Here is a 72,089-nt window from a genome sequence, read left to right on the forward strand (position 1 = left end):
TAATATTGGTATCAAATGAAAGCTGCATGACTGGTGATCATTGCAGAACAATTTTGGACTGATAAATTTGAATAATAAAATAATGGCATGAAATTTAAAAAGGAGGGTACATTTTGCCTTTTTGTCAGATCGGAAGTACCTGTTTTGGTACATCCGAAGTTCCGGGAACCAGTTCTTTCTTATATGCAATGTAAGGTATGTTGATTTTTTCAGTACAGGACACCAGAAGGTGTTGCTTTGACATGCAATGATTGTCACTTTATTTGAACTTAAGATAAAAGAGCTGTGACCACTCGAAATTGAGGAATTTAACATAGAAAGCAATGGGGCCATTAATTAGTGGTGTACTTCCTATTACAGAGAATCACCAGGAATCCCATTTTTAGAAGTTGTACCTATTCCAATGAAAATAAGTCCAATTTGATGTTAGTAATCATGTTTAATCATCTTTTTTTGGTCAACCGTCCTGCTTATGGGAAATTTAAGCTCTTAAATTGGCATACTCAAGTATGTTAGCCTTTTATGGTCATACAGCATGCATGCAGTTAAGACTTGACTCCAAGTTCTTATTTTTGCATTTTTTCTGATTGAAATCAATAAAACAAGTATTTTATGACTTGTATATGGAACAAAATAGCTCTTGGTCAAAATAATCTTATGATTTTTCAAGTTTTTTTGTTTTTCTAATGGTAGCCTTTTACAATCAAGGCAAATGGTACATACTCATATAAGAATTCTAAAATCTCACTGTACATGCACTTTTGAACCAGTTTAGCAAGTTATCTAGCTGGGGGATATATAAATTGCTCTTATTAATCTATGTTTTACCACAGAATTATGGTTTATACAAAAAAAGCCCTTTTCCAGTTTCAAGAATAAAGGGGGGATAATTTCTCATTTATGTCTTAAGTTTAAACTGATATATTTTTATTTAATGAAGAAACTCTGATAAAATATGACTATTAGTAAACACATAGCTTTCCTAATAGAAATTAATAAATAAAACAATAAATATTGAGAATAAAAAAGGTATATTGGCCAATGGTAATATCCATATGCAGTTTTCTTTGAATAACCCATATGTTACTACCAGTCCAATTTGAGCTTAAAATTAATAAAATAGTATTTGGACTAAAGCTTTATATGTTTTTTATTGCTTGAAATAGATCATAGAATGAAATAAAGTAATGCTCAAGTCAATATAGCAAGTTTGGTTCTGTTATAGGTGTAACACCACTAATTCAGGCCCGGCCAGAAAGCACATACCAGAAAGTAGTACATATTTAACACAAAATAGTTACTACGCATGGACATAATTTTCAATATATTTAGAATATTTTATTAATATTGGTATCAAATGAAAGCTGCATGACTGGTGATCATTGCAGAACAATTTTGGACTGATAAATTTGAATAATAAAAAAATGGCATGAAATTTAAAAAGGAGGGTACATTTTGCCTTTTTGTCAGATCGGAAGTACCTGTTTTGGTACATCCGAAGTTCCGGGAACCAGTTCTTTCTTATATGCAATGTAAGGTATGTTGATTTTTTTAGTACAGGACACCAGAAGGTGTTGCTTTGACATGCAATGATTGTCACTTTATTTGAACTTAAGATAAAAGAGCTGTGACCACTCGAAATTGAGGAATTTAACATAGAAAGCAAAGGGGCCATTAATTAGTGGTGTACTTCCTACAATCAGCGTATAGGCCACATCATTCAACTGAGACAGCCCTGCTTCGTGTTAACCATGATATCGTGGAAGCACTAGATGGACAATTATCAATGGTGTTGGTATTACTTGATCTTTCAGCAGCATTCGATGTGATCGATCATTCAATATTGTTTCAACGGCTCGAACATTCGTATGGGATAACTGGAAAAGCATTAAATTGGATTCGTTCTTATCTTACCAACAGGAACCAGCGAGTCGTTATAGGGTCGGATAGATCAAACGCCAGTCATCTGCTTTTCGGAGTTCCGCAAGGTTCAGTTCTCGGACCAAAACTGTATTGTCTTTTTTCGAGACCAATTGGAAATATATGCCGTCGTCATGGTTTCAAATTTCACTGCTATGCAGATGACACACAGGTCTACATGACAATCAAACCGCTCGATGACTGGAACAACTACGTTAAAAGACTTGAATTGTGTTTGGAAGAAATTGGCATTTGGATGTCAAACAATCTGTTGAAACTAAACCAGGATAAAACGGAACTGATCGTCTTTTCATCGAAACATCAGTCGAAGAACATGCCTGTTTTCCAACTTAAAGTAGGTGAAAATGTCATCAATAGTGTCACATCGGTACGTAATCTTGGTGTTTATTTTGACAGCCGTCTTACCATGGAAAAACAAGTTGCGTCTATCGTAAAATCGTGTAATTACCATCTGTGCAACATTGGACGAATCCGACATTTCATCTCTACGGATGCTTGTAAAACTCTGGTTAATTCCCTTGTAACTTCCAGACTTGACTACGCAAATAGTCTACTCTTCGGCGTTAACAAGTGTCAAATTGAAAGGTTACAGAGAGTTCAGAACACTGGAGCCCGTCTTGTTACGAAAACTAGGAAAAGAGAACACATTACACCTATTCTCGCTGGACTGCACTGGCTCCCTGTTGAATTCCGGCCAAAGTTCAAAATCCTTGTCTATACGTACACGGCACTGCAAGGAACTGCCCCGGACTATATACAGGAACTATTACATCTCCAAACAACAACTAGGGCACTACGATCAGAGGGCAGCCTTAGACTCAAACTGCCACATGTCCGAACAAAAACGTACGGCGAAAGACAATTTAATCGTGCTGCCGCTTCCCTATGGAACAATCTACCTGTACAAATTCGTCACTCTAAATCTGTTCAGTGTTTTAAAAAACAATTGAAGACATATTTTTACAGACTTACGTTTAATAAGCTGTTCTCTTAATTCTTATTCCTTTTTTTGAAAATGTGCTTTGATTTTTGTTTTTTTGTTTTCTTCGTACAATTCTTATTCTAGCAAAAGTTTTCATGACCATTTCAATCATTTATTATAATCTTTCTGCTAAATTTTTAATATATTTTCGCTTTCTATGTTTTAATTATTTTGTACTTATTATTGATTTTAATTCTATTATTTTTCTATCAATATAATTATTTATGTTCATATATCTTTCATATATACGTTTTTAGTTCATTTAAACATAACATTTTTTTTTATTTTCATTTTGTTTTGTGGTTAACTTAATATATTTTTATCATGTATATATGTAAAGCGCCTTAGAGTGATTTTATTGTTATATAGGGCGCTATAGAAATTTTTACTATTACTATTATTATTTATTAAAAGTAATAACAGGAAAAAACTTATTGGGTACCTGTACTCAAATAAATAATTAAATAAAGGCAACAGTAGTATAACGCTGTTCAAAACTCATAAATCCATGGACAAAAAACAAAAACGGGGTAATAAACTAAAACTGAGGAAAATGCATTAAATATAAGAGGAGAACAACGACACAACATTAAAATGTAACACATACACACAGAAACGGACTAAGCATTAGACAAAAACCTATAGCAAATATAACATCAAAAACAAATACATGAATTTGGGATAGATAAGTACCGTGACACGTCTTATAGTAATGTGAATTCACACTCATAAATATGAGAAAACAAACGACACAACGGAAACACAACGTTAAAATGTAACACACACAGAAACTAACTATAATTTAACAATGGCTTTATTCCTGACTTGGGATAGGACATGTTTAAACAAAAAATTATTGAATAAATACTGAATTTCTTTTGCTTTTCTAAAGGAATTATCTATCTAGAGGAATTTGTAGCAAATCTTGCCAAATGATATCACATTACACATTTATTGACTCATCTCAATATACAAAGTACTGATCTGAAAAATGCGGCAAACATCCAACCTTATTCCCAAACACCCTATGGTCATGGTCAACATTAATTTTAAGCATCAATAGCATCTTCATGGCATTCAAACAAACATTCTGTTGGACACACCAAACTAAGTTTTTGACCTTAACCTTGGAGGCAAACATCTTCTGCTAATCACTAATACCATGTATCAATAATAATTTCCATGGCATTCAAAAATAGTTCTATGCCAAATACAATTTACACAGATAGATAGAGGGACAAAGTAAATTGAATATAATAATAAACTGAATTTTATACCCACCCATGTTTTTCCATAATATTATTTATGAAGGAATCATATTTTTTTCAAGAATCGTGTTTCAATATTTTGTGGCATGATATACCTATTGATACAGTTCCCAGAAGCCGATTCAGGACTTAAATAGAAGAGGGCACCAATGACAATGTTAGGAATAGGAAGTATTAACCATTTATGGGCCCAATCCCTAAATTTTCCTCAAGAGACTAAAACAAGACTTGGCAATTTATGATAGTCCTCAATGAAGATAAGTTTTCAATGCCATAAGTAATTATTCACTGATTCTTATTGGTTATATAGTTGTCAATCAAACAATGTTAATAATGTCATATACATACACAAGCATTTAATAATCAGTTATCATATCATTATATTCTAGATCCTCCGTGCACACTGGTCATATTCTGTTTCTTTCACAAAATTATTTTTCCAGAATTTAAAGTAAGAATTAGTATGAAAACAGACTTACCGGTTGATCAGTAATTTTATATATTTGACAAGAAACGGTCTACTTCCACCAAAAGGATGAATATCAGGAGTAGTTGTAAAATTAGTAATTCTGTTATCTTTGTCTTTCATCACACCTTTAGCATCACAACTCTTTGGTATTTTTATAAACAGAGTTTCCGGACACTTATAATCGCTTATATTCTTTTTCTTAAAAGACTGTTCAATGTTTTTTAAAGCATCTGCAAAAGAAGAAAATACTCAAAATCATCAAAGCATATCTAATCTTAAAATATGCTTGTTCAACATTCTCTATTTTCTCTTATATGAATTTGAAATAAGAAACACAAAGGAATTGTGTTTTACATGTTAATGTCAAGCTAGGCAAAGTTTTGAGTCAACCAGGAACATTTATAAAAGCCTTTGCATTAGTCATAAATGTAGCTCCAAACGAAGGAGGGGATTGGGCTACATGTGCATCCCTTTCTATATACTTTTTTGAAAATAATGTTTTGTGTAAGATAAAAAAAATTATATTCAGTTCATGAAAGTAGCTTCGATATTCCTTTGTCATCACAACAGTCACTCATACTGACAAACTATGCTCTTTCTCTCATATTATATTTATAATCTTACCTGGTAGGATAACTCTTAGATAATTAACAACATAACCCCAGGCAAGTCCATTGGCTACATCACCAGCAGGTAGTAACATTTCTGTTTTCAATGGAAAATCTTCTCCTAAAACAAAACCAATTGTTTACAGACCTGTCAGAGTTATGTCCCATCACAAATGGATTACCATTCAAGAGTGATGCGCCTTTACAAATGGAAAAATTAATGAATTTTTCGTTTCTGTTGTCTTACTTTAGTTTGTGATACATATTTGTTTTTCGTTCATTTTTTTTTTTTTTTTTTTTTTACATAAATAAGGCCGTTAGTTTTCTCGTTTGAATTGTTCAACATTGTCTTATCGGGACCTTTTATAGCTGACTATGCGGTATGGGCTTTGCTCATTGCTGAAGGCCGTATGGTGACCTATAGTTGTCAATGTCTGTTTCATTTTGGTCTATTGTGGATAGTTGTCTAATTGGCAATCATACCACATCTTCTTTTTTATATCAACCTGATATTATGAAACTAATATACAATGCTTATTACCACAAAACAAAGATCAATTTGAAATTTGGTGTCATCACTTTTACCATTCTAGTGTTATGCTCTTTTACAAATGGAAACATTTACAAATTGTTTGTTTAAGTTTTCTGACTTAAGCATGCCTCAACCAAATGTTATGAAACACAATGCAGAGATCAAGTTTGAAATTTTGTGGCCCTCTTTTTATGTTCATGAGTTATGCCCTTTACAAATGGAAAAATTAGGTATACAAATTACGTTTTTTTCATTTATATCGTGTCCTGACCTTTTGATTTTTGAGCATGACCTGATGAAGGATTATTAACTCTTTTAATATGTGTTGGGTGCATTGAAATTTGTATTATACACTTATAACAAAAAAAGTAAACCAAACAAAAACTACAAAAGTTTATCTTTCTTTGATGAATAACAGGCACTTACCACTGACAATATTGTGAAGACTTTTAAGATGAGATTTTGTTTGTCCATTATAAGGTACATAAGTAACCCACTGTAGAGCATCAGGTATGTAGATGTCATTCCGTCTATCTACCACAGGGATTACCCTTACCCTCCTTTTGAGGATACCATCATGGAGCGCAGCTAGTACCCTCAGCTGTAGCATCTTGTCCTTAACTGAATTCTGGGTCATCAGAAAAATAAACCATCTACAGTTCTGTACAGCTTTGATTAGTGTATTAGACTTCACATCTGGATCATTTGGGCTGTCAGGATTTTTCAGAATACTGTGTATTCCCTTCTGTTCCAGGTATTCAATAATTTCTTTGGCACTCTGTTTGTCTTCTGTGTCTTCAGAATGAGCTATGTAAACCTGATATTGGTATTCAAGTGCTGGTGTAGGTTCTAAGTCTTCCAGCTTAGGTCTGATTGGGCTTTCCTGAAAATGATCAATATATCAATACTATTTATATGATGTGTGTTGCCGTAGATGAAAGTGTTTTTAAATTAAAGATAGATACTGTACATTTTAAATAAAACCTTATAGTCATAATTAAAGTAAAACATCATAGAACTAGAAACAACAAAAAGGCTGCAGCCATAAAGTATTGGTTCTCATTGCCTTATTTGATTCCACTTTGTATGACCTTTAATAATTATTGCATGTCTTTTACAATTCAAATTCAGGTGTTAAAGGGGACAACATCATATTTTCAATCTGTTAACTGTGTCCAACTCTATTATAGTGCCTGTACTTATCTGTGTCAAGGACAATGGTGTGTATTTTTAGCCAAAATTCATAAATACTTAATCAATGTTTCAGTATGTTTTCTTTGACATTACTTTTTCAGTTAATTGTAAATCTTTTTTTATTGCTTTTACTAAAACTTCAGACACTTTCTCAGTTTCATCTGTAAAAACAAATTAGGTGATTTCATAATCATTTTTTTATGCTACATTAGAGTTTATAAAACAAAAAAATGTCTGCATTTTTCAGAGTCTGTTTAGACTGGTAAATTTTAGACAGGAGGCGATTTATATTTGGAAGGAATGGCTTGTTTTTTATGTTGTATCAAACACTAGATCTATTGTAAATAGACACTTTATAGATAAAAAATATCTCTAGAAGTCTTTTCTATCTCAGGCATAGATTTCCTTAAAACTTTTAGGAATTTTGGTCCTAAATGCTCTTCAACTTCGTTCTTTACTTGGCCTTTTTAACTTTTTTTGGATTTGAGCGTCACTGATGAGTCTTTTGTAGACGAAACGCGCGTCTGGCGTATACTAAATTTAGTCCTGGTATCTATGATGAGTTTATTTGGTTATTTGTGTTACTTGGGTTTGCTAACTCATTTTCAAAACTTTCCTTTTTGAATTTTCCTTCCTCGGAGTTCAGCATTTTTGTGATTTTACTTTTTACATATAACAATGACTAGCACCACAGGATGACAAGTCCCTTTTTATTTATATAATGTGCAAAACTTTATCATTTTCATTTGATACTACTATCATCAATATCAAGACTATTTTGTATTATAATTTTAAAATTTGTGTAAATTACCATTGAAAAGAACAACTCTTGCTTTATTTCTAGATATTTCAAAGTAGTTTATCACAGAGTTCATGGTAAAGTAAAACCTTGCTAACTGTAACTTCTTGTCATCTATACTAAACTTTGCTAACTGGTGATCTTCCATTGCTTTCATTGCCGCTATAGCATTTGGGTATTCACAAATGCAGAAATATGTCTAAAAAGGTATTTGAAAAACATGACCAAACACAATATACAATATGAGTGCATGGTACATTTATTGTGAAACATTTTTTTTGTAAAATCTATAATAGATAAAAAAAAAATAAGCTTAATTTCCTAAAACAGTTTAAAAAATAATCGGACTACAAAATATAACCATACTTCAGGACATCTTGGAATTTTGTAACATGCTCCGGTGTAGTGTTGTCTCATTATCAATCATATTATCAAACCACATCTTTCATTTTTTAACTCATACTGGTTTTTATTTTAAGTCATCTCTGCAATTTTTCATGGACATTTTTTCAAATGGGTAAATAAATGAAAGCAAAAAGTTAAAACATAGGCGTGTTTTACTTAATTCACATACAATGTCTCATGCAAGCACAAAATGATATAGTGGGCCCTATCGAAACGATTTAAGGTCAAGGAATAGAAAATTGGTTATGCCACAATTTCTGCTAAAATTTTGCTTACAACCTTGGCGCGTTAAAAGATAACTGAAATTCGAAAAACAAATGCATTTATCTCTTTTATTATCTGGAATATAACTGGTTAAATTCTTTCAAAATAAGCGAACATTTGTAAAGAAAGTGCCTAATATCAGTAAAAAAACTGTTTTTGTTTTTTAGTTAAAGTTCAAATTATAGTCCAGTCAAACTAAGTTTGAACCTCAAACTAATTGCAACAGAAAATGTTTTAGTTCTAATCTATAGCATTAGTACCCCAAATATACACAGAAAAGGGCCCCATAAAATCTAACTTGACGAAAGCTAACATTTTGCATTTTTAATTTCTCATGCAAATTAACATTAGAAAGGAAGATAACTCCGCAAAAATGAGTCATTTTTTTGTCAGTTTTTGGTTGATTTTCTTTAAATTAATGTAAAATATGATACTTTGATGAGGTAATAATTCTTATTTGACTCAATTATATAATCTTCTGCTCATGAAATGTACAAAACCGAAGAGTTATGGGTATTTTTTTGCACATTTCTCATTAAAGAAATTGCAAATATATGGCTTTGTGACCATTTAAAATAAATAATGTTAATATTTGGTATAGTTTATATATGAAAATTATATTTGTTTGACATCTACCTTGTTTAAATAAACTTTAAACCACAAAAAGAATAATATAAGCTTAATTACTTTTACCGAACCAGATGCTCCGCAGGGCGCAGCTTTATACGACCACAGAGGTCGAACGAACCCTCAACAGCTGGAGCAAATATGGACACAACAGTTAAGCTTGATACAGCTCTGAATTTGGATTGTGATTAAATAGTTGACACAACATAGGTTTATGACACAGAATGAATGTGGTCTGAGAGCTTACACTTAAAAACTTAAAAATTTTAAATTGGACATTTACATATTATGGTCCAATATCCAAAATCAAAATACATGGTTAGAGTCAGCATATCATAGACCCCTAAGAATTGAATTTTTGAAAATCAAATAATGTTCAATTTTAGACCCTTTAGACCTCAATGTTGACCGGTTTGATAACTGGGCCTAAATATTACAAATTTAAATACATGGTTAGATTCAGCATATTGAAGAACCCCATATATTCAATTTTTGTTGAAATCAAACAAAGTTTATTTTTTTACCCTTTGGACCTTAATGTAGACCAATTTGAAAACGGGACTATACTGTGCAATTGAATATTTCTTGCTATTGCGTAAAACTGTGAAGTGGAAAATTTCTTGCTTTTCTGCAATATTGTGCAATTAGATATTTCTTGTTATTGCGCAATACTGTGCAATTGAAGATTTCTTGCTACTGCACAATACTGTGCAATAGAAGATTTCTTGCTATTGCGCAATACTGTGCAATTGAAAATTTATTGCTATTGCACAATACTGTGCAATTGAAGATTTCTTGCTCTTGCGGAATACTGTGCAATTGAAAATTTCTTACTTGCACAATACTTAATATGATAATTTTGGACCCCGACTTGGACCAACAATTTAAATTCAGCATATAAATGAACCCCAAGAATTCAGTTTTTGTTAAAATCAAGCTAAGATTAGTTTTGGACCTTAGACCAATTTGAAAACAGGACTAAAAATTAAGAATCTGAATACAGTCACGTTTAGATTTGACATATAAAAGAACCCCAATAATATACGACCAATAAATTTTCAATTTTTGCGGTCGTATAAAAAGCTTCTGTTGCAATTACATCAAGGTTATGGTCAAATTTATGCTAGATTGACTGGACTAAAGGAGACAGAGTTAGTTGTATGCAACATTTTAGCAAAATCTTTGACATAGTCCATTTACTGTAAGTAATGACCTTTTAAAAGTGTAAGTAATGACCCTTTAAAAGTGTAAGTAATGACCCTTTAAAAGTGTAAGTAATGACCCTTTAAAAGTGTAAGTAATGACCCTTTAAAAGTGTAAGTAATGACCCTTTAAAAGTGTAAGTAATGACCCTTTAAAAGTGTCCTGTACCAAGTCAGGAAGATGGCCATTGTTATAATATTGTTCGTTTCTGTGTGTGTTGCATTTTAACGTTGAGTCGTTTGTGTTTTCTCTTATTTTTTAGATAAGACGTGGCACGGTACTTATCTATCCCTAATTCTTGTATTTGGTTTTGATGTTATATTTGTTATTCTCGTGGTGTTTTGTCTGTTGCTTGGTCCGTTTCTGTGTGTGTTGCGTTTCGGTGTTGTGTCGTTGTTCTCCTCTTATATTTAATGCGTTTCCCTCGGTTTTAGTTTGTTACCCCGATTTTGTTTTTTGTCCATGGATTTATGAGTTTTGAACAGCGGTATACTACTGTTGCCTTTATTGATAAACATAAAAACATGAACCCTATTGTGAAGTTTTACCAGCTTGGACAGGAGCTCAAATTTTCATTAATTATGAAAGAGATAAAATTGTAGAAAAAATTAGATAATCATAGCTCCTCAATAAAGATACCATTCATAGTTATTCACCTGGTCACCATCAGTAACACTGTAAACTTGGACTGCAAGTTTTCTAACGTTTCCCCCTCTAATTGTATTGGAAAGTTCCAAAACTGTGACCAGTTTGATATTTTCATCTATTTTCGACAGATCAAAATGGCAAGTACATGATGTTGGTACCATTTCATAAAACTTTGTTGACACATGGTTCTGAAGGGGGGTTAATTGATTTTTATACCATTCAGATTCCTTCAAATTATTTTCTAAATCTGTTAAAAAAACCAAATGGCATAGAAGGTAAAATTAAATTCTAAATAGATTATTAAAGAATAGAAGGCAGAAATTCAAAGAAAACAGCAATAGGTTGTAATGCTAAACATTTTTTGTTAATATGCACAAGCATTGATTATGTCTAAGTTGAACTTTTTTTTGCTAATGACTTTTTATGTGTTGTTTTCTTCCTTCCACCTGACAGTCTAAAGAGTGGGGAATACTTAGATACACTTGTAGGCTCAAACATCTTATATAAAAACACACATCTTTGACCTATAATGTTTTTTTCTTAAATTACAGATTATGACTTGGTTGGAGAGTTGTCTCATGGCACATCTTCTTATATCTAAAACAATTCATTTAAAATAAAAGGTATACCTTGTAGGATGTACTGAAGTAACTCTGCATAATGTGACCATACCAAACCATGAGCTACATTTCCTGCAGGCATCAATTGTTTTATAGTCTCTTTTTCTGAAATAGGAAATCAAACAATTTTTTGATATACTTATTTATTAATTGCAGTGTGTTCTAAAATTGTAACAGTTTACAATACTTACAAAAAAGTAGTATCAATAAGTACTAGCTTAATCTTTACTTCTCATTTAAAAATATTTTGAAGTATAAAGGACACACAGTATTAGTACTCTTTTTTATTGTATATTTAAGCTAAAAAGCTCAAGACACTTTATACTCCATCGACTAATTTTCATTGGTAATGGAAGTTGGAGTACCCATTGACTTTTGACAGGAAAATAGCAATCCTAGTCAATTAAGAGTCAAATGCACCTTGCCAAGAGTGGGGTATCAACTCACAACCTCAGAATTGACAGCCCTAGTTGTCAATGCAGATGAACTACCTAAACCACTCTACTACAGTCTAAGCTAGTGGTACATATGTTGTCCCTCTTTTCATTGACATACTGTTTTAGCAGGACAGAAGTTTTGAGTAAAAAAAAAGGCAGGATGTGACACTTGCAAAAAAAAAGTCAGGACGACAATTTAGTTAAAAAAAGTCAGAATAAACTAAAAAAAAAAAGGCAGGACCGATTAGAGTGAAAAATAAAAAGGCAGGACACAGTTACGGCTAAAAAAATGTAACTGGTTAGCATTTTTGGAATTCAGTATTCGGACCTTCCGACGGTTAACCGCTTAACCTTTGACAACACTATTAAAAATGCATGTTTTTATACTCTTAGTTTAACATAATTTCAGACATGAGGCAGTTTTCTTCAAACCAAATTACCCACTGTTTAAAAAATACATTATAATGATTAGATTAAATGTTCATAAAATATAAAGTAGTTTTTAAATTATGGGTTAAAGACAGGAATGGATCCAGCTTGAATGTAACTTTGTAGGTAATTTTTTCTGAACTTGTTTGTCTATTCATTGTCTTTTGTTTTTTGTCATAACATATTCATTGTCTCTTTGACAAACAAGCTTTGAATGTTCCCTTGGGATATTGTGCCTTTTAATTTGTATGACATACATCTATGATAAAAGAAGATGAGGGATATTGTGTCAACCAAACAGTCTGGGGTAAGGTCCTGGTGTTGTTTATTTGGATTTTTTAATTCTAAAACTGTCTACATCTGTTAGTAAATGTATTAGCTGATGTCTGTAGTGGTTCTTTATTACCTATTTCAACATAGCTCTTAACCTTACAATGGTCTCTGTAACCCAAGAATCATTTTCTTTCATAAACACAATTTTTCTAGCTTCTTGTAATACTGCAATTTGTGGAATCTATTACAAAAATTAAATAAATCTAAACTATATATATATATGAAACTTATATAATGACCAAAATACAGAATAATAAAAATTAAGAATGGAAATGAAGAATGTGTCAAAGAGACAACAACCTGACCAAAGTTAGTTTTGTGGTAATGTGCTAGCTCAAGTGCAGCTAGTGAGTGATGTCATATGGTCAAGTTCTAGCTAGGTCAAAGACTTTGAAATTGGTGATGCTTTCCTAGCTGTTAAGGACATTCATGCATTTTGGTGTTAGTGCATACATGGCGAGTTCAGAATTAAAATAAACATATATGTGTCGATGGGTATGACGCCTACCACCATGATCTTAATCGTCTCATCTTTGAAAAAATATATATTTCATTTGTCCAAATTAATCTTCATAAATGACCATGTTTCAGATCAAATTTAATAATTCATCTATGAAAAATCCATGATCTTATTAGTTTAAGATTATTCAGACTGACAAATATTGTTACCATTTTTTAAAAATGTTACAATATTGACATTGAAATATTGATATATATTAATATAACATTACAAAGAATATGTCTGTACCAGACTTGTGTAATATGAGTAAAAATTTTTTTTAATCCTTCTGAATAAATGAAGCGTTGAATTAAGTGTTAAAACAAATAAAAAACAAGATTATACATACATCTTTCTCTTCTATACCATGTAGTAAAAGAACAACTGAAAGCTGCTGTTTCCTTTGGGATCTCTCTAGACCGATTAGTAATTCTAGATTGCACCAGCTACTTTGCATAGCATTCTTAGTGATGAATAGTAGTGTCTTATCAACTTTATCTACCAATTCTGTTAAACTAGACAGAAATATTTGTCCTGGTTTTAATTCATCCTGAGTAAGGATGTTTAAGTCTTCAAACACTTCCAATTTTGGAAGGATTTCATCAAATACCAGTTGTTGATCATCAAAGTTCATTACTGTGAGAAAGGAATACTTTTATGGTGGTCATTCTTTTCCTGAAACAAATTTTAAAAGTGCATTAATAACTATCTTTTGTGGTGTTGGGGGCATTTCATCAAACCTTCTTGGCACAGTTATGAAAAGATGTTGATCCTTGATTTTGAAAACAGTGGGTATAAATTTTGAGTATTTGAAGAACAACCAGTAAGAAGTCTTGATACCGTAAATGAAGCTCTATAAGTGGAGAAGCACACTGTACCCCCAAAATCCTCCTCAGCAAACTGTGTTGTATAAAAAAAGATTATATTCACTATACATGTTTTGTACAAGAACGAACGGCAACTTGCACAAAACACATTTTGTGAGCGAAACCCCAGTATTCATGACTTTAGAGAAAGGTAACCTCCATAATTGTCTCAGAAGGAAAAGCCCTTGTTTGCCTAATGAAAAATATAGAATTTTTTTAAATACTAACTTACTAAGGCTTTTTCTACTTCAGCTGTATTTGGCAAAACTTTAAGGAATTTTTGGTCATTAATGATCCTCACTTTCGTACCTTATTTGGCCTTGGCCTTTTTAACATTTTTAATTCGAACTTCACTAATGAGTCTTTTGTAGACGAAACGCGGGTCTGGCGTACATATAAAATTTCAATTCTGATATCTATTATGAGTTTATTTCATAGCAAACACACTCTTAGCAAAACAATACGTTTCCTGAAACTGATGCTAAGTAAAATGATCAACAATGCACAAATAAAAACCCAACCTAAAACTCTTAAATAAAACGTAAAAGAAAAATAGATAATACCATGATGGCAACATAAAGAAAAACAACGAAAAGATCATCGGTAGCCAACAAAAAAATACATCGAAAGCGACGTATAAAGCAATAAAAAGCTTACAAAAACGAAGAGGTTGATATCATGTTATTTTAAGAGTTTCATTGATAAATATTGTGTTTTTTAACATATGTGTCATCCTACAGATTGACCGACATTCCCATGCGTCAATAAAGTGGGTTTTTTTTATATTCCCATTTCAGACGTTTAAATTTTTTTTTATAAAATATTGAAAAAATTGAAAGAAGCTAAGCAATCATTTAAAACAAATACCATACATTTGGATATCGATGCTGACAGTGAACAGAATATAATTTTGATAAAAAATAGGGCAAAACTATTTAAATTATGAACTCTTCCAACAGAAACTTCATTTGGAATTCTCCAGCTTATATATATTCAAGTGCATGTGTTACTATTTTCGATGAAAGCTATGTTCTATACCAAATGTGTATTTAGTATTTACAACCGCCATCATTATTCGGTAGTAACGATACAGTTGATAACTTATATTATGCGTTTTTCTGGTCATAATCATGACATTTGTTTCAAGTGTAACCCATTTCATTGAATTTTAGCTGTTGTTAACTAGTACCTGGTTTTCTGTGCTCTATCATCCAGACAATCCACTCATTTATGAATCTTTGTCTGCGTTGTTTGGATTTGTATTTACTAGTAACTAATTTCTAAGCTGAAACTGACAGATCAACTGATTCATTAGAAGTAATCGATGAGTAATGTATCGTACAAGTTGTAGATAGCCTGCATGGTATATGATCTGCATACTAGTAGATTAAAAAATCATAAAAAAGAGAGGCTAAAGATACCAAAAAGACATTCAAACACATTAGTAGAAAATAAACTGATAACGCCATGGCAAAAAAAAAACATCAGACACACAGACAAGCAAACAAATAACTGATCACAAAAAACAACATAGAAAACTCAAGACTAAGCAACATACACCTACCAAAAACTAGGGGTGACTCAGGTGCTCCGGAAGATGAAGCACAACCAGCCCCATATGTGGAAATATAGAAAATGCATAAGCATCTTCATATCCTTTCCTAATCTGTTAAAAATGTCGATAATGTTGGCGGATAGAACTGCGATCCATCTGTATCCAAAGGCATCAAGTAATGCTGACGTCAAGACATAAATGAAATAAAGAAATGGAGGGAACCTATAAAAGTTTCAAAAATCATAACTGACAACGCCGTGTCAAAAAACCAAAACGACAAAAGGATGAAAAAGTCATCTTAACACTTTATAGAAATCTGACTATTGAACCCAACAAAAAGACAGGAGTAAACAGAAGGATAATTAATTCCTGCTTCACGTGTGACACCCTTAATATTTGAGTTGATTGTTAATTTGTTATCCGTAACTACAGGTGAGTTTTATCAAATTAGGTACTCGTGGAAATTTTGATTTCATTTGAAACTTAAACGCCAAGAACTCCAACTTGTGGTCAGGTTACTTCTTCTCAGATTTACTAAGGCCACTATTTGAAAGGTGTTTTATCCTGATGTCAACATGGAGAAGAAATGATGTACTGTGGTTAATGTCTGGGCTTCTCTTACTGAAGATATATCTAAACTGCTCAATTATTATTTCCTTGTTGATATTTTTCTTCTTTAAAGATCATAAACAACTTTGAATAGAGGATCTTTATTTGACTCATGTCAACTACAGAAACTGGCCGTTTCTCACATAATATGGCATTTGAATTGGCGGAATTGTAACTGTAGTAGTAGTGATTATGCTTATATACACTTTGGAAGATGAAAAAATCTCTTAAATTTTTTTACACATTAATTACAATTGGAATACCGACTGTGTGTCCGTTGAAAAAGCAATTTTGAAGATATCGTTATCTCTGTATTTGTAGTTGAATTTTAATATTTCTATAAAAAATACTATTTACCGTTTTAAGCTACGACTGGGCAAAACGAGACAATCTTATATCTTTGAAATGTGTTCTGGTTTACATGTAGGAGTGTCGGCGATTTTTTTCAATATTTTTTCATTGTTGATTTAAGGAAATGATAGGCAAATGGCAATGTGACACAAGCCAGCGTCAAAAATAGCCAAAAGACATAATATACAGGACAAATACCGTAGTCAACAAGTTCTAGATCGTGCCGAATCTATAAAAGTTGTGATTAATTTAGTACATTGATCTGCCATTTAGGCCCAACTTTTATTTTCACTGAACTAGTACATATTTTTATTTAGGGACCAGCTGAGGACCACCTCCGGGTGCGGGATTTTCTCGCTGCGTTGAAGACCCATCAGTGGCCTTTGGCTCTTTGGTCGGGGAGTTGTGTCTTTGACTTATTCCCCATTTCCATTCTCAATTTCATTTCTAAATATCGGAAAACGATTTTCAGGTGCATGACTATGTGATCGAGTTTAAATGATAATGGTCTGGGTAAAATGAAATATAGACTCATTATCGTAAGAGGTGTTATCTATTTACCTGATTAAAAATAGAAAAGATTTACACAACGTGAAAATATTTACCTGTTAGTTGTGTGGTTAGAGGTGAGTAAAACTTTTATATCATACATGTAGTTTTAATAATCAAAATTTGGCCGTTAAGCAAATATTTACAATGATTTTTGTTTGCAAAATACTTTCACATATTATAAGGTCTTTTGATTTATAATACATAATATGACAACTTATATTATGACCCGACTAAAACAGAAGATGTTTTAATGGATTTCAGTGTTCCATGGCAGCGGTTTAAATATTTGCATGTTCATTTTACATCATTACATTCGTGAATTATAACTTAAACTTCACAATCAGAAGAAATTAGCCTAAGGAATCCAAACTGTCACCGCCTTTAATGAAGTAAAATTTGGTGAGTACAACAGGGGCATCGATGGCCGAGTGGTCTTCGAATTTAACTACCCAGTGAGTCTACTGTGTCACTGTCAACACTGGGTTTGTTATTTTGAACCCTACATGTAGCTTGTGCGTTCGACTTCGATTTTAATTGATTCGGTTGTCAAAAGAAAAAAATTCACACAAAGCGCGAACATTTTTATTTAGTTTTTTGACGCTATCAATCAAATTATTTTTTTCAAAATTTAAATATGGTATGGGGAAAATCTGGATGCAGAATGTTTTTGGTTTTTTTTTTTTGTCATCTGATTGATCAGAATTTTTTTTTTTTATCAAATTACGGATATCATTTTTTTTTAGGAAATTACCATACTTTGAAGTTAATGGTCGTTCTCTTATAAGCCTTGTTAATTTCAAGATGAATTTGTTATGTGATACATTATAATATTTTGGAAATTGTGCCTTTTCTGAAAATCGTTATGAAATGACAATTTACTCATAAACAGTAGATTGTGTATAAAAGAAGGACAACATGATAAGGAATTATTCCAGACAAATAACTCGTATATCTCAAAATGTTGAAACGATTTTCAGACCGAACGAAAACCTTTTTCTGCTGTTAGTTGTAGTAGAAACAAATTAAACTAATATATAATTATTCATGTGCAATTTTGATAAACCTTTGAATATATTCACACGCTTTCGTTATTAGATTTATGCTGTGAATGTAGCAAAGGAATATGAGGAAGATATATATGTTGGGACATTTTACAACCAGAAATTCTATAGCATCAAGTCACTTTTTTTTATTTCAGTGATAACAATATTCAAAAGAATATTCAATTTGCAAAACATTTATGATAGTATGGTAAAAATTGTCGCTCTCTGGACATGGCAGACTTCTGGTCTCATTCATATGAACACAATACATACTTGAGGAAGCATAGTTCAAAAGTCCAGCAGTATAATGTTAAGACGTGCAAAAAGGATACAGCTTTAACAACGGCATGGGAAATCTGTAAGAGAAGTAATATATGTAAAAAAAAAAAAAGGAGGTGTGGTATGATTGCCAATGAGAAAACTCTCCACAAGAGACCAAATGACACAGAAATTAAAAACTATAGGTAACCGTACGGCCTTCAACAATGAGCAAAGCCCATACCATGTAGTCAGCTATAAAAGGCCACGAAATGACAATGTAAAACAATTCAACCGAGTAAACTAACGGCCCAGTTTATGGACAAAAAATGAACGAAAAACAAATATGTAACACATAAACAAACGACAACCACTGAATTACAGGTTCCTGACTTGGGACAGGCACATACATACAGAATGTAGTATTTATTTTCTTAGAAAATATTCATTTGCTGTAATTGATGTGGTTAAATTAAATGTTACCTTCCCAAATATTTTCATGTATTCCCATATTTTTCTAGTTTAGTACAGCGAGTACTGCTTGGTATTGTAAGTGAAGATGCAACTCCATAGACAATTTTTATATTATCGACTTTTAAATCCGAATTATATAATTTTTCGACTGGTTACCTACCCTGTGGTAGGACATCATGCTAATCGATCAAGAAAGAGCATTGAATAAGTAAAATTAAACATATATTCGTTACAATTTCAGAGGAATGTTAACTGTTTAAAGATAATTTTCTTGTTAATACAAACGGAAGGCAGATAATTTCACACAGTCACACAGTAGGTACCCTGTCGAAAAATATACACTACCGAAACAAAAGTTGGTTACATGAAAGTAGTCTTGCTTTTCCTGGTGTTAAAACTTATTTTGAAATAAGTAGTATCTGTTTTTTTAAATTTCGGTACAATTATTTGTATGCAAATTATTTTTTTAATTGAACCTTTATGATAGTTTAATTTGAATGCAATTTTTCACATTTTTTGTATTATTTTTTTTATTACTTGTTTTATTCCGATTCAAATACACCATACATATAAAAAAAAAAGGAAAACTGTGATGCTTTTTTTTACACAGCTGACAGTGACGATGTAGATCAAATAATTGTTATGACAGAAGAAAGGATAATAAAACGATCTGGTCGTAATGACCGTGTGTTAATAAAGCAGATAGAACTAACAGCACTTACAATAGCTTGTCTGTAAGTTATCATATTTTATATAAAACTTTTTCTATTATTTTGATAAGAGATTTGCAGATATAAAGATAAGAAGATGGGGTTTGATAGCCAATAAAACAACTATCCCATGGGGTACACATGACACGGATTCAAGCAAATATAAGTACTTGTATTTTTTCTGATAATACAACGTATTTATTACTTATTTCAGTATGAAGGACTTCCAAAGGAATATGTCCATAGCTATGTTTAAATGAAGATAAAATGAAAAAATTGAAAGTGCTACTTTCAAAAGATGAAAGTTCGGCAGAAAAAAAATCAATCTTTAAGACCTGAAATGTGTTATTTGCTCAATACATTTGCGGTGTGGAAAACTACGAATATTAGCAACGCCTGCACAAAACTAATTATAATTAAAAATATCGTGTTGTAACAAAGACATAATGTTGATTATAGGTTATAACTTTTATGTTATTTGCACTTGCAGCCAATACTTATCTTAGTCGATGCAATATATTAAATAGACATATCAAAGACTCCGTGCTGAAGACTGAACTTTGACCTATAATGGCTTACTTTTAACAAAGACATAATGCTGATTTTTGGTTATAACTTCTATATGTTATTTGCAATTGCAGCCAATGCTTATCCAAGTCGATGCAATATAAGAGACATATCAAAGACTCTGTGTAGAAGACCGTCCTTCGACCTGTAATGGTTTACTTTTACAAATAGTGACTTTGGTGGAGAGTCGTCTCATTGGCACTCATACCACATTATCTTACTGTCTTTATCACAGGCGTCCGCTGGTCTGCAAATAAATGTTTCAAGATCATGGAACCAACAATAGAATTACAATGAAAAGCATCGCTTTATTTGTGGCTAATACGTTACATTTAGCATACTTAAATCAAAATTTAATTTGGTAAACCGGTATGCATTTATCGCTGACTATGCGGCACGGGCTTTGCTCATTGTTGAAGGCCGTACGGTTACCTATAGTTGTTAATTTCTGTGTTTTGGTCTTTTGTGGAGAGTTGTCTCATTGGCAATCATACCACATCTTCTTTTTTATATGAAATACACTATAGTAAAGATAAACATTTCTTATTCAATATAGTTTTGGTGAATTAAAACTTGTGAAAAGGCTAGTAGAGAATGGAGCAAACATCGATCATCCTGCCAATGGAGAACAATCTAGTCTCGAGTACCACAATAATGTTCCACCAATATACTGTGCTGCTATCAACTGTGACATAGAAATACTGATCATTCTGATTGATGCAGGTGGGTATCAGAGTCGGATTTTGAGGGGACCAGGGGAGCCGCCCCCAATCCAGTCTGGGGAAAATTTGGTTGATTATATAGAGAATCACTGAATCATGACCAGAGCGGGCCCCCTCTTAGGCAGTTAGCAAGCCCCCAACTATGAAAAGTTCTGGATCCGCCACTGGGTATATCAATCTATGATTTTTACTTTACATAAGTTATTGACACAAGATTTTTGAATTGGTCTAAAAACGCATTTGTTTTTAATCAATGTAATTGGGTAATCAGTGCTCGCGAAATTTCGACAGTCCTTCTCTCTGTAAAGAAAAATTTTAATGAAAAGAAATCTCTTGTAGGCGTGGACGTCAACAGATTCCAGGGACTCCCACAGGATATCAACATAGAAAACCCGTCTGACACACGCGCAATCATTGGACCTTACAGTTATCCCAACACATTGTGGGGACTGAACAAACCTTCACCTGACCCCAAGTTGTTAATTAAACTTCTTGAATTGTATTTGACCGCTGGTGTGAAACTCAAGACAGCATCATGGGGACCATGCCCCTTCCTAGGGTAAGTTTACATCATACTATTACCATGTATAACTAATGAATAAGAGATGGCATGATTCACATAATTCATTAAAACATGCTTGCACAAAGTCATGTTTTCCTCTGACCGCTCATGACGTCTTTACACTAAATCCACTGGATGTTGGATGTGTACTGATTGATTATTTAGTCTAAGTTGCATGATTTTGTTATAAGTTCTTAGTGGCTTTGAACTAGCTCACAGTAACTGCGAGTACTCTCAGATATGTACGTATTGTCTTTTTGTTGCTGGGATATACAAGTACCCGGCCACGTCAATTCTGTATAGTATTTCTATTTGTATCCTTCTGATAAGTTTTCAACTGACTTTTATAGTTCGTTCTTATGTTGTAATGTAACACAACTGTCTCATAATAAGGGAGGGTTGGGATCCCGCTAAAATACTTAACCCCACCATATTCTGTTTGTATGTGCCTGTCCAAAGTCAGGAGTCTTTAACTCAGTGGTTGTCGTTTGTTGATGGGTAACATATTTGTATTTCGTTCATTTGCTTGTTCATGAATTAGGCCGTTAGTTTTCTAGTTTGAATTGTTTTACATTGATGATATGTGTGTTTTACCGTCCGGCTATCCTGTCTGGATATTGCGGACTTATTTACATATTTACAGATTTGGGTATGTATGTCGTTTGGCTTTCATCTTACTCCGACAGCGGTGTTGTGGCTGGTACTGAGTATCAAGCCGTTCTGCCAAGATGGCTGTTTGCATTGCCTTTTTGGATTCTATGCTGACGGACGATGTATGCGGTGGTGTGCCCAGTAGGTCTGGGTCGTTGATGGCAAACCCTTCATCGAATTCGATCCTACTGCGCTTGCCTCTGCCTGTTGTGGAGGTGTAGTAGATCAGGCGATGACAGGCCTTGTTGGGGTTGTAAATACTGGTGACAATATCCCTGTTTATTACAACTCCCAACTGGTTCTCCTTTGTACTTTGTTGGTGTAAGTATTTGACCAACCATGGTGTCTCTAGCTTCGGTTTGAGTGTTGTGGTCTACGCCGGTGGTTTGTTGTTGTTCTGCAGCCAGCAGGTACAACGGCTGTTTTTGTGGCCATCCACTGGGTGTAACGGTTAGCGTTGCGTCTCCTGGTATATGATGGCTTGTTCTTACTTTTCAAGGCCGGCTTATGTTTAATAGATGAAGTATATGGTTCCTTGACCTTGATCCATGTAAGCTGGACTGAGACTTGGTCAGAACTAATGGGGAATTTCCAATCCGGCTCTTTTCCATCCACCTTTATTGTTACCAATAGGGCTTTCAGTTCATTAGGTTGTTCCATTATGTCTGTCAACGATGTTTACGATTCTAAGTTCACCTCACGATGTTTTACATTTATCATTTCGGGGCCTTTTATAGCTGACTATGCTTTACGGTGCTCATTGTTGAAGGCATTCGTTGTTAATTTCAATGTCATTTGGTGTCTTGTTTAGAGCTGTCTCATTGGCAATTATACCACATCTTCTTTTTTATAAGTTATTGATTTTATTGTTTTACGCTCCAGTGTCACACTTTTTAAGCATTTTCAGGAGGAAAACAATTGAAACAATTATACCTAAGGTGGTTAATGCTTGTCACATTGAATATAGAATTCCCGTTCAGTTCGGACATGGTTGCGTATTTATACATGCTGTTCAACAAAAACGAACACCACCAAACATGCATGTGTCATACTGTCGAACGGTAAGTCCAGGTGACAATTTTTTTTAAACCCGCGTCAACCGCTTCATTGGCTTACAACCTATACAGTGTTTTATATAAACTGCTACATACTTATAGTGTTATTATTTTCTTATAATTTTACATAACCGTTTTTTTTTAAACAATTTACTACTCCTGGGTTTATATATTTACAATACTATCATCTACAATCAGGTAGATATAAATGGTAAAGGGAATGGAACATGTGTTTCCTCATTTGTATGGTAATAATATGAATAATTAAAAGAAAACGGGACTTTTATACATATTTTTTATACTTTTGTTTAAATAAACATATATTTTAATGGATTTTTTTTTCAGACGAGAACGAGTCTTATCAGTTAAGTTTCCAACAACTTGGATTCCGCCTCCATGGTTTGTTTGTATAACATCCATACTGCTGCTACAACATGGAGTAGACCCGAACCTTTATAGTCTCAGACATATCATGAAACAACTATCACAGCACTTTGAACATTCCAGAAAAAACGATTACTGTGTAAAGGACAAAACATTTCTGAGAACATTTTTAGCTGCTGGTTAAAGATTTACCGCAACAGATATAAGATATGTTGAGAATAAATATATTAAAGACCGTTTTGACTTTGGAAAAGAAGACAAATTCATGCAAATTGCTGGTCGTTTTGCAAGCTTAAAACACCATGCTCGAACCAAAACACGGAATCATATTATATCCGTCAACAAAGATACGTCAATATTTCCTGCTGTTGACAAGTTAGAACTTCCGTTGACATTAAAAGATTTTTTAAAACTATATGACGTTAGTCCACCCGATTTGTCATTGGTCATTTGCTATGAGCAAATTCAAAAACGGAACGTTTCGGCAGATGAATTCTGAACGCTTTTTATGTATTTTTGATAAATAAATGGAGTCATACTTCAATAGAGAATAGCATTGTTTTCATGTTCTTGACCTAGTTATTATCAAACTACCCGGCAGTCGCAGCTCCTATCCTCATACAACTATTCACTAATGGAGTAAAGGAAAACAGTTCCGAAACGGAAACGATTACTCACGGTATAGAGTTACTTCTTCACATCTCTTGTTACATTGTGTATCTTCACAAGATAGAATAGTGAACATTTTGATTTAATAAAATTAAACGAAACAAGATTATTTGGCTTCATGCAACATATTTTGGAAGTTAAACCTATCTTTACACATTAACATACAATTTACTAACACTCAAAGCAAACTTAAAATAGTGTTCTCTTCTTTTAATATCTGGTAATGTGTTAAAACCCTCTAGTTAACTTAACCTCTAGACGTTTGGTTTTGTGGTTTTGTGTCACATATGGCAAAATCAAAGGTACTTTATTCAAACGATTTGCACCACGTGACTTTGTAACTTTAGATCAAATGTCTTCCCTTACATTGTAGCTTAAGATTGGAAATATAATTTATTTTAGATTTGCGTATAATCTAGTCATTTTCCGTCATGTCTCTAAAACTAAGGTAGTACTTTACATTTAGGTGTCTAGTTTCGCATTTTGGCCCCTGTGGATTTTTCAAATATGAGAGCTAGTGTGCAATAAAATTCATTTTTGGATAGCTGGGTATCAAAATAGCCTTCGTATTGGGTTTATATGAACATCAAGATTATGTAATGTATTATGTAATATAGGCTGTTTTCTGTATGACAGTCCGTATTTGCATGTCCGTACCATACATTGGTGTGGCAATTATTGTAATGTTTTTCCAAATTTTTAATCGGACGAACTTTGTGATTAGATTTTACAAAAAAATGAGGCGAAAGACACCAATTTTTTATTGGATCATTAGGAAGATGTATGTCAACAGTTTCTAAAAAGGTATCACTCAAAGGCATTGCAATTATAGTTTGATCCAAATTTTGGGGGAAAATGTGACATGTTCACCCCTTTTTGCAATATTTTATGGTAAATAAATGCAGAATGTTGCCATGAATACACATAAAAGGGAATTATTTTCACCCTCTTAACTTTTGAAAAACAAATCTATGGAAGATACTGATTACAAGCATATGCACATTTACAACACAAACAGTTAACTCTATGTATTAAAAATCCAGGAATAGGATCTGATAAAACATTTTGTGGCTCATTCTTAATTTTATTTTCTTACTGTGGAGTGCTACCTAATGTAGCTTTCAAAACTTCCTTTGGCGGATATTTTCAAAAATGTTTGTGTAATTCTAAGGGAAAATGCTTAAAATTTGATTTTTTACGAAATGGAAAGGTTAAAATCATCATGTTTTTAAAAAAATTTGGCCGAAAACTTAAGAAAACAGATAAGTTAAAAGTTATTCTTAACTTTAAAAAATTCAACCTACAAGGTGTTTCCCAATATTCGAACAAATCATGAACAATATCTTCTTGCATATGTATTTCTGTTATAATCTTGCTATTTTACGATTATCCCTCATTTATATGATCTTATATAGCAATTAACCTATAGTTGTACAATGTAAACTATGGGAATGCAACAAGAGTATAAATCTCAATAACCGAAAATTATACCATAGCTATCTATGGTATAATTTTACAATTATGCCATGGTTTTGTTGTGTATTATTTTCGAAAAGAAAAACAAAGATGGCAAGACCTAAAGGAGGCCGCCTGAATTTTTAAATTGACATATGAACAACAGAGTCAATGTAGGGCCACTAAGCTAAACTGCCCGCTTTGCACCAGCCGATATTAATGAATACCTTGGGTGGGAATCGAACCCACGTACACTATCTCTGTTGTCCTTATATTTTTAAATGAACAAAAAATTGTCAAGAACAAATTTTAAAAAAGGTATAAATGTGTTTGAATTTAATTATCAAATTATACATGAAAATATCAGTTGATTTTCTGTGATTCAGAATCTAATGTCTACTTAAATTGTAGTCCCATAGCCTCCATTGTACAGCTACATGAATATATTGGGTAAAAGGGTTTAAAATTGCCGAGGCACATTTTTTGGGGGAGAAGGGAGCGGAAGGCACGCCCTTTTCAAGGAGCTTCATGTATGGTAGATGCGTAGTCCTTTTTTTAAAAATAGTTGTACCTTAAATGTTGACTTGCTAGACCCCTCCCCCTTTAAAAAATCCTGGATTCTTATCCGATTTGATATAAATCAAAACTGTTAACGAGGTTGCTTAAGTAATAGAAATTATGTTTGAGAATTAAAATAGATAGGTTCCTTTAAATGAAGCTGAACATAGGTTTCTTTAAATGAAGCTGAACATTTTGTTTAAATTATCTAGAATATACATCGCATTCATGTATCGTAAATTATACCATAGCTTTTGTTGAAACCCCTCGGTTATTTCCGGGCGTTTCAACAAAAGCTATGGTATAATTTACGAAACACCACAAAACTATCCAAAAGAAATGAAACATCTATAACTTATATTATGACTTCCGATTTTTAAACTAAAAAGGCCGAAATGTATCAAAGTAGACAATGTTCATTTGTACACGGACAGACATTAAAATATGTACAAGTCACCTACATGCGAACAAATTGTTCATTCGACATCGGTATTTGCATAATGGCATTTTTATTGAAGGGGCTTCTATAATCCTATCGTAATGAATGCCGCCATGATAAGGCAAAATGTCCGCTATGCAAATTGGCAGATTACCCCAAATTTTGCCATATGATGTCAACATTTTATACACAGAATATTTAATCAAGAAGACTTTTAAAATGACGCCTTGGTTCATTTTGATCTTAATGGGTTTCATACAAACAGGCATATTGATTGTATCAGTGCGTAATGATAATTAACAAAGTATTCCTGGCTTAAAAATGTCCTGGCTCGAAGGTTACTGATGCAGTGGAATTCAGTAAAGCGCTTCTGACACACGAAAAATATGAGTGTTTATTTTATATATTACCTTTAGCCGGCCTTATTCATTGAAGAAATGAGTCTTCATCGTTGTCGTGTCTTAAATTTGTTAGATGACCAAACTATTAGTCCTAATACTACAACTGTAAGCGTCACGTGGGCACATGCAAAGGTAAGTAATGAATCATTATGTACATATCATTTATTTTGATTGCTCGATATCTAATATAAATTGATTGAAATTTGTTCATATTCAACCGTTCACTGAAGCACATGTAATAGAATAAACTTTTGTCAATGTTTGCATGTGTGGCGTTGGATCTTTATCCTAAGCCCTTGGTTCTCCCTGCTAGAGGTACCAATGGGCCTCTGGATGGATACAGCGGATGTCTGAGCCTACGCACGTTTGCAGCGCCCTCTTCAGCTAATGGTCATCGATAGTGATAGACGTGACTATAGAAGATACAGTAAACAACGCCCGAGTAAGTCGGATTAGGCTCAAAAGAAAAGCTTTACAAGCGATACCTCATTGAGAAAAGCGTTGTAAGATAAGTTTTGCACTGTCTGTGAAAGTTTTCAAACTTTGTTCAAGACATTGATTTTTTTTTTAGATTGAGTCTCTCGTGATTTCGTGTTACCAGGTAACAACGAAACTTGAGATCATTACCTGAAGTGATTTCCGTGATTTGTTTGCATATGCAATACACATCTTTGCTATTTGTAAACGGGATTGAAATCAGTAAAGTCTTGTTTATTATTTTGTTATTGTCTTGTCATTTGTTTATAGTGAAAGTATCACTGAATATAGGTTAAGATTGAGCACAATGAGTGGGTATAAAATTAAAATAAACTCCAGTCCGTAGCCTGTTCTCCTACATGTAACTGGCATTGGTACGGCTATGGCTCATAGAATTATAGTTATGAGAATTAAAATGGCATAACAATTACTCCAGAAATATTGGCCTAAATACCATACATGAGAAATAAAATGTCCTAGGTGTCAGATATGATTGATTTTCCACCTTGTAATTTGAATGGCATGGACAATGTTGATGTCTGGTATAAAGGTCAGCCACATGAGTCACAAGACTATGAGACGGATACACATTTAAAATCACACGTGGGAGGGGCAGCAAATTTTGAGTCTTCGCCCTTTACCCCTGGTATACGACATGGATACGAATCACATCATATAAGCCAGATCCGCCAAGTCTAGATCAGGCTTTTAGGTGTCAAGAAAGCAATCCGTCTGGGGGTATTCAGCATGATTATAGCGACACTATGATAGAAGTTCAGTTGAACCAGCAACCAAAGTTTGTGGGTGAAAATTGTACAGCGTACGAGCTGTCAACTGCTATGACAGAGTGAGATTTCGAGAACCCTAACCTCAACGATAGGTATCAACAAAGTCAACCACCAATTGAACAGGACATCTACAGCCAGAATAGGCGAACAAGAAATCAAAACAGTAGGTCGTTGGATAATTCAGTCAACTATATTCAACCGCCTAAACCAACTGTTCAACTGCCTGTTGAACATACTGTCAACTTCAACCAACAACGTCAACCAGTTATTCAACTGCCTGTTGAACGTATCAGCAACCACAACTAACAAAGACAACAAGCTGTTCAACTCCCTGTTAAACATACTGCCAACTACTCTCGATCAAATACTAGAGCCATTCAACTACTTGGTGGTCACACAGCCACCAACACACAACCAACTCAAAAGCCAATTCAACAATCAACCCGGCATACCATAAGCAACATACCACATCAACCACAGCCCACATCCGTGCCTAGCAGACAATTGCCTACTCAACCAGGTTTCAACAGGTCACCTCCTACAATTGTCAATCAACCAGTCAACCACAGGGCTACAGGTCAACAACCACCTCAACCCACCATCAACAGGTCAAACCTGCACCTAGGTCTACTCCTTCCGTCAAGGAAAGGAAACCTTTTCAACAACCTCCACCGAACGTCAACAGGGCCAATCAACCACCCTGTCCCAGGTCAACAGGTCAACTATAGTCGACTAGTCAACACAACTATATCCTTCGAAGTAATACAGCCGGACGTAAAAACTACAACAGGGTGATTGATAATCAACAACACCGATAAGCCATCCTGTACATATACCACATATCAGCAGCAAAGTTACACCGACACAACAATTTTTTAACCGAGCAGGTCAACACCAGCCTAACACCAACCAGTCAGGGTTTCAACAACCTCTCATCAACACAATGGTTTAACAGGGACAGCCGCCTCAGGCCATACATTACCAAAAGAAAGTTTACAGACAACAACCGGTGCAAAATCTCCACAATGTTACTGCACCTGTACATCAGACTCAACAGCCATTTTAAATTATACCATACCAGCAGGGAAGGCCTCATCAGCCCTCAACAACACAGGGAAGATCTATTGCACAAGAAACAGCCCAATCGGGGTATTATGGCACAGCCCCATACTTGCCAGTGTACACACAACAACAACAACAACAACAATAACAGTTGTACAAGAACCAACCACAGGCTCAGTTTCAGGAACAAAGAGGTATATCTAGCGTAACAAGATGCTTAAAAAGTTATTCTGATTCATCTAGCACTACATCAGAGGTAGTCTACCATAGGAGTCGTCAAAAGAGTAGAAGCTACCAAACACATTCTACACATAGTGTATCAAGCAGACATGTTTCACCTGTTGAGGAGGAGGTTAGTGACCGCTCATCGCCACACCACAAGAGTTAAGACAGGAAGCATGCAAAAAGGAAGTCAGACACGGATGGTCACCATTCCTCCAGCAATCGTCATAGAGCGAAGCCAGCTCCAATGAAACCGGATAGAAAAATTCTTTTCAGTGCCCAAGAAACTTAAAAACACAGGAAAAGGCAACTGGAAAGCATTACACAAAGATACCGGGTACGTTGAGGCTGCAGGTTGGACGGACAAACACATACGAGAACAGCTTTGTTGGTGCTTGGAGCACAAGGCTAGTGATTTTTATACAGTACTGCTGGACTCTAACAAAGATTTGCTTTTAGTGCAGTAGTGACTAAAATGTTGAAACGCTTTGAATTTCAAGAACCATAAGAAATTTCACAGATATAGTTCAGACTATATCCCAAAAGAAAGAGGAATCCCTGGAAGATTGGGCGGATCTTGTGTTATCTCTGGCAACACAATCCTTCTGAAGAGTACATGACAAAACAAACAGTAATGGAATTTTGTCAAGGTTGCAACGATCCAGAGGCTGGACAACACGCATGCGGATTTAAACTAGTATCGTGAAAATGAAAATGCAATTGATATAATAAAGTTGTTTCAACATTCAAGAATATTGCAAGCCCACATTGCTCAAGGAAAAACACCTGAAGTAAAACAGGTGTCAGCTCCAACACCAACAGCACAAGTTAGTGACACACCCTCACATGGGGTAGACTCGTCCAAATCAGTCATAGACACACGAGTGTCTAAAACGGAGCAGCAGTTTCGTCGACAACGAGAAGAGCAACAACAGAGCATGCAACAGATCCAAAGCCTACTATCCTGAATGGCTAAATAAATAAAGAAAGATTTATCTTGGACAACAATGGAGTTTGAAAGAGTCAACCCAAAACAGATGGAGCCAATAACAGGCTGGTTGTACCCGCTTCTTTGAGAAAGACAGTAATGGAGCTCTGTCATGAACTGCCTAGTGCAGGACACCAAGGTGTATCAAAGACCATGTCAAAGATTAAGGACAAATAACACTGGTATAACATGACCAACAAGATAATTGGGATCAACACATTGCTCAACTAGTGAGAGATATGCTTTCTAGTGTCTACAGGAGTACAGGGTTCACACCAAACAAGCTCATGTTAGGCAAGGAGACCAATCAGCCAGCAGACCTTATGTTCGGCAGTCAAATCAAAAAGAAGTACGAGGGTGCTGATAGCTATAGTATAGACCTAGAAAAAGCTATCAAAAGTTCACATACCATTGTTCTTTATAAGCTTAAGACCTCCCAAGAGAAAATGAAAAGAAACTATGACCTTAGGGTATGAGAAAAATCATACCAGCCGGGGGATCTTGTCTATGTTTTGGACACTGCTCAGATTAAGGGTAAATGTAAGAATTGGGGTCACCATGGAAGGGGCCGGGTATCATCATTAGTAAGGTTACCGGGTATAAAACTCCAACGGGTGGTTTTCAATACTTACCATGACAGACTTAAACCATGTGGGGATAAAAAAAAATCCTGCTTGGCTAGAAACATGTAGGGACCAATTTTAAAAAGGTGTTGTGTTTTTAAGATATATATGCAATCAAGAATCAGGACAATTTGGGGTGTAGCTCAGACAAAAGGAAATTGAGTACAAAAACATTTTAGTGTCCAAGGCAAATAGTTCAGTGATTAATTTTTTATATGCCTTGTTTTTAGGGAAATGATAAAAAAGATTTAAAGACCAGCCAGGTTACCAGGGAAGGGGGGGGGGGGGGTTAAACAGCAAGTTTTTAGAATATCGGCCGGGCTAGATTACCTATTCGTTGGTTATGTCAATTAACTTAGGAGTTTGATTTTAATGGAAGAGGGGCGTCTTCAGTTGTTAGGCCTTTTTTGTGGAACTTACAGAAGGATGGGTTGTTGTATCTTTACCATAAGCCCCGGGTTCACCCTGTTTGGAGTGGACAACTGACACCAATTGGTGAAATATCATTCTAACATTGGTGCAATTTATTTTAGTTGTTGTTAAAGAAGAGGGACGAAAGATACCAGACGGACAGTCAAACTCATAAATCGAAAATAAACTAACAACGCCATGGCTAAAAAATGAAAAAAGACAAACAGACAAACAATAGTACACATGACACAACATAAACAACTAAAGAACAAACAACACGAACCCCACCAAACACTAGGGGTGATCTCATGTGCTCCGGAATGGTAAGCAGATCCTGTTCCACATGTGGCACCCGTACTCATTCATAGGAGTTAAGTTATTAGTTCATATGTGTAAAGACATGTCAAGTAGACAGAAACTAAGTGTGTTTAACCTACATTGAGAGACACATTCTGTTAAATGTAAGTATCAGTCTAGATTTGACGGGACCAATATATCTACAATCAAAATATTCTAGTTTAAATGTAGTTTTCAAATTTCAAGCTTAAGACTGTTAAAAGCATTGTATCCATGGAGATTTTTCATATTTCTATGTCCTTAACGAAAAAAAAAACATTCAACGAAAACCAAAAGAAAAATGTCCGGTTGAATAAGTTAGAAGTACTTGAAATCTCTCTCATTGCGAAATTTAGCACACAGTAAGTTATAGGTACACTCAAATGCAAGCTACTATATTTGAAGGAAATATCGGAAACATGTTGTCTTCAGTACGTATGATGAACTCAAAGAGCCTGTCTGATATTTAAAATATATAAGAAAAGAATACAGTGGACCGTTCAATGACAGTTAAATCGTCCTTATCTTTCAATGTCTATTGCACTTGAATTAGAGATGTACTATCAGAGATAATATACTATTAAAAAGATATTTATTTTCATTTTCAATATGTACGGAGATGGCTTGATTCAGTAAAAATGAATGGCAAATATTAACTTTCACTAAGAGGGAACACATTTTAAAGTTAAGCTACCTTCTATAAAAATGTGTTTATTTTTTGTCTTTAATATGTGAGATGTTCTCAACGCGCCAGTTTGATAACAAATTATATCGCAAAAGTTTACCAGTGCTCTCTTAATTACAAATTCAATTTAAATGCAAACTGTCACATTCATCCCTCTATACATATTGACAATGAAATTGTTATTGTTTTTTTTATATAAATAGTGATTCTTAGCTTTAAGGAACACAAGCTGTCAAATCTGTGTTCATCAGTTTAACTCAAATTCACATATTTTATTAATAACCATGTCAACATTTATCCAAGTTATAAAAAGTCAAGAATAAACGTGTGTATTTAAGTCTTAACGCCATCTAATTAACTACCGTGTTGACCTCTGATGACCTTCAAAGAGCATATAAGCGATATAAACATGAATACAGATATAAAGAGAGAGAGCGAACTCGTGCAATTGGATTTCTCTAGGTCTGTTTACTTTCATATTCATTTATAGATTTAAAATACATGATGATCATCGTGTTTACCTTTAAATGAACGATGTTTTGTGGATCGATTCAGTAAATCAAAGGAATTATTTTTGATTCACTTTCAGTGTTGACATTCTTTTCCTTTAAATAACAGAACACCGATATCCATATCTAGCTAAGGTGTTAAATTCAAGTTCACATGAATACGGATCGAATAAGGTCAAATTATTTATTTGCAAGTGAACAATTTTATCATCAATGTTTCGTAGATTAATATGACAAAATTGAACCATTCTTGTTTCCTGAAGCGAATTATTAATTCACTTTAACATATTAATGATTGAACCAAAAAATCATACTTTAATATGGCCCCTTTAATATAAGTGTCATTGTTGCAGTCTCTGGTAGTCTTTTGAAACATATGGTAAATGTCCAACTTGTTGTTCGAGGACTTTGTATACAATGAAGACATACAGTTTCATTTTATATTAATAGTACACATGTGTTTGATAATTATATTCAAGTGACATATTCATATTAAACGCATAACAACACCATTCATATTATAGCGATGGATGATGATGTATGGACGGGTGCAAATGATCTTAACAATGACGGCACTTTTGAATTTGTCACAGATGGTGTTCCATTGTCTGGTTCATTTGGATCAGGTAATTTCAACCTTTTAAGATAATCATGTATGCGTATTATAATGTTTATCTCTTCATTATACATGTTATAGTAATATTCTAATGTTAAAGTCTTGGTTATCAAGAAATTCTTTATTATAAATTCTTGAATGTCTGAATTCAAAGTTAAAAAAAAGAGTATCAAACAGAAGTTAGATATATTTCAATTTTTCTACATTTGAAAATAAATAGTAAATAAATGTTTTGGTTTTGAATAAGTCTAAGATAAACTTACCATTTCATTAAAAAAAATACAGTAAAAGCACAATAAAACCACTGGATAGAACTGAAAGTACGAACCAACAACGAAAACCAGGAACAAAATTAGGTGTTCTGGAAGTGTAAGCAGACTATGTTAACATGTGACACCCGTCATGACACTGACAACCAGGGTGTATTTAAGGTGTTCTGGAAGTGTAAGCAGACTATGTTTACATGTGTCACCTGTCATGACACTGACAACCAGGGTGTATTGAAGGTGTTCTGGAAGTATAAGCAGACTATGTTAACATGTGTCACCCGTCATGACACTGGCAACAAAGGATGATATTAGACGCTTCTGAAGTGTAATCATACTCTGTTAAACATGTGACACCCGTCATGGTACTGACAACCAGGAATGATATTAGACACGAATGAAGAGTAAGCAGATCCTGGTCAACTTGAAACTACTGTCATGTTCCATTAACTTGATAAAAGTATTGTAGTACCGTCAAAGTTCATTTTAATTAGGGACTTTCCGTTTTTTTGAAATTTCCTGGGCGATCGGTAATTTTTGTTATTTTACTTTTGACTGTGTTGACCAATCATTGTTACAATATTAAATTTGATCATTATCATACATAAAATTGATAAAGTGAACTACCGCTTAACATTTGCTTTTATTAAGTCATTTGTGTAAGGCTTAACATATCATGAATGTTCTCTATGACACTAAACTTGTTTGCAGTAATAGTTCCCATGAAATATTTTTAAAAATCAACTCTAGTAAAAGCTATAAAATTACTTGAAATCCAAAGATGAATGGTACAACTATTTTCGAGACCCTTCCAAACAATCGGAAATATATCTGTTAGTCGTATTTTACAATTAATAAATTGCTTGATTGTTTCTGGTATTTGGATTTAAAGTTACTTCACAAAATCATACACACATCTGTTCAAATTTCACTTTTGAACATAAAAGGACAGTGCATAATATATACATTTTTGCTATTTAATTTTAAACAGTTGTTTTTTCAAATAACATACACATAATGTACCTATTCGTTAATCAATACCTGATTTGTACTACATTCTATCATAATTTGAGTCTTTTTACATAATTCCAGTGGAATAGACACAACAGCGGCGTTTTTGTTCGTAATACTAACTCTTTTGTCCATCTTTGGTGCTTATATTGACTGGATTTCCGTTTTTACCGATGACGTTGGTTATGTTCCAATTGTCGTAACTACAATAACGTTCCTTTCTCCTCGACTATGACATGCCGAATTAGACTTATCATCAGGTTTGGACTTACATGATCGACACATCAAACATATAAGTGAACTATTTGATAATAACAGCAATATTCCTGGTTTGGTATAGCACGCATCCTTTTGTGTCTCCAATCAGACAGTTGTAACAGACAGTATTCTATCATATTACTTGCTTACTTATTTGAATTAAATGGTGGCATAACTGCACGTTTCGAGCGACCTATATTTTTTAATTCAATTCACTCCCAATGTGTCTTGTTATTTATATTGCAACACACACCTTATTAAATCAAGTTGTGTTGTTATTATGTTTTAGTGACACTTCTTCTTTATGTTCTTTCCAAAACAAGTGCACAAAAACCAACTTCACAGCGCAACTAGGCTGACTTCTTTCATCTGCGTTAATTACACAACATGCCAACACATTGCCGAAAAAAACGATGTACTACTTTGTTCCCTTATATACTCTAGATAGATCCCTTAAGTATCCTTGTGAAACAAGAAACAAAAAGTCGAGGAAAGAGATCCCACATGACATAAGAGGCTCTTAAAAATAGTATGGAAACTTAGGTATAAATCTTATTTATTAACTATAAGTTTGTAAGAAAATGGTGTTCAAATATTGAGATGTAATACAGATTATGATACATAGAAACAAATTTGAGTAATCTCCCCTACAACACAAATGGAAATCTGCATTTAGGTGACAAAAATCTCAGTTTTATATAATAGGTTTAAAATGGACAGACATTATTCTGACTTGGTACAGGACATTTCAAGATAAAATGGTGTGTTGAACCCAGACCAACGTTATGTTAAACCACCCGCCCTACGGCAACGCCAAGAAATATCGCTAGAACGCTACGTGACAGAAACATAACACAAATTCATACAAGATCAGTTACAACACAGAAACGCGTGAACAAATAGTACAACAGTCGAAACAACATGCAAACCAAAGAACAACAACAAGCAAACTACATCTACGATCACAGGACATCAGAAACAGCGACGCCACTGCGTAACCAACATAAAATCTGGAACTCCATAGATATATCCTAAAACGGTCAATGACTTCATATGTGGGGTTAAAGGGGAAGATGTTGATGTTTTCATCAAACAAATTATATAAAAAAAATTACGAAGTTGAAGAGTATTGAGTACCAAAAATTCTTAAAAGTATTGACAAATACTGCTAAGTAATAGTTATCAAAGGTACTAGGATTATAATTCAGTACGCCAGGTACGCGTTTCGTCTACATAACACTCATCAGTGACGCTCAAATCAAAATATTGATAAAGCCAAACAAGTACAAAGTTGAAGAGCATTGAGGATCCAAAATTCAAAAAACGGCTAAGGTAATCTATGCCTGGGATTAGAAAATCCTTAGTTTTTTCAAAAAAATAGAGTTTTGTTAACAGGAAATTTATAACAATGACCACATTGTTGATATTCATGTCAACACATAAGTGTTGACTACTGGGCTGGTGATACCCTAGGGGACGAAGCGTCCACCAGCAGTGGCATCGACCCAGTGATGTTAATAGTTATCAAAGGTACCAGGATTATAATTTAGTGCACCAGACACGCGTCTAGTCTACATAAGACTCATCAGTGATGCTCAAATCAAAATATTTATAAAGCCAAACAAGTACAAAGTTGAAGAGCATTGAGGATCCATAATTCAAAAAACGGCTAAGGTAATCTATGCCTGGGATTAGAACATCCTTAGTTTTTTTTAGAAAATTCAAAGTTTTGTCAACAGGAAATTTATAAAAATTACCACATTATTGATATTCATGTCAACACATAAGTGTTGACAACTGGGCTGGTGATATCCTCGGGGACGAAACGTCCACCAGCAGTGGCATCGACCCAGTGGTGTTAATAATTATCAAAGGTACCAGGATTATAATTTAGTACACCAGACACGCGTCTCGTCTACATTTTTTGACATGTAAATTAGATAATAACGTAAAAGAATCCCTAGAATATATAATTTCATTTACTGCATTTACACAAGCTTTGAAAAAGATGAAAAGAAGAAAGGTCCTAGGTCAGATAGTTTTATTGCATCAACTTTTAAAGTATTTTGGATAGACATTGGATAGTTTGGCTTGAGGTCAATGTTTTATGCATCTCAAATAGGGGAGCGTCTGTCACAATCAGAAAAAGAGTTTTAACATTTATTCGGAATAATGCAAGTCATAAATAAAGAAAACAATAGTATGCCGCTGTTCGAAATCATCAATCGAACCAAATCCGGATTACAAAATAAACTGAGGGAAACATATCACCTATAAGAGAAAGACAACTATGCAATAGATACAAATAAGTGCAACAAATAAAACAAAGGACAATGAAACACACACATAAACGAATTATAAGATAATAACTGCCAAACTCTCAGTTTTATATAATAGGTTTAAAATGGACAGACATTATTCTGACTTGGTACAGGACATTTCAAGATAAAATGGTGTGTTGAACCCAGACCAACGTTATGTTAAACCACCCGCCCTACGGCAACGCCAAGAAATATCGCTAGAACGCTACGTGACAGAAACATAACACAAATTCATACAAGATCAGTTACAACACAGAAACGCGTGAACAAATAGTACAACAGTCGAAACAACATGCAAACCAAAGAACAACAACAAGCAAACTACATCTACGATCACAGGACATCAGAAACAGCGACGCCACTGCGTAACCAACATAAAATCTGGAACTCCATAGATATATCCTAAAACTGACTTGGTTCAGGACATTTTAAGAACAATGGTGGGTTGAACCTGGTTTTGTGGCTAGTCAAACCTCGCGCTTTTATGGCAATATTGAATATAATGCATGAACATTCAGGACAGAGAAATACACAAAGAAACAATATAATAATACATTTCGACATGCTAATAGTTATCAGAAATACCAGGCTGATATATACACGTCAGACGCGCGTTTCATCTACATAAGACTCATCCTAGTTCTTAATACAAATGGCATCTAAGTACACTTTATAACACCTTATAGCCTTACTAGCTTCTATATGTATAGGTGAATATATAAAGTCAGTTTTCTAAACAGAAATATTGACTCTGATCAAACCTTTAACACGGGTAAATTTATTGGAGATAACTGAAGATGACTATGTAATATTTTACACTATACAGAAAAAACATGATATCCCTGGTAAATATCATTTCTCATAGATTTTATGAAGTCCTTAGACTCTATTTCTTGGGCATTTCTCTTTGAAACACTTACGTATTTTAATTTGGTAAATAGTTTAGTGCATGTGTTCCTGTAAGCTCATGCAGAACAAAATAAATAAAAATTATTTGAAAATTTACCATGTGAAATATATAAATGCAAATTTTACACATTTAAACACTGTTAAAGGTAAAAAAATCATTTATCAATTTTTGTTATCTATTTTAAATTCACCATTTTGTCTTAAGTTTATATAAAGTGACATATGCATTTCTATTTCAATCTCACATTGTCTTTTTATATCTACAAAACACCTAAAACAAGGGTCAACAGTAAACCAAGGTCACAAATCCTATATTGCAGACCAAAATTACCAAAAAAATTTAAGGAAAGCTATTAAACCAAGAGTTCTTAGCGGTAAAGAAGAAATCATCCTTTCATAATCTTTACGGACACTATCACAAATTGGTTGATCCTTATACAAAAAAAAAATAAAACATCAGACGAAAGAATGAAATTATAATGTATACAAAACGGTAGAGTCAAAAAGAAATCCATTATTGATAGCAAACAACGCTGCCATGAAAATTAATTTATTGCAGTATTCCTAGCTTTTCTATATTTAGTTATAGTGAAACACTGCGCATCATAACAGAGTGCATGAACACTAAGAGTGATATTCTCCCTTTCATCTCCAGTCAATACAAGTATATGAGTCAGACTATCAAGATTTTAACGACCTCAGTTCATTCAAATTATGTCTAAAAGGGAATTCATATTTATATATTTTCTTATAATAACATTGATTTGAAAAGGTAAATAAAAAATGAATGTTTGTTAAAATTTCTAATTGCAACTATCAAACATTTTATTGTTTTAACTAAGCTGAATGTGTTGTAATAAAGTACATGTACCCCTCCATTCACACTTTATACTTTTTAATTCCTTTTACTTCTTATCCTGAAAACATTTCTGATATATGGGGATTTTAAAAGATAGCTATTTCTCCAGAAAAACTTTGCTTTTTTGACAACAAATTCTGATTAGATATAATCGTTCAAGTTAAGAAAAAATCTGCTTGAAATACATACTTGGAGAATAAGTTATTTTTCTGATTAGCAACATTCCAGCAGCACCTGCATACGGTGTATATATCTCCTAATTGATACGATATTCCCGTGCTTGCATTTCCTTTCATGATTTACTTGATAGAGGGTTGTTGCTCAAAAGGAAGCTATTAAATCAAGAGTTCCAGATGGTGAAGTTGAAATCATCTCTTCGTAAATTTTACGGACGCCATCACAAGTTGGTTGACCGTTATGGAATAAAGGCAACAGTAGTATAGCGCTGTTCAAACAATCGTTTCACAAATGATATCGGTTATGTTCCTTACGTCGTAACTACAATTCCATTCCCTTTCATAAATGTGACCTACCGAATTAGACTTTTTACCGGATTTATTATCTCATAAGCAACACGACGGGTGCCACATGTGGAGTAGGATCTACTTACCGTTCCGGAGCACCTGTGATCACCCCTAGATTTTGGGGGGATTTGTGTTGTTTATTCTTTAGTTTTCTATGTTGTGTCGTGTTTACTTTTGTTTGTCTGTTTGTCCTTTTCATTTTAAGCCAAGGTGTTGTCAGGTTATTGTCAATTTATGAGTTTGACTGTCCTTCTTTTACGAACACATTTCAATTCAAATGTGAGTTATTCAACAAAAAGAAATATTTTCAATGGTCACACATTCTGGTCATATAATGGAATTGTGTGCGACATTCATACCAATGAGAGGTTAACTAGCTAATAAACTAGGTTAAGTCATTTATTTTACAAAATGCCTTTGACAAATCAGAAATACGAAAACTGATTTCCGAACTTATCATTGTTTCATTTGTAAAGGGACTTTCAGTTTTAAAATTTCCTTAGGCATTTTGGGGTTCGGTATTTAGTTATTTTACTTTTTGCATGGCAATTGATACATGCTTAGCACGAAAAGGTTGCATCTGCGACGAGACTGGTCTCTTAAATGCGATTCCCTTTGTCAGTTCTGATTTGAGGTTTTATATGTTGATACCTTCATTAATTAATGAGTAAACTGGCATTGACTCTCATTTATAAATTCAGTAATCCGCACTATTTAAGGCAAGGTTATAATTCAAAACACCCTGTTTTATCAATGCTACATATGCATGTCCCGTTCAAGTTCATGAATCTTGTCAGCGGATATAAAATAGGAGAAGTGGTATGATTGCTAATGAGACAACTCTTCACAAGAAACAAAAGTTTACAGATTAACTATAGCAAATATGTCTTTTTGTCAATTTGGAGGATTCGGTGTAAATTTCGAAGTTTTACTTTTTTCAATCACATTGTTTATAGATTGTTTTATGTATTATATATCAATCTATAAAAAAGAAATGTGATTGAAAAAAAAGGAGATTGTATGTATTTATACAATTACAATTAAGTAAGTTTTCAATTAGACATTTCAAGTTGTCTCATATATTTTGATAGAATTTTACATATACGTATATACTGTTGATGCAAAAAGGAATATCAATACAAATCTTTCTTTTGAAGTACAACAGAAAAAGAAATGTTGTAAGAGCTGCTATTCTGTCATTATTTACGGTTTAAAATGAGAAACAAAAGCGATAATGTCCCATCAAATGTTCAGGAGATTAAACAAATACAAGTTTAGTTATACTTTATCAAACGAATGTACTTCTTTATAATTTCAAAAGTGTTAAATGATCCATTAAATAATGACATGACGCTTTGATGCCATATACATGCACATTTTTAAAAATGATAGTGCGAGTGGGGCATCCGTGTACTTAGGACACATTCTTGTTTGTATATAAAGTTAGAGTACAGACATACAGTGGTTGTCGTTTGTTTATGTGTTACATATTTGTTTTTCGTTCATTATTGGTTCATTTATCCGGCTGTTAGTTTTTTCCTTTGAATTGATTTACATCGCCATTTCGAGGCTTTTTATAGCTGACTGTGCGGTTTAGACTTTGCTCATTGTTGAAGGCTGTACTGTGACCTATAGTTGTTACTTTATGTTTTATTTGGTCCCTTGAGGAGAGTTGTCTTATTGGCAATAATACCACATCTTCTTTTTTTATAAACAAGGGTTAAACTACGCTATGGCAGGGGGCATAAAATAAGTTTATGAGATACATTTGTACATCTAGAATAATATCAAGGTTATAACGAAATGCACCCAAATTTCCTTTAGAAAAAGGGCAATAACCCTTCAAGTGTTGTCTGATTCATCAGAAAATTTCTTGTTAGATGGCTTTTGACATGGTGAACAATTTTACTACTTTCGTTTTCCCAAAACTATAATTATATTATTTTATAGATATAAATTAAATGATATCTCTAGGTTGTTTTTTTCCAAGGCAATGTCTCAAGAAACATATGTGTTTTAATAAAAAAATAAAGATTATAGCTAATTTCCTAATGCATGTAGAGCAAGACTTTCTTACTTTGTTTGTATATTGTACAATAGTAATTTAGATAACATCCAATTGCTTTTAACCATTATATTTACAGGTTTACTTTTCCCTATATTTATTGTATGAAGATGTCAGTCTTAATTACAAAGCTTGGGTAAACGTTTCAAAATCAAAATTTTACTTTACAAGCATAAAGAAATTACCTGTAAGATGAACATTAAACTACTGTCACTTAGGGAAAACATAAAAAAAATCAATGAAGGATAATAAACTTAATTCAAATAGTTTGGGGTGGGGGTAAAAAGTTTTCTTTAATTGAAATTATTTTATACTTTCCTGTGGTCAATCAATTTTCCCAAATTAAGTTAAGAGGAGAGTAAGAGGGTCAGTGAAAAAAAAAACTATATATATATAAATTAGGCTTTCTATCTTACATTGAACTTTTGATGTCATCCCTAATTCTGATATTGTTGTCCTCTGTTTTTATCTTATATTTACTTAGCCCAATTTTTTTTGTAATACTACATTGTATGTTACCTGTTCTTTTACTTATTTCTTGTAAGCATAACCAGATATGTCCACAGTGGTACATGTAGCATGCTGATAGAAGGTCTAACTTATTTACTTTAAGGAAGTTGATCTTTATAGTTTTTATAAAATTCTCAAGAAGTGAAGCCGCACAAAACCAATCCTGTTTCACAAATTCTAAAACATGGGTGAAAATTCTATGCTGAAAAAGAAATGTACAAGACAATTTTTATAGATTTTAATACTGAATTCATTCCAAATAAAAGACTAAATGTACATTTAAATATATTTATTTCATCAGAATCTATTTCATTAGAATCTTAAATCAAGGTTTTTTTGTTTTTTTTTGTAGTCAGTGTGGTACATGTAAGGTAACACAATGAAAAAGTATATAAAGTTGCAATTGATCATGTTTTATATATATAAAAAATTGCTAAACAGTCTCAAACTCGGAACAACCTTATACATGTTTTACAAATAAGCATATTTCGGTTTTCCCGTTTGAATGGTTTTACACTAGTAATTTTGGGGCCCTTTATAGCTTGTTGTTCGGTGTGACCCAAGGCTCCCTGTTGAAGGCCGTACATTGACCTATAATGGTTTACGTTTTTAAATTGTTATTTGGATGGAGAGTTGTCTCATTGGCACTCACACCAAATCTTCCTATATCTATATGTGGTATGATAGCAAAGGTAGTAACTCAGTAAGGGTTCTCATTACAGACTTTTCAAATTTTCATGAGTCCAAAACTCACAGACTACTGAGAGTTACATGTATGAAATTTTCCACAAGAGAGCAAATCTCTTAATTATAGGTCAGTGATAAATAAATAAGCTTTATTTAGAGTCAGCAAGGTTTATAAACATAGGATCTCAGAATCCAGGATTGTGTACCTAGTTTTAAAAAAAGGGGGGCCTTGCCCTAGACCCCCTTTGAATGTTGCACAGGCTGATGTAACAATGTGCCCTTCGAATAACAAAATTAATATAGTTTCCTCAAAGCCAATTGCAACATTTCACGAACTTTATTCCAAATTACATGGGCCCCTTCACCTAAACTCTCGGAAAATCACTGAATAGGTAAAGGACGGTTAGCAATGAGCAAAAGATTTACTGCATAGTCAGATATAAATGGCCGTGAAATACTGACTGTGATATTTTCCATATTCTGCATCATACTTATCTTTTTAAAATTTATCAAAAAATTCTATACATGCTATACACTTATATCCAGAAATAATTACTTGCCTATTATTGTTGTATTCAAGACATTGATAGAAAATTTAAGTAAAAAATATAATGGACAGAACCAACCAATTCTAGAACATTTGGTGAATGAGTGAAACAACAAAAGGCTGAACAGTTTCATGGTCTTAACATCTCGAAAGCACCACAAGTTGTTGCATAAATTATATACATTTTATATATTATAATACAAAAAATACATATATAATGAATTCAATTGCAAATTAATCTTAAAAGGTTTCCAATCCATTGTGGAAATTTGTCCCAACCTAGTTTTGACTAGGTTTTTAGCCTTAGAGGACTCAGAACATATGGTACTACATGTACTTTGTGTATAGTTGCAGTTTCAATAGTTTGAAGTTAGTTTCAGGTTTATGTTCACTCACAATGGTCATGTTTTTTTTTATAGTTTTTTTAGCTGGATAAGTTGAATATCACTATCTAAATTATTCCAGAATCCTTATGTTTTTTAGGAGCTACCATTTCATTTGATTTTTATTAGGGGCTAGGATGATATTTGAAAAAGGAAGGGCAGGAGTTTTGATCAAAAATAAAGGCAGGATGACTATTTAAGTAAAAAAAAGGATAACCCAATTAATATTGGCAAGACATAATAGACATGCCGATGATAGAGTGGGAAAAAAATGCAAGACAGAGATTGAAACTAAAAAAAAATGCAGGGCAAAACTTTTCCTCCTACCCCCCCCCCCTAAAACAATTAAATGGTAGCTCCCTTAACAGCTTGATGGATGGGTGTGCTGCCTATTTAGCAATAAGACTCCAGTTAAGAAACCATGTGACTGTAGTTGGTCCGGTGGAACTGGAAACCTAACAAAATATACCGGGCATAAGGACATGATGTAATGTGTATCATGGGTTTTATCACTTGTTCTATCTTTGTTGGTATTAATGGTATTACTTATTTTGCAAACAGAGTGTGGGTACAGAGGCAGCATATTGATTTACCTGAAAATACCACATCTTAGTGCTATCATAATCAACTCTCCTTCATTGGCATTGTCCACGGCTGGTTCATGTACAGTCTGGCAACCTCCACTAAGTCTCAGATCTGTCAATGCCGCTGCGTTATTTCTTTATTACATTCAGCGAGCTTTCGTACACTTTTATCCTGATTACATACAGGAACCCCACATTAATGGGTTAAAACAGACTTATACTGCCCTTCATGTCCGGCGGGACCAACTCATCTGCCATTTGTTATTGTTGTTGTGCAGACTACGCGCCTTTTTAAAAGAGGTAACCAAGCAAGGGAGATAAACAATACGGTGAATGACGCATTTCGATGATTTTACTTTAGTGAATAACATTTTTCAAATAAAAATTTCCAAACTTTTTATGCATTGAAAGAGAAGATATGTATCAAATTATTTCTAATATAAAAAAAAATGTGTGCTAGGCATCTGCTGTTTACAGAAAATCAATATCGAAACTGACCTACTTTCAATGCGTTACACTGTTGTATATGCGGACGGTGAATGCATTCAATCTATTTTTTTCTAGACAAATATGGCATACATCGATGTAATACTATGGTTTTGTCACTTTTATTAATGGATTACAAGGTTCCCAAAATTTCACCATATTCCGTGTATATGGACTTATCAGTTTTTATTTGATTTGCCAGATTCTTACATGGACCTGTACTTAATGTTGTTGTTTTTTTAAGTTTCCAACATATATTACTGTTGATTCATTATTATTCATTGGATTCCAATTTTTGTAGCTGTCTTTGGTACAGTTAAACCACGAATTGAATGGATCAACGAGTCACACATACCATATATGCTTTGTATGCAGATATTGCCAAAACCACGAAATCAAATATCCACGAAAATGCAGGTTTTCCTTAATGCATGAAAATTAATACTTGAAATAAATGAATCATGAGTATGTTCTTTTATGTCTACAAAACAAAACCCTATTTTGTTCTATTCCTAAGTTCCTAAGAATAACAACACATTGTACTTTGATGGTCCTTTACTATTGAAATATATCTCTGACACAAATGGCGTATTTTAGTGTTTAAACATTTGAACTAAAAGAGTTATTAGATATAGGAAGATGTGGTATGAGTGCCAATGAGACAAATCTCCATCCAAATAACAATTTATAAAGGTAAACCATCATAGGTCAATGTACGGCCTTCAACAGGGAGCCTTGGCTCACACCGAACAACAAGCTAACAAGGGCCCCAAAATTACTAGTGTAAAACCATTCAAACGGGAAATTTATGTCTATCATTATATTTATTTGGGTATACATAATTAAGAAGATGTGGTATGACTGCCAATGAGACAACTCTAAATAAGAGACCAAATGACACAGAAATTAACAACTTTAGGTCTTCGTACGGCCTTCAACAATAAAAGTTCATAGTCAGCTATAACAGACCCCGAAATAACAAATATAAAACAATTAAATCGAGAAAACTAACGATCTGATTTATGTAAAAAAATGAACAAAAAACAAATATGTAACCCATCAACAAACAATATTCATGTGTTGAATGTAACCAATTGTTATAACAAGATCATTTGTGTGTGTAAATCCCTTAACATATATTAAATACTTAAATGAACTAGGTACTGACAATTCATTTGGAAACTCAACCTCAACATCCACGACACTTACGATTAAATAGGAGATCCTTGATAATCATAAGATGTTCTATGTTCCTTTGGAATTTCAACCACAGTTGGTGAACTGGATCTGTCATCACTGTATTTGATACCTATATGTCATTGTAAACAACTGTATATTGCTCGGTCTCCCAATTGCACCAAGAAACTTCTTACTAAATTATTGACATTTGTTTTTATAGTGATTAAGATTACTGATATTGTTTTTATAGCGATTACGATTATAACATAATGTTGAGTGCTGAACCCCTATTTTTGACATTTTTACTTATTATGTCTGTTTGTTTTGTTCACTCATCGTTGTCAAAATTATGGAATTATATGCGATTGTCATACAAATGAGAGGTTTACTTAGGTTTAAAACCAAGTTTAGTCCAGCATTGTTTACATTAGAAAATGTCTGCACCAAGTCAGGAATATAACAGTTGTAACCAATTCGTTTGATGTATTTGAGCTTTTGATTTTACCATTTGATTAGAGACTTTTCACTTTGAATTTTCCTCTGCGTTAAGTATTTTTGTTATTTTACTGTTTTCTAGAGATGGTTTGAATCACATGTGGATTCTTTAAAGATGGGCAAAAAAGAGACAGTCAAACTCATAGATCGAAAATAAACTAACAACGCCATGTCTAATAAAGAAAAAGACAAACAGATAAATAATAGTACACAGCATAGAGAACTAAAGACTTCGCAACGATATAAAATAAAAAAAATCCTTTGTCATGTTTGTGTACATCCAATATAAAACTCTTTCACTTTGCAAAATTATTAGATATTTGACTGTTCTACACTTTACTAAATAGTCTCTATTCCAAACTAAGAGACAAATTGAAACATTTGGTATTGCTTTGTTTCATAAGAAAAATAATGACCAACGTAGAAACAAGTATATTGTTTTTGGGAGGAATAAATCAAGCCTCCGAAAATTGTCGACGGTCATATAACCCTATACACATATAAATATGAATAGATATCGAGCACTTGCAATTTTGTTTTCTACGTATGTTTGATTTCATGTTATAGATTAAGCTAATATTTTATCAATCGATTTTACTTGTATAACAATGATTGTGTTAATGATCGAATCAGTCAACGAAATAGAACATGTTCTGCGTCTGTCAAATTTTCTCTCTCGTTATAGTGGTTTAAATTTCAAGATAAAAGACTTGTATTTTACCCTTAAGTTCTATTTATAGGATTGTCGACCAAATTGTTTGGCTGGACGAGTCATCGGGCACCTTTTTAAATTAGATAGCACAATAATGATTGTAGCCGAGCAGGGTCCATAATTATCAAAGGCACCAGTCTTTATAATTTTATACGTCAGACGTGCATTTCTTCTACGCAAGACTCATCGGTGACACTCAAATCAAAATATGTAATTAAAATATGTATAAAGCCAAACAAGTATAAAGTTGAAGAGCATTGAGGATCAAAAATCCGAAAAATTGTGCCGAATTTTCTCAGAATGTTCAGATTGTAAGATTTTTGTAAAAGTTAACTACAAGGGACGAAGACAGACTTCAATTGACAAGACGGGCTCACATGGCCTTTAGGACCAGGTGTTCGAAAAAATTAAATCAATTTTGTTTACAGAAATAAGATTTAAAAAAGGAAATATTTAAAAAACAAAGATTTAACATTCTCAAAATTTCTGAGAGAAATTCAGAAGTGTAGCGTCAAAAAAATATAACATTTATGGTTATGAAGAATATCATTAATATTCATTTAGGGTCGATCCCCCGTGGGACGAAAATATATATCAACAGGTTCCTTATCGTGCTCAAAATTGGTTACATAAAACTACACTCACAAAACAATATGAGATCAGATTAAATGTTCTTTAATCATACCAATCAAACTATATATTAAATACGTAAAGAAAGTAATGAAAACGATCTCAAAATACAGAATAACTTGTACATTCATCAGTCTCTGATGCAGAGTTATCGATCCTTGCACTAAAGAGAGAGCAAGAACCGAAAAATCTGCACTGAAGTTTAATCGTAAAAAAAATTCAACGATCCAGAAATTTATATGAAATAAAGACATTGTTTGTCAAAAAAAAAACATTCAGTTTTATTTTAATTGTTCTTACATATGTTATATTCTTTATCATGTTTATTACATGTATTATATAATCTTGAAATCGATGAAAAGTGGGATTTTTCGTAAACAACATTCTCGCTTTTCTGGTTTTATGTTTTACTTTAATTTTATTAAAACTAATGAAGCATGAACCAGATATTCATTGTTTTAATTTTCATATTCAACAGATTTTAATATAGAAAATAAACACAAAGAATAAAATATACCTATACATGACATACAATCAACACATACGCACTATAAATGTTCTATTGGTGTTTTTTTAAATTCACAATGAGGCCTTCAACACGGAGCAAAATATTAGATTATGTCGAATACATATTGATAATAATTTATACATCCAATAATTCAGGTGGACTGGACAGTTTTAAACTTATAAATTTAAATAATAAAAACATACACGAATCAATTGTAAAAGGAGGACATAAAAAAACTGTTTCTTAGATAAAAAGTACTTGATTTTGTATATATATCCAGAGTTCTGGTAACCAGTACGTTCTGAAGAGAAACAACATTAAAATGACTTTGTTGTATCAATTTGTACAAACGAAAAGATTCAGAGATTTCATATCTGGTACATTTATAATGGCGATGTGTAGTTTGGGTTTGTTTTTGTCTTCCACCATTTAAGTAAATTCTCAAATATGTATTTTTCATACATTGCTGGTTGCGTAGGTGTGTTTTCTTCATTTCTGTATTCTTTAATTGTTTAGGTGAGTTTTGCCAATTGTATGTTAAAAAATGCGATGTCTGTCAATCTACCTAGAAACATTCTTTAGTGAGAACCTTAATTGGTAAGGTAGTATGAGGTGAATAATCTGACCTTGACCTCATTATACATTGATAATGTTAAGTTTATTTGATACATTGTACTAAAATCTTAATCTCAGGACTATCAACATAAACAATTCATGAATAATTAACATGGTAAAGCAGTCGATACATTTCTTGTTGCATCTTATATGCTACATTTGAAAGCTATAAATGAGTTTGTTAAATTTGATATTTGCCTTTCTATGCTTCTTTGCTAAATATGTGTTTGTTATTATTGGCCATGGTATTACAAAACGTGTGGTACTTGTACATTCTGTCATTATTGTCAATGGTATTCTCGTATTCTCGACTTTCATTTTTTGCTAATGTGCTTTGTTTATATGCCTTTCGGTGTACAAGTTGCTTGTCTTTCATTTTTACTATGTTCTTTGTCTATTTAGATATAGGAAGATGTGTCATGAGTGCCAATGAGATAACTCTCCATCCAAATAAAAATATATAAAAGTAAACCATTATATGTAAATGTACGGCCTTCAACACGGAGCATTGGCTCACACCGAAGAACAATCTATTAAGGGCCAAAAATTACTTTGCATTTTTATGTTTCTTTGTTAAATATATGACGTGGATCTGTATTTATTTTGACCGTCATTGTATTATTGCACAATGCTAAATTTGTGTATTCTTATTTTGAATGTTTGCTAATATGCTTGGTCTTTATGCCATTTTGTGCTTCTTTGTTACACATTTGTAAGTTTTGTTAGTGATTAATATTATGTTGAATGCTGTATTTTTGACATTTTTAAGTATTGTTTTGTTGACGCATCGTTGTCAATATAACGTAATTTGTTGTGACTGTCATAAAAGTGAGAGGTTAAGCTACTATAAAACCAGGTCCAATCCAATATTTTCTACATGACAACAGTGTCTGTACCAAGTCAGGAATATGACAGATGTAATCCAATTGTTGGATGTGTTTGTGCTTTTGATTTTGCTATTTAATTAGGGACTTTCCTTTTTGAATTTTACTCGGAATTTAGTTTTTTAATGATTTTACTTTTCATATGTTTAAATTCTCTTCATTTAATTAATTCAGCATATGAACATGAAAGATAAGTCGAAATATGTTCCCTAAATGAATGAACAAAGAGAAACATGTTGCTAAACAATTTCAAAAAGATTATTTGTCAAAAGGATAATTTTTTTAACAAAATAATGTTATTACTTAGAACAAGTATTTAAATGGATCACTTTAGGAGTAATCTGCAAAGGCTGCAAACACTCAAAAAGATGTCAATATATATATGTCTATGGTATTACATAGCAGCGCTTATTGCTCTTCAGGCTGGTGCTAAATCTACGCAAAATATACTCGGTAAGTTCTAACTTTCAAAAATAATTTCTAACTTTTATTATATAAATAACACATAGCTGAGAGGGTGATAGAGCAGATTGTTACCCCGAGAAAAAATTGTCAACCGCGGCGAAGCCAAGGTTGACAATGTCTTTTCGAGGAGTAACAATCTGCTCTATCACCCTCTCAGCTATGTGTTATTTAATTTATTATACTGAATGTTCTGTTATTACTGTCGATAAAATTTCAAATTCAAAGTAATAAACTATGACGTCTTGTACAACCATCCGCTTTGTGGATTTTGTTTATACTTAACCATGTCAGAATAATAGTGAAACATTGAACAATTTAACTATCCAAAAATTTCAATAACAACATCTTTTGTTGATTCAGTAACGAACGCGTTTCTACTCTTTTATTGTGTATAAAGGACAATATCTTTCGTATTTGAGATGTTTGAGATATTTGAGATTCACATGTAACCTATATGCATTTATTAACTTTTTTGTTGCAAATAAAGCTTGAGTTTGCAAAGTTTAAATGGTTGGAAAAGCGGCATAATATTAACTTTTATACATGTTATAGGTACAGCAATAAAAATGAATGCTGGTTTTCATTCTCCATTTTATAAATATTTGACTTTACATCTGATTATCAGTCACTGGTGGTTCTTATAAGTAATGTCTTTACTGTACATTAGGTAAATGCAAATAAAAAAGATAAAATATAAGTATCTGATGTAACATATATATAATATGTATATATATATATATGATTATATGCAAATTCGTGTCGTCTGCAAATATCATACTGTATACTTTAATTATTAGATTTTGGCTTTTGAGTGCTAGATTAAACATAAATGATTGCAATTCACCCAAAAAAAGCTATCAAAATAAAATTTGCAAGTTTTCACGTCACCGTTTTCGTTATTGTTAAAGCATTGTATCGCAACTATATCTCAATTGAAAGTGCTTACATTTGAATATGCTAAAATTAATATCCTTAATGTTTAAAACTCCACATTGCAATGTGTGTTTATTTTTAGAATCAATGTTTATGATAAAAAAAAATGTTTCATTAGCGTAGTTTTTATATTTCAACATCTGTTTAAAAAGCAACTTCCCTTATTCAATGCCTTGTATACGTAAATGTCTTAAATGTGCTAGACAATACACAAATAAAATCCTGTATTCTAGTCTTCTAGTGGCGTCTTAAAAACCCAGAATTTGCAAAAACAAGTAGGTTATATAATTATAGACACATGATTATCAAAATACTTGAATTATATAAATCATCTTGTATCACTGGTTAAGATGTTGGATAATCCATATAAAATATATTCTTGTAAATAATGTCCGATTTCATATTTTTTATTAATTGTGTTGCAACTAAAGTCCTGAATTCATAAAGTTAAGTTGACCTTAGAATGCTTTAATATTTAAATTAGGGTCATTTCGATATTTTTAATAAGCGTGTTAAGGTTTTAGCTAGATATTTGTTTTTGTCAATGCTTATCTGAGGAAGATTGTTCCACAATCACCTTTATTGTTTCGGTTTACACATGATTTTCATATTCATTTTCTCTAGCTTTTGGATCGACACTCGAGTAATTATTTTTTAATACCTTTGTAGATAATTAGGTCTTTCCACTTTTCTGTGGAAAAAACATTTGTATTTGTTCTGATTATTATTATTATTATTTTCTCCCGCCAAATTTTGTTCTCGCGTAATTTTTTGTTCTAAGCTAAGATATATCTGATATAGTATACTTCTGTTTATTCGCTTTTTATTTACACCCATTCTTAGCGAACAATTTTCTTTGTAAGCGTTATCTTCCAAACACTGTTATCCTTGTGACTGCATCTCCTCCGTAACCGCAAAAGAAAGCGAAAAAAATGTTTTATAAAATTTTTAGTTATATCCTTCTCATGATTTGTCCTATTTTGACCGAAGCGATATGAACACTCCATATGATAGTTATTTCCCCTAATGTGATAAAAGGGATATGCTCTTCTATCTTGTAAATCATAAGTGATAGAAATCTTTTGATTTGAGGTTTTTGGTCCAAGAATGACAAAATTAGGTCAAGTCATAGGATAAGGTCATATTTCAGATATTGATTTTGGGTTATTTTCAATTCTTTTCAAAAACCGTGTAATATATCAACACTATATGCTTCCTAATTTGTGAGTGGCGACAAGTCGTAACACAATAATTTTGATTGAAAGGGTACACTCACATTAAATTGGAGTTTTCTCCCCTTATATAAAAAAGTGGCCTATAGGGATATAATTCATTAATCATATATAATTAAGATCTATGTCTTTGAATTTAAAGTCCTTGGTTTATGACCTTGAAATTGAACTCAAGGTCATAGTTAAAATTGGCGTGCTAGATTTTGACCCTTGCTTTTACGTCATATATGTATACATAATAAAGCCATTGGACTTTTTGCATATTGTTGCAAGCCACTTGACCATGGAAAAGCTAACCGGAAGTGACCTGGTTTAAACTGGAAGTAGCTATTGTTTGTACTTATTTAATTTAAAAGTACATGTATATAGAAACAATATATTCTTGGAATCAGTGTACAATTAGCTATCATCGCAAGATATGATATTTCGAACTGAATGTTCATAGTTGTATATCAAAATTGATCTTTATGGGTGGAAAGACCTTCAATTATTTTCTTTTAATTGTATCTTTTTATGGTTTTTATTTTTAACAGGCAAACTCACAAAACAACAAGATAGAGATGAGGTATGATATATTCTTAATTAATCACATGTCTTTTTTTCTCAGCAAATTAATTGTCTTTTTTTCTATTGTCAAGTGATTTCTTACCTCTTATATACGATTTAACCCGAAAGACGTAATAAAATGCAAAATCACTTGATTGATCAGGCTCAAATATTTGCACGTTTCGTTTTCCTTAATAGATACTCTCGATTAAAAAAAAACAAAAAACGGAATAAAGTTCAAAGTTATAGAATATTGAAAAACTTTAAATTCCTCATGGTTTTGTCAATGATCAGAGTACAAACAACGTCACAAACAATAATAAAACAGCTATTGACGTTATGTAATTTTAATGTTTGAGACGAACTGGTAAATGACTTACAACATATACAATCCGCTATATTCTGAGGCGGCGAGTTTATTATAAGCCTCTGATAGAATCGTTGCAAATATCACTTGGTTATACTTATAAAGATCTATAATATTTAAACACAGGTTGTAGATCGTGTAAAAAGATACAATAACGACAACGCAGACTATGTTTATGTTGACCTTGTACAAGAACAAAACAATGGTAAATACATTTTCTTTTATTGTTCATGTTATTAAGAATTTCACATTGAACATGTAGAAATTATTTTATTAGATAAACAACCACCTGTGTATTTTTATCATTTATGTTATTCAACCCAAACAATAATTATAAAATATACAAAATGTACCATTTTGGTTATCCCCCTAATAACAGTTAAAACTTTGCCAAAGCTTGGCGTCTGTTTGTTTATATAGTATGCAACAATATGTAGCAAGGACGCCATTATTGTGGCACATTTAGAACCGTTACAGCAACTGTTTGGTGATTCTGTAACAGACTTGTTGCAAGTTTAAATGATAGTCCCTTTCAATTTATTCTTGTTTTCCACAGACAGTTGAAATTAACGCCTATCATCTCGATGGACTGTAAATTATTAGACATACATATCAGAGGTATATCAAACAACAAACAATCACAATTTTGACTCAAAGACATACCATTAGACGATTTATCCGTAAAGATAATTGCACCAATTAATGTTCTCTAAAATCAAGGCACTTGTGATAGAATATATAAACAATAGGCGAAATATATCAAAGGAAATGCAAACTCATAATTATCAAAAATAAACTGACAACGTCACAGATAAAAAAAAAAAGAGTATTATATACACAACACAGAAAAATAAAGACTATGCAACACGAAAACCCACCGAAATTGAGCTGATCTATATTAATCTGGAATCCGTCGCATTTACTTGTAGTGGAAACCTGGTGATTAGTCTAATTTGGTATGTCACTTTTAATCTAGTAAATTTGAAATCATACAGAAATCAGTAAAAATGTGACTGCTATGCATAAATAAATATTGAAATTGATATTTTACAATGTGTCTTTTTTATATTGTAATATTATATTACAACTTCAGGTTAGGATGATGGTTGCGACTGTCAACACGGTTAAACCCGATGCATCGGTTTGTACCTGATGGTCAGTTGTTCTTGATTGTTCATGTGGTTCCTAAGTGTTTCTCGTTTCTCGTCTTATAAACATAAAAGAGATTTGCTATATTTTTTGTTCTTACAGATAAACCTTATGAAGTAGTTGGTGAGTTTTAACAACTCTGTAGTTTTTATACGTCAATAATAATTTTACAATAATAAAACATCAGTTTATTCGCCGTTTGAAAATCTAATGAACTCCTCTGACTATTTTTAAAAGCGTTCAATAAGAAGTTGCTAAAAACAAACCAAAAAAAACCAACAGGAATCCTACTAATGGTGATGTGTAATTTTCATTTTTAGGATATAGGCAAAAGGTGAAATCACTAAGATACAAAACAAACAAACATTATATGTACACATTTAACCATTGTACATTAGATGCTAAAACATTGAACTTATGAAGACTGTCTATACGATGATTATTCTATACATAAAGGAACACAATAAAAAGATTGTAAAGCAATCCCAGATTGAAATAGAATCATACTTATGCATTTTTCACCTTTAATTTTATTTGAAAGTTATATAGGCCTAAAATAAATCGGTTAAGGAATTTCCTCCTTCAATATTGAATTCTATATCAACACTGATAATATGAAAAAAAAAATTCCAAAAAATAACCCATCAATAGTCAAATGACAAAATCAAAATCTCTAAAAATCACACGATTGGAATGTGGCGACATATACATGATGTCCAAGAAGTTACAAATGTCAAAACATTTAACATGATCATGTCAATTAACAATGATAAATTGAAGAAAATCTAATTTGAATTGCTCATTTTCAGAAATAGGAGTACCTGGACCTCCTGGGAAACAAGGTGAACAAGGTAAGGCGTATTGTACATGTCGTAGATTCATTATTAATTATCACCACGATTTCCAGTGTCTAACGAATGTACCAATTTTCTATAGGAATTTATGCAAAACAAATAATCAAATACCATGGAAATGCAAATTTAAGATATTTATGTGGCAAAATAAAATGAAATTTCAAATAGCTCATTCCTTAAATGGTGTATTTCACATAACTTGTTGTCTTCCTAATTTCGAATGCTGCATCAAATTATTCAAATAATTTTTCAAAAAATTAAACCAAGCAACCAAAATTAATGTTGTCATAGACACTGTATTCATTCAATTTATGTTTGACATTTTGTAGGAATGAGAGGATATCCTGGCCAAGCTGGGACTCCTGGGTCAAAAGGATATAACGGAGAGCCTGGAAAAACAGGACGTATTGGACCTCGAGGGTTTACTGGGTCTACAGGACCAGCAGGTCAGATGGGAGATCCTTGAAAAAGCGGTGAAACCGGCCAAATCGGACCTGCTGGACCTCCTGGACAAACTGGACCTATTGGACAAAGGGGTGCCCCCGGAACTGACGGAGCCAATGGACCACCTGGTGCTAATGGTTCAAAGGGAACACAAGGTGAAACGGGACCTCCTGGACCCTCTGGAATCTCTGGACTAACTGGGCCACTTGGGCCAAATGGTCCGAGAGGAACATCTGGGTCAACAGGAGAAATGGGACGGACTGGACCAAAAGGAGCAAAGGGATCTCCTGGTGACACAGGAGATCAAGGAAACACAGGACCTAGGGGAAAATCTGGGTCAACAGGGCCATCTGGACCCACTGGTCGTAAAGGAGATACTGGTCCTTCAGGACCTTCAGGTACTTAACATTTATAATATGTATTTAACTGTGTGATTATTAAATTTCGTTCATACAAAATTTTATAATCATATGAAAAACCGAAGTTCATGGCATTAATCTATGTATCCTAAAAGCTTACAATATATTTATCAAAATGGCTAACGCAAACGTTCTTATGATGTTAAGAGTTATAACTATACGCGACAAATTTCTCAAATACTAGTATCTGTTTCGTTTATTTAATGTTCGCCACCAATTTTCTTGTGTACCTCTTTCGTTACACCGTACATTTGGACAAAAAAGAAAGTTCTACCGTTATTTTAAACTATAATTGGGGTTGTACCATTTACATTAGCCTACTTTTCATCACCTCCGCTTCGTTCACCATTGCATTTAATTGCATAAATGTTTGTGAACTAAGGCTTGTATTCCACTGTCAACCTCCCCTAAGTCAGACACATTTATCAATACAGTAAACCCATACTGTATGGACGGTAATGAATTCCGCGGCATGTAAATGTGAACCAGTTCGACGACACTGGAATACAAGTTCCTGATTTGATTAAGGCCCATTAAGAATATTACAGGATCAATTATGTTTTAAGCGTTCAATCCTTTTCCTTGTCATTGAGAGACGCGTAATAGCTTTGCATTACCTGAAATAAAATCAGTTGCAATTTGCCTTATTCATAATCATATTTTTATTACTTCAAAGCTTGTTCACTGGCAACGATGGCTAATAAATATTAATTTTCTCCACGACTAAATACTAATCAATACACATCTAACGGATTTAGTGTCAATTCGTCATAATTGGTCTACGAAACGCACGAAGTTGTAAAAGTCTGTGTCATTTTGTCTCTTAAAGAGATTGATCTCTTAGACTCAACTGTGACACTTAAATAAAAAAGGCTAAATATGGTACAAAGTTGAAGAGTATTGAGGACATTCAAAACAATCCATAAAAGTGTGTCAAATACATTCACGGTATTCTATACCTGAGATAAAACGAAAGCCTAATATTTCATAAGTGTAAAATTTGGTTAACAGTTGATACATATTTTTAACCATATCAATGATAATTCATGTCAACACAGAAGTGCTGACAACTGGTTTGGTGATACTCTCGGAGCATAAAATCTTGGGTTTCGTCTAAAAAAGACACAACATTGACGCTGGATTAAAAAAAGTTTAAAAGGACAAATAAGTACGAATTTGAAGAGCGCGTTTCGTCTTGTGTTCGACTGATATCTTTTTTGTTTTTATCGATAAATATAACGGAAGTATTCATGGTAGAATGATAGGGGGTCTTGTTTATAAGGGCAAATATGAATAATTCGATAACGGTTATACTTTTGTAATGTGGTACTACAGATAAAGGAGACCTAATGATTTCTAAATATCAAAATGAAACACTGACCTATTGATAATGCCAGATTCTTTCATTTTTAACCTTATCGTAATAAATGCTATACAGTATAATAATGACATAATTACAACAAACAATAACTATTCAATGATTTAATAAATTGCAATCTGCAAACTTCGAATACAGTATTGAAACAAAATGCTTTTTTTTTTTTTTTTTTTTTTTTTTTTTTTTTTTTTTTTTGAAGGTTTATGCATTTTTAATTAAAAAAAAAAGCCATACAGTCTGCCAGTATCAATATTCATATTGAAAAATGAATAAACAAATTCACTTTTAAAACTTTGCTTCAAACCAAAATATTAAAAAATGCTTGCATTCTGCTGTTGTTTTTTTTTTTGTTTTTTTTTCCAAGTAAATATCTTTTATTACATATCTGCTGTTTTAACAATTTACTCGGATTACAGCGTTAGCCCGAGTATCCCTGTTATTAGTTACTGAATTTCCAGGGAAAAGTTCAGTAAAGTATACTAAAGTATTAAAGTGTTAATTATATATATAACATATACATTCTTTTAAATACAGTGTATACATATTAAGAATAAAATTTCTTAGTATAAATCACGTGTTTACGGAACATCAATTTGCCTTCCGAATTTGTATTCATTTTCCCATTTTTATAATCTTTGACCTAGTTATTTGTACTTGACCTTTTGTGCTGGATTAGTTACAAATCATTGTCCGATAGCTAGTGCAAAAGGAAGCACATGTTTGTTGTGAAAATAAATTGTTGGATTAGATAAAACTTGTTTGGTAAGTGTTTTATACTATTGGTTAACAATTTTGTCATTAAAACAAAATAAATGTATCTAAAGTGAAAAGGATTAAATGTTTCTGGGAATATAATAGAAAGAATAAAGGTATTATACCAACATACACACAATTACTTGATGATACTTGGTGTAAAACAAATCAGTGTTGAATTATAATCATTTTAGTTTTTAAATAGTATAATAAATAAAGTGTCTTGTTTAGTTTGTTTATACATACAAAAAATGAAAAACCAACAACTACAACATACATGTATAATATAAAGTCTAGCCTAGCTATTCATTTTCACACAAAATACATGTACAATATAAAGTCTAGCATAGCTTTTAATTTTCACACCACACAATGGTATACATTTCAATTACATATATTTTTGAATATTTGTAAGCATCTTACTCATTGTTTTATTTCTATACTCAAACAGATAATATCTGTATTTATATTCTTGTTTAAATATTTCATAAACATTAACTTGATTTATCTTATTATTTGAGATACACTTGCATTTGTGTAGAGTGAATAAGATGACTGTCAAGAGATAATTAATATCATTTAATGAGTCCTCTTCTATTTTATATCCTACTACTAAGTGTTTTAAAGTAACTATATGCTCACCAATATGAAACTTATTTAATAGAATACAAATTTTATTCCAAAAACTTTAAAATAAGTACATTCCATGAAATTGTGTTGATAAGTATCTGGTACCCCACACACTGAACACAAATTGGTGTTCTTAATTTTCCATGTGAAAAGATGTGTACCTACAGGTAATATATAATGTAATAATTTCCATCGAACCATTTTTAATCTATTGTCTTCTAAATAATTAAAAATAAAATTAAATGTGTATTCAATTTTTGGTTGAATTTTATCTATATTTAGTTCTTTCCGCCATTTTGTAAACCCTATAGGAATATCTTTACTTACATTTGATAGGATTACATCAATATCTTTATTATTATTTGTTTGTAAATCATATATAATTGCGCCTTGTTTTAAAGATAGTTGTTTTTTACATTTAACAATAGTTTTTGATGAGTTCTGTTTTTGTAATATATCTTTCCAATGATTTGGTATACTCTTTCTTATTTGTATTATTTCTGCAATCCAATTTCTTTTACATTTTAACTTACTAAGTATTTTTTCTTTTGATATTCTACCTTTGTCATCAATTATGTCATTTACATAGATTTTATTGTCTTTTATCCAATGATTAAAAACTAAACTGTGCCCATTTAACTTTATGTATTTGTTACCCCATATAATTTGTTGTCTAATGGTTCTAAAGTTTTCTGGTTTATTAGTTTGACCACCGCCATATTTTACCCAGGTTTTAAGTATTTCTAAGTAAAAATTAGGGATTTTGTTGTTTTTGATATTTATTGATTTTAAATTATCCAGATCCATGTGAAATATTAAAAAAATTGATCCATATTGATTAAAGTATAATGTGGGGATAATTTTCCAATTTGACTGTTCACCTTCTATTAATCTTTTCGCCCATTTAATTTTTATTGCATCAATAAACTTGTCAATATCTATCATTCCAAGTCCTCCCTCATGTTAATTGTTTTTCTTTTAATTTTTTCTTTCTTATGATCCCAAATGAATTCATAAATCATTTTTTAAACTTAAAAAGTGAATCTTGGTCGATATCAGTTACAGAACTTTCTTTTTTTTCCATGAGTTAAGATTTTTTTTCAGATTTTTGAAGTTGTTTTTCTATGTTTAAATTCATGCATTGAGATTTATTATATCCAAAGTGAATACCTAAGCTTTTAACAGTCTCAAAATTGTCCTGAATGTGTTTTAATTTACCGAAACCTAATCCTTCAGTTTTACTCCTATTTAAAATAAGTCCTGACAGAGAACCAAATACTTCAATTATATTAAGTGACTGAGAGATTTCGTCTTTAGAGCAGAGAAACAATGTAGTATCATCAGCTAACTGGCTTATAATGAGGCTATGCGTTTTTTCATCTAACTTTATATTTATTCCCTTAAGGTTATTGTCGTTTCTTATTCTACAGGCTAATATTTCGACTGCAAAGACAAATAAAATGGCGCTTAAAGGACATCCTTGGCGAATTCCTCTAAAAATTTTCAGTGGGCTTGAAATCCATCCATTATTTGAGATACATGCCTTGGGTTTTGACCCACCTTAACATAGAATTTTCAATACCAAATTTTGTTAGTGATTGATACATGAATTCCCACTCTAGGGATTCAAAGGCTTTGGAGAAATCTAGAAAAAGTATAGCTCCATCTATTTTTAACTTTTCTGCATGATCTATACTGTCTTGTATCTGACGTATATTAAAACCTATATAACGGTTTTTAATGTATCCATTTTGGTCACTATGGATAATTTTTGACATCATAGGTTTTAATCTTTGGGCTAATGTATATGCAATAATTTTAACATCAACATTTAATAGTGTAATTGGTCTGTAATTACCTAATTCAGTGGGGTCTCTTTTTTAAATATTAGAGAAATTAGGCCTATTTTTTGTGATTCAGATAACATTCCTTTGTTATAGCAATAAATGAAGCTTTGAATTGCATAATTCTTTAATTTGTCCCAAAATTCTCTATAAAACTCTACTGAAAGTCCATCTAGGCCTGGGGATTTCTTTAATTTCATTTGAAAAATTGATTTTGTACATTCTTCTGTTGATAGAAGTCCATTTAGAGAATTGCTTTCCTCTTTACTTAATGATTGTTTAATATTTGTATCCTTAATATATGTGTTTATAAAATTTTTATCTGGTTTAGTGCTAGTGTAAAGTTTTTCATAATATTTCTTTTCTAAATTTAGTATTTCTGATTGTTTTGTAATTATCTCCCCTTTCTCATTTTTTAAATTTATTATATTTTTTCTTGTTTGTCTACTTTTCTCTAATCCTAGAAAAAATTTAGAATTTTTTTCCCCTTCTATCCATTTTATCCTTGAACGTATCTGTGCACCTTTTGCTTTATAACTATAAAGAGATTCTATCTCTCTTTCTAATAAATTGATTTCATTCTTTTCTACTTCACTTAATTTATTAGGTCTTTCCACCTTTTGGTGGAAAGACCTATAGGTTTTGTTCTGATTAATATTATTAGGTCTTCCACCTTTCCGTGGAAAAACCTATAGATTTTGTTCTGATTATTATTAGGTCTTTCCACCTTTCCGTGGAAAGACCTATAGGTTTTGTTCTGATTATTATTATTATTATTATTATTATTATTATTATTATTAGGTCTTTCCACCTTTCCGTGGAAAGACCTATATGTTTTGTTCTGATTATTATAATTAGGTCTTTCCACTTTTCTGTGGAAAGAACTATTGTTTTTCTTCTGATTATTTTTTTTTCTTCCGCCTAATTTTGTTCTTGCGATAAACATTTGTTTCGCAATATGTCGCTTAGATATTTGGTATATGATATCGAACAGTTTATGCGCTTTTGAAATTTACCCTGCGTAACCGAACACTTTTCTTTGTAGAAGTTATCTCCCAAACACTGTTTTCCTTGTGTCCACGACTCCTTCGCAACTATAAAATATTACGACAAATTTATTTTATAAAATTGCTCATTATATCCTTCGCATGATTTGTCCAATTTTGACCGAAGCAATATGAACGCTCCATATGGGAGTTATTTCCCCTTTTGTATTTGAAATTTTGAAATGTATTTTAAACTGGAAAACCATAAGTGATAGAGACCTAGGGTCTTTTGATTTGAGATCCTTGGTCCCAAAAAATGAAAATAAGTTCAAGGTCAAAGGTCAAGGTCATATTTTAGATTTTTATTTGTCTTTGATTTCCCTATACCTTTGGAATGGTTATAGATACAGAAAATTTAAGTAGTGAAAAATGCTTGGTACATCAAGGGGCAACTTTGTTACGTTATGACTGTATTGGTTTCACCATTATGTAAGGGACAAAACCCCCATTTATGGTTTATAAAAAGCCATTATTAGGCAAAACTCTTAAACAAACGGTCCTTTACCCATAGGGTCTTTTGCAATGACATTGTGGAGCAATGACCTTGACAAAGGTCGAAAGGTCAAAGTCATGTACTAAGAGGTAAATTATGTGATTTTGGCACTATTTAAAGAGTTTTATGTGTGTTTGAATTCCAACCAACCAACCAACCAATCAATCAGTGCATGTTTCCGTCTCATGTGTTTAATATGGAGTCCAAGATCTCATTTGTTTCTTTCTCGCTTGTTACCTATCAAACGCGTTTAACCAATCAACCAACGTGTTTGATCAACCAATCAACGTGTTTAACCAACCAACCAACCAACCAACCAATCAATCAATCAATCAATCAATCAATCAGTGCATGTTTACGTCTCATGTGTTTAATATGGGGTTCAAGATCTCATTTGTTTCTTTCTCGCTTGTTTCAGGAAACCTATCCAACGTGTTCATCCAACCAACCAACCAACGTGTTTAATCAACCAACCAATGTGTTTAATCAACCAATCGACATTTTTACCAACCAACCAACCAATCAATCAATCAATCAGTTTATGTTCCCGTCTCACGTGTTTAATATGGGGTTCAAGATCTCATTTGTTTCTTTCTCGCTTGTTTTAGGAAACCTATCCAATGTGTTTAACGAACCAACCAATCAACGTGTTTAATCAACCAACCAATGTGTTTAACCAACCAATCAACATGTTTAACCAACCAACCAACCAACCAATTTGTTTCATTGACACTCATACCACATCTTCTGATATCTATTGTTAGATTGATTGATTGATTGTTGGTTGCTTAATGTCCAGTGGCAAATATTTCATGTATATTTAGGACGACCTTTATTGTTAGAAGAAAAAGATCTGTGATTTGCTGATCAATTGTGTATTTTAGCTGTGCCAACAGTTCAAGTTCAACAACCATCATATTCAGTCACCACTGGTAGCTCTGTAACCTTGGTGTGTACTGTGACCTCTACACTTACTGTCAATGATGTTTACTGGCAAAGAAGTATTGGTGGAAGCATTGGACAAATTAGATCCACAACCAACACCAATAAATATAGTGGCAGTACTACAAGCACACCATCTCTGACTATCTTTAATGCAGACCGAAGTGATATCGATACTTACACATGTTTTGCCACCAACAGTGTAGGAACTGGACAGAGTACAACAACTCAACTGTCTGTTACAGGAAGTAAGTAGTTTCGTTATAATAATTAATCTCACTCTTTTGATTATTATAAGACAGATAATTGATCAGTTGTCAATGTTGCATTTATAAAAATGTGTTTGGACTTTGCCAATCAAAGGCATGCCATGCTGTGTTTATGCCACAACACAATTGAATGGCATCCACTATCTAAATAAAAAGCTACATGGAAGTAAGCTATATTATAGTGTAGTGAATTATTCCTTTTTTGTATCAGCGTCATTTATCAGACAAATACACACTGGGGACCAAGTTTTATATTTTATGATTGTTGTATTTCAGTAGTAAAGGTGTTTTAAAATATGTTTTTTTTAGCTCCACCTACTGTAATTGTACCACAGCCATCATATTCCATTACAATTGGGGATTCTATCACTCTTGTTTGCACTGTAACCTCCAATCTCCCTGTCACATCCGTACAATGGGAAAGGAATATTGGTGGTTCAGTAACCACTATAACAAGCACAACCAACACAAATAAATACAGTGGTAGTACTCCTACCACTCCATCTCTGACAATATCTAATGGAGCACAAAGTGACTCTGGAGAATATACATGTTTTGCTACCAACAGTGTTGGAACAGGACAAAGTACAGCGACCACACTGTCTGTAACAGGAAGTACGTGTAAATGTGCAGACAATTACATATTCCTGCAGCATTTATAATAGGCTAAAACCCATGTTCCTATCACACTTGCTTTTGTAATAGCACTATTTGTTTAGGCTTTATTTTACATAGAAAAATTGAAATATATAGACACATAAATAAAATACAGTAGTGTACCGCTGTTTGAAATATAGTTTTTATAAGCTGTATAATTTTTGTTACAAGCATACTTATGTAAAGTTTATTAAAACCTAAACAAAACACTAGAGTTTTCAAAATTACGGTACAGTACAATATACCACATCAATTGAATTTTTCATTCTCATGCAAATTCTGCAATTCTGGGAGAACATAATTTTTTAACTGTTTCGGGTTGATCTATAAATGCTTAGATTTTAAAAGGGAGATTATAATTTGTCATTTTCTTTGGCTTCATAGTTGTCACTTTGTCAGTATAATGCTTTTCCTACAGCTTTGTTTAGATTGAGATGAAACCAAATATGTCCATAAAGTAGCCCAGTGTATGTGGACATTGTATATCTATTTTTAGTTTATTTGTTATTCACTGCTAATATATCCTGTAAAGACATCATTGTTAAGATTTCAACAGAGATTGGGGTCTATCATTGAACTCTGTAGGCTCTACATGTTAAGATATTTAGATGCTTTTTGATTCATAGTTTTAAATACTCTAATTAATTTAAAACACATTATTAAAGAAATTATTTGTTTTTCAGTGCACAAAGCCATTAAATGAAGACGGAAATAAAATTCATACCCTGATTTTGACAGTTTCAAATATACTGCATATTTTTACTTTGTAAATCAAACATATATGATTTGTAACAACAAACTCGCAGAATTTTATCAAAATCCCGTGTCAACAGGTGAATATCAAAAGATGTGGTTATAGGTAAATTAACAGTTTTTTTTTTTTCCTGAAATTTTTATTAAGATTAATATTAAAATTATGAATGATATAAATAATGATAATGCCACATGCAGTAAAAAAGTTTGATTGAACTATTTCTATATTTGTAATTTGCTGTCTTGTTGTCTACAGTAAAGAAAAGTTGATTATAAAAAAAATATTAATTACCTTGGATAAATAATGTTTCAGCACCACCTACAGTTACAGTTACAACCATCATATTCTATTACTGTTGGAAACTCTGTATTTCACGAATGTATTTTACTTTATTTTAACATTTTAAATTCCTTCAATAAAACAGTCTTTTCCAGGTTCAAGTTCACCTATTGATGTAATTGTCATCTCTCATCTTAAATTTGCTAATTCATTTTCAATGAAGAAATTAACTAAGCAACAATTTTATTTTTTTAAATTTTTAAAGAGTCATTCTCTGTAAGCATCAAAGGATTTCAAAGAAAATGAGAAATGCATACTCATGGATATCCTTTATTTTCATATCATGGGTTAGTAATGGTGCAATGACAACAAAAATAATAATCATTTCAAAATTTGAAGTGTTGGTTGCCATGGAAACAAGTTGCTCTGATTTTGGTTGAAAACCGCCAAAAATGCTCGATGAAAACTCCATTTTTACCCTTTTTTACCGCTTTTTTTGTAATAGACTGGACACATCTGTCCCCAGTTTTTCTTTTGCTATCAAACAATTATCTATTAGTGTTTCAAAATAAATTTGAAAGTTTGGAAAGTTCTTTCATCTTAAGTTAAAATTTTGAAATTCAAAATTTGATGTTTTTCTAAAAATCAAGCTTTGCAAAAAATCACAAAATAACCCATTTTTATGGCTTCAAAAATTTTTTTTCCAGATTTTTTGGCATACACGAAGATCATCATTATAAAATGTTGCATCTGATGCATTCTTCACAAAAATATTTCAGAGGGTATATTTTTTATTGTTTTTTAAATTTTCTTTGAAAAAAGGTCACTTTTGAATTTTTGGATTTTTTTTTTTTTATTTTAGGAAAAAAAACTCCAGGCATAAATGTTCTTATTGCAATCCTTATCATATCAGATGATTAGTTATGATCAAATAATAACATGAAAAGAAACTACACACATTCTGATACCTTACATACATGTAGTCAATGAAAAAAAAATAATTAGATATAAATATCATGTTTTTATACGAAAAATGACAACAACAAAAAAAATCCTTCGAATGATCTTGTCTGTTGACTTTTTTCATATAATCCCTGATTAGACAACTGAAATCTACATTTTGTATGCAAGTTGTTGGAAACTGGTAACTTTATAATGAATAACTGAATTGCAAGCTATCAACTATCTGCCTTTTCTTTTTACATAGTATGTGTTGCAATTGTTTTCATAACCATACTAAACCATTACTATCAAAACTTATGTTTCGATAACTTGACTTGATGGAATTTACAAAACAATTAAACTGTAAATCAAAATTTTGTTAGCATTATATTATATAAATATATGTAATTTGGTTCTCATGAATAATTTGGTTTACAATTTATCTATCTACTAACATGACTAACTTGCATTATTAATCGTGCTATTGACAACTGATCTCTTTCGAATAATGCATACATTTGTTGATCCAAATACTATACTAGGCTTAAATCCAACATAGTAAGATTAAGATATTGTAGTTTTTATTCAGAGAAGTATTTTTAATTTCTACAAAGTTGATACAGCAATGATTATAATAAGATAAAAAGTAAATCAAGCAAAGAATGAATAATGGATAACTATGTAATGTGAAACGATAAAACAATTTTTTTATTAGATATGACTGTATTACTATCTTGGAGTTTAAAATAGAAAGACTTGAGTTCATTTTTTTTTATTGGGAAAAGGGGGTTATGTGGTTTTTTTGGTTATATGATAAAATGTCAGACAGTTTGTTGATTGAATTAATTGAAACAAACATTATCACTATATGATAATTATAGTTAGTTATCAAAGGTACCAGGATTGGAATTTTGTACGCCAGACGCGCGTTTCGTCTATATAAGACTCATCAGTGACACTCATATCAAAATAGTTATAAAGCCAAACAAGTAAAAAGTTGAAGAGTATTGAAGATCCAAAATTCCAAAAAGTAAAAACAAGATGCTCTCAAAAGCATGTATCGCTCACCTGACTCTACTTAGGTTTTTGAAATCATATAAAAAAAGCTACAAAGTAACAACACTTGGCCAGCACTCAATAGGAGAGAACATTTATTCCATGTTTGGTTTCATTCAATTCAGTGGTTCTTTAGAAGAAGACTTTTGTATGCATTTCCCATTGGGTCCTATGTTAAACTAAGCCCCCCGCTGTAGGCCATCTTGTATGATGGATCGGCTACAAAGTACCAACGTTTGGTCAGCATCTCATACGGAAAATTCATGCTGTTTGGTGCCATACCAGTCCGTGGTTCTCTCAAATAAGAAATATGTATGTATTTCCCAAAGGGTCCTATGTTAAACTAAGTCAGTCCACTGGCAGCCATCTTGGACATTGGACTGGCGACAAAGTAACAACACTTAGTCAGCATCTCATTAGTAACATTTATGCTCTGTTTGGTTTCATTCCATTCAGTGGTTCTCTAGAAAAAGACAATTTGTATGCGTTTCCCATTTGGTAAAAAAAAACAAATCTTGGTCAGCACCTCATAAGGAACATTCATGCTATATTTGGTTTCATTCCATTCAGTGGTTCTCTAGAAGAAGTTCAAAATGTAAAAAGTTAAAGCCGACGATGACGGAGGACGGACGCCAAGTGATGAGAAAAGCGAAGGGCCAGGTGAACTAAAGAGATTAAAAGAAACAGAAATTAACAACTATAAGTCATCATATAGCCTTTAACAATGAGCAATGAGCAATGCCCATGCTGCATAGTCAGTTATATATTGCTCTGTAGCCACATCATGGTTTGTTGAATGACTGTAAAACAGGATCATCATTTGTTGAATTCTTTTTTTAATTATTCATATCAAATATTTTACGCTATCAGACTTTATCGAATATATTGAGTACTTTCATACAGTTTTTTTTTTGTTTTCTTGGTACATGTATCTACACAATATTTATTGGATAAATTTTAGAATAAAAAATTCCCTTTTTGGTTTATGAATATCACATTTTTCTCTACCTCCCTTCAATTCCAAGTCCATCAGTAATATGTTGATAAACAAATGGTGCACTAGTAGAGGCAATACTATTTGTTTTCTTAGATATATCAATATAAAGGTTGACTGCTTCAACTTTCTTATCATGTCAAGCTGAAGTTGACTGTTATCAAGAGTTTTGTTCTGGCATTTCTCATTCAATGTTTCTCGAAAAAAGTAATGGAATGATCGTTGGAGCAATCAGTCACATCTTTATTCGATTGTTGTTCTAGTGACACTACCATCATATTGTGTAAGATCTTGTTAAAAAAGAACAAGACAGAATCAGTAAGTTTCTGGATAACATTTCCTGAAAAATATACACATTTTTATAAAAGATATCATTCCATTTCATAAAGTAAATAATTATATACAATGAAACAAATTATTTTTTTTAAATGCCTGAGGTGATATAAAGATTTGTTTACCCTAAAACAGTCACATTTTCCCTCGGACACTGATTTCAGGGAAACATGGTGAACAAATTAACATATCTCCCTTGGGCAAGGGAACCAGTTGTAATTTGTATAATATTCAATGTTGATTCTGGTTGGTTGAGAACTGATATTCAGGACATCTAATTGCATCCAAAACGTCTCGAAATATCACAATATTGCTGAAAGTGGCATACAAACCATCAATCACTGTTAACCTAGTTAATTTTATACTGCTTTGAATGATAAATTGATTTTTCAACCTTTTCAAAACATAAGTGGGCAAATTATACATTTAATCTTCAGTAAAATTATAAATTAAATCTACCGGTACAAATATGAATATAGAAAACAAATTCATCACTGGTCTTCGTCCAAATATGGCGATTTTTAGGAAATGTTTACGGCAAAGTGTAACATGAAAGCAAGGATTTGTATAGTAATCATACTATACAAATCCTTGATGAAAGCAATGTTGTTGTTTTTTTTTTTCGTTATTTAAATAAATTACATTGGACACATATAATGACCTCGCTTGCATAAATTTATAATGTGACATAAGTGAGGGATGTTGAAAGTGATGCAATGTGTACTTGAGGGGTCAATTGACCATCTTGGGCATGTAGACTTATTTTTAGGCCTTACTTTGCTGTTCATTATTGCTGTTTACAGTTTATCTCTATCTATAATAATATTAAGCATAATAACCAAATGCTGCAAAATTTTCCTAAAATTACCAATTCAGGGGCAGGAACCCAACAGTAGGTTGTCCAATTCATCTGAAAATTTCAGTGTAGATAGAACTTGACCTGATTAACAATTTTACCCCATGTCAGATTTGCTCTAAATGCTTTGGTTTCAGAGATATAAGCAAAAATCTACATTTTATCCCTATGTTGTATGTTTAGTCATGGCGGCCATCATGGTTGACTAGATACCCCAATGATGATTGTGGACAAGTTTGATAGAATTTGGCCCAGTAGTTTCAGAGGAGAAGATTTTTTTTTAAAGTGAAGGACGACGGACGACGGACGCAAAGTGATGAGGAAAGCTCACTTGGCCCTTCGGGCCAGGTGAGCTAAAAAGGGGGATTTTCTACTGTTCAGACAATATCTCAAAAATGTTTTCAGCAATTCTTATTAAACTTTGGTGAATTGTTTATACATGTAATATAAAATTGAGAATGGAAATGGGTAATGTGCCAAAGAGACAACAACCCGACCATAGAAAAAAACAACAGCAGAAGGTCACCAACAGGTCTTCAATGTAGCGAGAAATTCCCGCACCCGGAAGCGTCCTTCAGCTGGCCCCTAAACAAATATATACTAGTTCAGTGATAATGAACTCCATACTAATTTCCAAATTGTACACAAGAAACTAAAATTAAAATAATACAAGACTAAAAAAGGCCAGAGGCTCCTGACTTGGGACAGGCGCAAAAATGCGGCGGGGTTAAACATGTTTGTGAGATCTCAACCCACCCCCTATACCTCTAGCCAATGTAGAAAAGTAAACGCATAACAATACGCACATTAAAATTTAGTTCAAGAGAAGTCCGAGTCTGATGTTAGAAGATGTAACCAAAGACAATAAACAAAATGACAATAATACATAAATAACAACAGACTACTAGCAGTTAACTGACATTCCAGCTCCAGACTTCAATTAAACTGACTGAATTTACAAGGTTTTTTTTACAATAACTCAAAAATGCTTTTTGCAATATCATGAAACTTTGGTGAATTGTTTATATCTATTGATGCAAGCTAACTTTTGATTTTCATACATTAGCTAATATGACATTTAGAAGTAATTGAACTTTATTCTTTGAAAATATGACGGACGTATCATGCATTCATGGCGCAGCTGTTTAATAGACAGGTAGATAATGCTATAAATGGTGATCTCGGCTTGGAGTCCCGTCCCTTGTCCCAACCCCCACATCAATAATTCCAGGGAAAATATTTTTTACATACCAAGTTCATACAGTTAAAGATTTGATATTGTTTTCGTGTCACAAGTATGTCTCTTTCTGGCAGAATATTTTCTCTTGTCATCTGGTTCACAGCAAGTACTGCTCGACCCAATATTTTTTTTAATTGTCTACATATTGGGTGTGTTCCAGTTTCACTCAACACCAGGTACAGAGTTTTCCTTTTCCTTTCTCCATTAAATGACATTTTGCATGAGCAATTGTTGGGAATAAACTCATCATAGATACCAGGACTAAATTTAGAATATACGGGCGGCCAGACGCGCGTTTCGTCTGCAAAAGACTCATCAGTGACGCTCGAATCCAAAAAAGTTAAAAGGCCAAATGAGCAATTGTTGGGAATGTGTTAAACATTACAAAAAATCATTTGTAAAATTTGTAAAATTTCAGCTAAAATAATTTAGCACAATAACCAATTAGTTGGAATGATTTCATTTTCACAAGTTCAGTAGAGCACTGGGAATGTTTTCAACAGTCTTATTTGTGGTTAAACCGCGCGCGGTAAACAATTAAAACACATTCTATTGTGTTTATAGGACTTTGAAATACATTTGTCATGGTCCTACAATTGGAATTGTAGAAAAACAAAAACGTTTGTGTCTTCTTGTCTGAAGAGTAATTCAGGTGAAGCTACTCCTGCTACACAGGGGTAACTAAAAGGAGCTTTAAATTGAGATTTTAGAGTTCAGCAGTTGTTATATTTAATTTTGATAACACTTATATTTCTGAGATCAAGATTAAGTATTTGCAGACAAATAAAGAATTCTTGTCAATTTCAATATTCTTTTTGTAACAATATCAAAAACAGTAATTTCGAAAAATTGAATTTGCAAAATTTTCAAATATACCCCTCCCAATTTTTTGTATTTTGATTAAGCAACGAACGGTTAAACTATT

At 32.6% G+C, this 72,089-nt stretch overlaps 3 protein-coding genes across 3 annotated transcripts; 2 read left to right on the forward strand and 1 right to left on the reverse strand.

Annotated features, from left to right (window-relative positions):
- Positions 1 to 7,063: 7,063 nt before the first annotated feature.
- On the reverse strand, positions 7,064 to 13,903 carry LOC143077003 (stimulator of interferon genes protein-like). The gene is made up of 5 exons (XM_076252894.1): positions 13,608 to 13,903; positions 11,570 to 11,665; positions 10,949 to 11,187; positions 7,806 to 7,992; positions 7,064 to 7,155 (listed from the first exon to the last, which is right to left on the reverse strand). The coding sequence occupies exons 2-5, from the start codon at positions 11,640 to 11,642 to the stop codon at positions 7,064 to 7,066; spliced, it is 591 nt and encodes a 196-aa protein (XP_076109009.1). The 5' UTR covers positions 11,643 to 11,665; positions 13,608 to 13,903.
- Positions 13,904 to 18,393: 4,490 nt separating this feature from the next.
- Positions 18,394 to 24,168, forward strand: LOC143075198 (uncharacterized). Its single transcript, XM_076250541.1, has 5 exons — positions 18,394 to 18,592; positions 19,577 to 19,700; positions 20,800 to 20,966; positions 21,305 to 21,524; positions 23,579 to 24,168. Exons 1-5 carry the CDS (start codon positions 18,466 to 18,468, stop codon positions 23,799 to 23,801), a joined length of 861 nt encoding a protein of 286 aa, XP_076106656.1. The 5' UTR covers positions 18,394 to 18,465; the 3' UTR covers positions 23,802 to 24,168.
- Positions 24,169 to 56,529: 32,361 nt separating this feature from the next.
- LOC143077004 (uncharacterized) lies at positions 56,530 to 64,799 on the forward strand. The gene is made up of 3 exons (XM_076252895.1): positions 56,530 to 56,677; positions 63,727 to 64,032; positions 64,363 to 64,799. The coding sequence occupies exons 1-3, from the start codon at positions 56,530 to 56,532 to the stop codon at positions 64,713 to 64,715; spliced, it is 807 nt and encodes a 268-aa protein (XP_076109010.1). The 3' UTR covers positions 64,716 to 64,799.
- Positions 64,800 to 72,089: the final 7,290 nt, after the last annotated feature.

Source organism: Mytilus galloprovincialis, chromosome 5 (assembly GCF_965363235.1).
Source record: "Mytilus galloprovincialis chromosome 5, xbMytGall1.hap1.1, whole genome shotgun sequence".
Taxonomy (NCBI): domain Eukaryota; kingdom Metazoa; phylum Mollusca; class Bivalvia; order Mytilida; family Mytilidae; genus Mytilus; species Mytilus galloprovincialis.

Coding starts and splice junctions, on each gene's coding strand:
- LOC143077003 (XM_076252894.1), bottom strand. CDS start 11,642: ATGCCTGCAGGAAATGTAGCTCATGGTTTGGTATGGTCACATTATGCA. Junction 11,188..11,569: donor ACTTCAGTACATCCTACAAG/GTATACCTTTTA, acceptor TTTTTTTAACAG/ATTTAGAAAATAATTTGAAG. Junction 7,993..10,948: donor GTGTTACTGATGGTGACCAG/GTGAATAACTAT, acceptor ATACCTTTTTAG/ACATATTTCTGCATTTGTGA.
- LOC143075198 (XM_076250541.1), top strand. CDS start 18,466: ATGGCAGACTTCTGGTCTCATTCATATGAACACAATACATACTTGAGG. Junction 18,593..19,576: donor AACAACGGCATGGGAAATCT/GTAAGAGAAGTA, acceptor TTTTTTACACAG/CTGACAGTGACGATGTAGAT. Junction 19,701..20,799: donor GCACTTACAATAGCTTGTCT/GTAAGTTATCAT, acceptor TATTCAATATAG/TTTTGGTGAATTAAAACTTG.
- LOC143077004 (XM_076252895.1), top strand. CDS start 56,530: ATGGGACGGACTGGACCAAAAGGAGCAAAGGGATCTCCTGGTGACACA. Junction 56,678..63,726: donor TGGTCCTTCAGGACCTTCAG/GTACTTAACATT, acceptor TGTGTATTTTAG/CTGTGCCAACAGTTCAAGTT. Junction 64,033..64,362: donor TCAACTGTCTGTTACAGGAA/GTAAGTAGTTTC, acceptor TGTTTTTTTTAG/CTCCACCTACTGTAATTGTA.